Source organism: Herpailurus yagouaroundi, unplaced genomic scaffold (assembly GCF_014898765.1).
Source record: "Herpailurus yagouaroundi ecotype Mexico unplaced genomic scaffold, PumYag 100, whole genome shotgun sequence".
Lineage (NCBI taxonomy): Eukaryota > Metazoa > Chordata > Mammalia > Carnivora > Felidae > Herpailurus > Herpailurus yagouaroundi.
The window spans coordinates 26152296-26224384 of NW_024412391.1; the positions used below are offsets into that span (position 1 = coordinate 26152296).

Here is a 72089-nt window from a genome sequence, read left to right on the forward strand (position 1 = left end):
ATAAAATGTTGATAGCTTCCACTACCTCCATCACCTCCCTGCCCAAAATCAGTATTAACAAAATACTTGACTTTAAAAATTTGCCCTGGAAATTTAAAAAATATCAATGTTAAAATTACCATCCTGTAATTTCTAGAAACACCTATTTTAAAAATTAAAAAACATCACCCCCTCCAGACTCCTGATTCTTCTCCCACCTTCTCTGATTCCTGAAAAATTACAAACGTAGATAAAATTTGAACAAGGTTTTCAGCACCACAAAAATATTTTGTCTTTATCTGGGACTCTGAATCTACTTTACAACAGTGAATAGCCTTCATATTTTCATTCCTGTCTTTCATACACAATCTAGCCCATCAAGTTTGAGGAGTGATCTATTTAAAAGAAAGGAACAAAATAAAGGTAATAGTACAGTTCTGCCTGCTATCTTTTTTTCTAATATCAGTTTATGTTCCCCAATAATGTGCCCTGCCCTTCCTTTTTTCATATTATTACGCCTCAGCCTGCAAACACAAGCCTGTTGCTTTAGCATTTTTCAAAATCCCTAATTTTTTCTTCAAACTTCCTGAGGCTATTCATAGAGATCACAAAAATATAAAGTATTTATCTACATGTACATATGCTCCCTTTGCAAAATTTGGACATTTTCTTTCACAATTTGAACTTAACAAAATGATCTCTAACACAGTATTGTTAGATGACTTTCTTTCTATCCCTAAAATTTTTTATAACTGCAAAATTTGTGTTGTATGTTAACAACTCTCCTTATTCTTCAGCTCCATTTCCTTCTAGAATAGCAAATCATATCATTTTACATAAATATTTAGGAATTTTTAATTGTTTATTGAAATATAACTAGATACAGAAGTGCACAAATCATAAATGTGTGACTCAGTGAATTCTCACAAAGTGAATATATCCACATCACCAACTCCCAGTTTAGGAAGTAGAACATTTACAAGACCCAAAATGCCTTTATTCAGTTACTACCTATCCTTCTTCCCAAGTAAAGTAACCACTATCCTGACTTCTAATACCTTAGATTAATTTTCTGTGTTTTGTGCTTTACATAAGTAGATTATACACTATGTTCTCTTTTGTGTCTGGCTTCTTTTGCTCAGCCTGTTTGTAAGATTTGTTCATAATGCTGTATAATAATTCATTCATTTGCATTGTGGTATAGTATTCCATTGTATGAATATAGTAATCGTATTTATCCATTCTATCATTGATAGACATTTAAGTTGTTTCCAGTTTGAAATGAAAATATGTGGAAAATAGTCTGTTGGAACTATTCCTAAGAGAGAAATTATTGCATCATAGGTTTCTGTATATATTCAAATTTAATAGATACTATCAAACTTTTTTTCCAAAATACTTACACATACCTATCTGCAGTATAAATTAGTGCTTGCAGATATATCTTTGTCAAACCCTGTATTTCTAACCTAACTGTGATTCTATATTTAAAATAGATCTCTTACATACAAACAAGTTAGGTCTAAGTTTTTAAATTGACTCTGCCTTTTAATTAGTATGTTTAGATCATTCACATTTAAAGTGATTATTTACATACATGGTTTAACAGCGACCATATTTGTAACTATTTTCTGTTTGTTACCCTTGTCCTCTTTCTTTTTGTGTCTTCTACTCTTTCTGCCTTTATGGTTTTAATTGAGAATTTTATATGATTCCATTTTCTCCTCCTTTCTTAGTCTATCAATTATCCTTCTTTAAAAAAAATGTTTGTGGTTGTCTTAGAGTTTCCAATATACATTTATAACCAATCTAAGTCTATTTTCAAGTTTTATTTTATATTTGAGAGAGAGAGAGAGAAGGAGAGAGAGAGAGAAGTGATCCGGGGAGGGGCAGAGAGATGGAGACAGAATCTGAAGCAGGCTCCAGACTCCAAACTGTCAGCACAAAGCCCAACACAGGGCTCCAACTCACAAACTGTGAGATCATCACTTGAGCCAAATTCAGACGCTTAACCAATGAGCCACCCAGGTGCCCCAATTTTCAAATAACACTATACCACTTCATAGGTAGTTAAGGTGCTTTATAACAGATCATTGCCAGTTCCTTTCTTCTGTATGGTATGACATTGGTGTCATTTATTTCATCTATCCATAAGTAATAATCACTGCAATAATCATTGTTGCTATTATTATTATTTTGGACAAATTGTTCCTGCTAGATGGAACATAAGAAAGACAAAAGGCTATATTTTACCTTCACATTACTTTTTTAACACCATTTATGTAAATCTGTTTCTGATCTATATAATTTTCCTTCTCTCTGAGCAACTTCCTTAACATTTCTTGCAAGGCAGGTTTATTGACTACAGCTCCCTCATATTTTTGTTTTTCTGAAAAGTTTTTATTTCTCCTTCACTTTTTAGGGACAATTCTACTAGAATTCTAGAATAGTAGTTTTTTTCTTTCAACACTTCCAAACTTTTTTGTCATCTGAGACTATGTTACTTTCATACCTTCTTTGAAAAATAATAACCAACTAGCTTCATGGATAAATTTTCCTAATATACACAGAATAATGCTGACATTTATTGAGTACTGATTATATGCCAGACTCTTTTCTACATGCTTCATGTGTATTTCCCCATTAATCTTCACAACTATCCTGTGAGGTAAATACTACTATTATTGCAGATGGGAAAACTGAGACTTTTAAGTAACTTGCCATATATCATTCAGGCATCAAGTGACAAACTACCTTGCCAGACTGCCTGAGAGTCAATGCATCCCAGTATATTTTAAATATATCAAATACACAGCTATTGTGGTCCTTTGAAAAAGGAATCTTCTTTCCATTGCTAAGATATCCTTAATTACATTGTTGTGTACTGTCCCACCACAGCAGTCTTTTCAAATAACAACCTGAAAACCCTAGCAACTTGGCTCTGGTACTGTGCTTTTATAACTCTTTTCTCCTCCTCCTGTGCAGGATCCTAAATCCTTAAGCTGAGGCTATCCCAATGAAACTAAATAAAAACCCACTAACTAGAAGAAGAAGTTTGTTAATATGACTGTGAATTTGTCTTTCTCACAGTCAGATCCAATGAAGAAACATATTCCCTGAACTAAAGGGTATTTATTAGCAAAGCCTGGAATCATTGCTGCCATAGACTGTCTGAGTCAATGAAATGGCAAAGCGGGGAATATTCACTAGAGGTTACCTCCATGGCCTCTACAGTCCTGCCACATAAAGTGTGCCCTGGGGACCTTCAGTATTAGCATCAACTGATATCTTATTATAAGTGCAGAATCCCAGGCTCCATCCAGACCCACTGAATTTTCATTTTATCAGGGTACCCAAGTATTAGGGCGCCTGGGTGGCTCGGTCAGTTGAGCATCCGACTTTGGTTCATGATCTCACATTTCGTGGGTAAAAGCCCCATGTTGGGCTCTGTGCTGACTGCTCAGAGCCTGGAGCCTACTTCCGATTCTGTCTCCCTCTCTCTCTACTCCTCCCCACCTCTCTCTCTCTCTCTCTCTCTCTCTCTCTCTCTCTCTCTCAAAAATAAACAAGCATTAAAAAACAAAATATAAAATAAAATAAAAATAAGTATATATCCAAGCTCTGATATATTCTTTTACCTCCAATTACATATCCATTTTGGAGATACTGAGATGAATCCCTGAATGCTGGAAGGCAAAGAAGGCAGAAAGGGAAGGAAGACTGAACCAAACCAATGTGGGGGTAGGAAGTGGAGAGTTTGCATAAGTAGTCAAAATGTGAAACACTTCAGGTAAAGAAGTGAAGCAAGGGAGGTAGCCAAGGGTCATAAGTCAAGGACAATATGTCCACAGGAAGTCCTGTGCCATTACATCTAGGAAGAAATCTCTTACAAAACGAGATTGGTAAGAAAGGAATAGGAGGTAGAACACAGGCTGTTGCCGGTGCCATCTGTTGATGGCAGTGCAGACAGGGTGAAGGATGGAAGATTTTCTGGAACCTGAGAGATGCTAGAAGCCAGCAGGTTGGGCTCCATAGAGGCGCATGGAGAAGCTGTCATGTGATACTGTCCATGAAATTGTATTACAAGCCCCACTTCTCATGTGGGGAGCAAATAAATACTTTATATATGTCAATTGCAATACGAAGTTCAAACCAGTCAATGGATTATGAGAGTTCATTGAACATCTGTGAGATAGTACTGCTATAGTCCATCTCCTCTCTTGAAGCCTTAAATCTGATAAGGAAGAAAAGGCAGACAGATAAAGTGAAACAGCAAGCATCTAACTGTATGTTAACAGAATTCATCAAGCATCTACCATGTGCTAGGAGGAGTGTAAGCTGCTTACAACATGTTTAAACATACAGCAACTCAGTTCAATGAGATTTGTGTTGTTATGGTTATATTATAAGTAAACTGAGCCAAGAGAATTATGCAACCTGCCATATCCATACAGGCACTAATTGGCAAACCTGGTATGTGAGTCTAAGAAGCAGGCTATGCCCTTGTTTATAGACACCAAGTTACATAGAAAGTAAGAGATCGAGGGATTGTGGTGTGTGAGAGCTTCTGTGTGGTGTGTGTGGGGAAGGGAGTTATTAAAGAATGTGAAAATTCGGGGCGCCTGGGTGGCGCAGTCGGTTAAGCGTCCGACTTCAGCCAGTCACGATCTCGTGGTCCGTGAGTTCGAGCCCCGCGTCGGGCTCTGGGCTGATGGCTCGGAGCCTGGAGCCTGTTTCCGATTCTGTGTCTCCCTCTCTCTCTGCCCCTCCCCCGTTCATGCTCTGTCTCTCTCTGTCCCAAAAATAAAAAAAATAAAAAATAAAAAAATAAAAAATAAAGAATGTGAAAATGATGTGTTAAATAAGAAATAACCCTGACACATATGCTAGAGGATCTTCACTGGTCTTTTCTGACTTTGCTTTTTCTGGAACACATATTGCCAGCACAGATGATGTATTGAACAGCCTGAAGCTGGTGGTCAATTTTGGGTCTACTGTGAACCCCTGGATTCAATGACTTTACCTTCTTTTACTTCCCAGTGTGAGCAAGGATAAAGTTAATGGTGTATAACTAATGATATCATAAATTTGCAGCCACTACTGAGCTATTTGCAAGCTGCTTGTCACTATATACTGGGTTTACTCACCCCACTCCCTTTCTTATAATCCACCACCAACTATTTCTTTATAGCTTTGTGCTCCACCATGAGAGAAACACAGCAAACACGAACAAATTCATGAAGTTCGCCTCTGCACTCCAGATGGTTGATGTGTGCCAAGTTTGAGAAATCCAGTAAATCAATGGATGCATGCTGCTAGATATCTGCTTAATCTTGCCCCACAGAATGACCTTGAGAGTTCCATCTCAAAACTGGTCATAATTTACATTGTATTAAATTAAAGAGGAAGAAGTTTTAATCCCACCAATTACAGTTTATGCTTTTGAAACCCAATAATAAACAAAACTAAATTATGAAAGCAGCAGCATGTCTAGAATACAAAGTGGGATGTCTGTGCCCTACGTAGTGTTGGTCTTAGTGCTTTAGCTCAATAGCATTATCTGGGGGCAGGGGAAGAGGGAGGGTGGTTAAGAAACTGTCTTTACTAATACTATTTCAAAGATGTATTTAAAGGCACTTCAGATTTGTGAAATCCTTCATCCAGTTAAAAACTGCACTTTTGACAAATGAGGGTACTTTTAGAAGAAAAGGAAAGGTTCTGGGATTGTATAATAAATTATAAAAGAAATTAAATACTGATTAGTCTGGAAAAGAAAAAAATATGGGTGGGAGAAGATTTCTTAAAACACTCGCATATCACCTTCATAAACTTCAATCCCCATGCAAACTACTACTCTCTTTTTTTTTAAAGTAAGTTTTATACTTATTACCATTTTAAAGATGAATAAATTGAGATACATCAGTAGCATGTAAGTTGTCCAATTGGTAGGACCAGTTTTCAAACAAGACAGATGCTGGATCTGTATTTTACTCCTTACACAAGATAACCAGAAAGTAAGTTCATTGCTGTTGAAACTAAACACCTTCATACAATGTATTTTTTTGTGAAGATGAATGGATTTTAATATAACAAAATATGAAATGTTTGTTGATAGGGTTTTAGTTTCCACATTGCAACTAATATTTTTTAAATTTTTTATTTAAACCCCAATTAGTTAACATATGGTGTAATAATGGTCTCAGGAGTAGAATTTAGTGATTCTTCACTTACACATAACACCCAGTGCTTACACATAACACATAACACCCAGTGCTCATCCCAGAAAGTGCCGTCGTTAATGCCCATCACCCATTTAGCCCATCCCCCGACCCAACACCCCTCCAGCAACCCTCATTTGTTCTCTGTATTTAAGAGTCTCTTATTGCTTTTCTCCCATTCTATTTTTATCTTACTTTCCTTCCCTTCCTCTAGGTTCATCTTTTGTGCTTCTTAAATTCCACATATGAGGGAAAACATATAATATTTATCTTTCTCTGACTGACTTATTTTGCTTAGCATAATACATTCTAACTTTATCCACGTTGTTGCAAATAGCAAGATCTCATTCATTTTCATCGCTGGGTAGTATTCCGTTGTATATATGTATATACCACAGCTTCTTTATCCATTCATCAATCAGTGGACATTTGGATCTTTCCATAATTTGGCTACTGTTGATAATCCTGCTATAAACATTAGGGTGCATGTGGCCCTTTGAATCAGCACTTTTTTGTCCTTTGGATAAATACCTAGGAGTGTAGTCGCTGGGTCATAGCGTGGCTCTGTTTTTAATTACTCCCTTTCATGTTCAAGCTCGCCTTTCGTCTTTTTTTTTTTTTTAATTTTTTTTTCAACGTTTATTTATTTTTGGGACAGAGAGAGACAGAGCATGAACGGGGGAGGGGCAGAGAGAGAGGGAGACACAGAATCGGAAACAGGCTCCAGGCTCCGAGCCATCAGCCCAGAGCCTGACGCGGGGCTCGAACTCCCGGACCGCGAGATCGTGACCTGGCTGAAGTCGGACGCTTAACCGACTGTGCCACCCAGGCGCCCCTCGCCTTTTGTCTTAAGCCTTCACACGCCAGTCTACATTGGCAACAGCTGTCCTAGTCAGAGACCTTTTTTGCCTCTTTGACATCCTCTTGACATCTAATCTCACCCATGAGAGTCAAGTGGCTCTTCATGGAACTCATTTAAGAATTCTGGATGTACTTTTATCAGAGCACTGGTAATTCTGGCTAATGACTATTTAACCTGATAACTATAGGGTAGAGATTTTTAATATCTATTTCTGTATTTAGGATCTGAGTCAGACTGTGGTCACTAGATATGTGGTAGATGAATGAGTAGATGAATAAATGATGAATGAATAGCATAAGGAAGGAAAAGTAGACTTGTTCTCTGTTGCTCTCCTGTTCTTCAACCAGTGGGTAGAAAGATACTGTGGCCAGATTTAGCAAATAAAAATTTAAAAAGCTCTGTTAAATCTAAACGTCAGATAACATTAAATCATTTTTATAGATAATAATGATGCAAGAACCAAATAATGCAAGAACACCTTGTATTTTATCTAGCAATCCTAAAAGTATGAAGACACAAATTTCAGCTCAATATGAGAAAAAAAAAGGCTTCTAGAAGCATGATTGGTACAGGAAACTTCAGGAAGCATGTTTCCAGACCTTATTATTTGAGCATAGGATGGATGCCAGATGAGTTCTGGACTTATCCTTGAATTTGTTAAATTTTTTCTTGTCCGTTTCTTATTAAGCAGTACATTTTGATAAAATTTGCATACAGATATAACTAGACCTGGAGAGTGAATATTTCATATGCAAATTATACACTCCACATCCAAGTGGATGTGGATCTTTTAACTGTAAAAATCTATTGACCACACCGCTGTCAGTTTCTTTTTGAAGGCTATCTTAAATTACAGTGCATTATTGATGTATTTGAAATAAATGTAAGTTCAAGTTGACCAAACTACTTAATTCAGATTCCATCTCTGCCCTAAGTAAAGGCATCCTATGATAAGTTGTTTTATCTCTGCACCATAGCTATGGAACACAAATTCTATTATCTGCCTCACTAGGTACCCTGTGGGTTGATGGGTTCAGTACAGTCAATACGTGCATTGCTATGTAAAATTAAAAGTTATTGGTATTAATTATTACAATCCAGCTACGGTTCACATCTTGATTACACATTACCATTTTTGCCTTAATTTTCTACTTTTGTCAAGTATGATTTCCAAAAAGATTAATAAATTCTTAATAAATTAAACCCAAAGAAAAAATTGAGTATGACAAAAGTGATAATAATAATAACAATAATAATAATAATATCATGACAAAAAAGTAAATAGCAGGACTCCGTGGAAGCCTATTTAGCTACAAAATTATATTAAATTATTTTCAAATAATATAAACATATGACAACCAATAAAAATAACATTCTTCTTCAGCACTCTAATGTAGTTATGATATGCCAAATAATTATGATATACCACAAAAATAAAAGATATAGATGTACTTAATGACATGAGTGGTAGCCATGTGAAATTGCCATATATTACCTACAAAAATGACAGTATCATGTGGTTCAAAGCAAAAATAAGCCATTGTCTATGAGTCCCCATAAAGAATGTGTCTTTTTTTTTTCCTGGAAATAGTTTTCATCAGAAAATGTATACTTAATATCTAAATGCAGAATAATGAGGGGAGATTTCAAATATAATGATCTTCTAAAGTTTCTGAGAGGGGCGACTGGGTGAGTCAATTAAGCAACCAACTTCCTCTCAGGTCATGATCTCACAGCTCATGAGTTCGAGCCCTGTGTCGGGCTCTGTGCTGACAACTTGGAGCCTGGAGCTTGCTTCAGATTCTGTGTTCCCTTTCTCTGCCCCTCCCCTGCTTGTGCTCTCTCTCTCTCTCTTTCTCTCTCAAATAATAAATAAACATTTAAAAAACATAGCTGACCCAATCATGTCTGAATTTAAGAAAAATGAAAAAAAAATTACTATGGGTACATGTATCTCATTTGATATTTGGGATATGTGTATTCTAAAAATGTAGTCATTGTTTATCTGAAATTCAAATTTAAGTGTGCCTCCTGTATTTTAATTTGTTAAATGACAACTTTCAAATTAAAAGTAAAGTCATTTTTGACATCCTGTTTTACTGATATTCTTACATGTAACATTCTCACCTAAACAGCAATCCTACCAGTTAGATTCCAATTTATTTTTCAAATTGGCAGTGGATAGGCACACCTGTCTTCTGAATGCCAGTAAAATCTTTTGCCCTGCTGAATGTTACAAAACGGAATTAATGTCCTTTAGTCAAAATCTGACCCAAAAACATTATCAATAATTGAAATAATTGGTAATGTAAGATTTATAATAGAGGGTCAATCTAGAATTTTGCTATTTAATGAAAACCTGAGGCTGTTAGACTGAAAATAGAATTTTTAAACAAACTTAATTTCAAAATAGTTTTGGAAGAAGTGTTGAAAGAGTGTTACAGAGTTCTGCAATACCCCACACCCAGTTTTCCCCTATTGTCAACATTACTATGATATGTCTTCACAACTAATAGTGTAATGTTAATACGTTATTACACCTGAGGTCAATACTTTATTCAGACTTCCTTATTGTATACCCAATGTTCTTTTTCTATCCCAGGATTCCAACCAGGATAACATATTCAGTGTCACATCTCCTTAGCTGAAGCTGCATCTTCACTGTGACACTTTTTCAGACTGTCCTTGTTTTTGATGACCTTAAGCATTTGAAGTACAGGTCAGCCAATGTGTAGAATATTCTTCAGTTTGGATTTGCCTAATGTTTTTCTCATGGTTACATAGTGGTTATGAACGTTTGGGAAAAAGACTACAAAGGTAACGTGCTATTCTCATCACATTCTATCAAAGGCACGTGCTACTAACATTATTTATTATTCATTATGTTAACCTTGTCATAATGTTTATCAGGTTTCTCTACTGCAGTGTTACTTTTTTTTCCATTTCCATACTGTATTTACTTTTAAAAAGTCACCATGTGTACTCCACATTTAAGAAGTGAGTTGAGGGGCACCTGGGTGGCTCAGTCGGTAAGGTGTCTGACTTCAGCTCAGGTCATGATCTCACAGTCCGTGAGTTCGAGGCCCATTTCGGGCTCTGTGCTGACAGCTCAGAGCCTGGAGTCTGCTTCCGATTCTGTGTCTCCCTCTCCCTCTCTCTGCCCTTCCCCTACTCACGCTCTGTCTGTCTCTGTCTCAAAAATAAATAAAAACATTAAAAAAAAGAAGTGAGTTGAGGGGTGCTATAGTCTAAATGTTTGTATCCCCCAAAACTTCATATGTTGAAATCTTAACCCTCAAGGGGGTTGACATCAGTAGGTGGTGCCTTTGGAAAGTGCTTCTCTTAGGTCATTAGGGAGAAGCCTTCATGAATGGGATTAACGCTCTAGAGACCACACAGGGCTTCCTAGCACCCTCCACCATGTGAGGTTAAAAAAAGTCTATAACCCAGAAAAGGGGCCTCACCTGACCATGCTGGCACCCTCATCTGAGACTTCAAGCCTCCAGAACCATGAGAAATAAATTTCTGTTATTTAAAAGCCACCCAGCCTGTGACATTTTGTTATAGTATCCCAAATGGACTAAGACAAGGAGTGATATCTACATAAATTGGAATTCTTCTGTGAGATTTATTTGTTCTCCCCATTCATTCCTTCTTCATTTATTCAATAATCTGTTTATATCTGTATGGATTCATGAATATTTTATACTTTGGGTTATAACCCAATAGTATGTTATTACTTTTGTGGCTCATTTTTCTAGCTTTGGCATTGGGAGCTTTTCAATTGACTCTTGTGTCCCTTTGATATACCCATATCATTTTGCTTTTTTAAGTACCTCCTTACTTTCTGACACAAGAAGCCCCCGGATCAAATTGTTCCACATTTGCCACTGGAACTCTTTCAGTTGGCTCATATATCCCCGTGATACATCCCATCATTGTGTTTTGAATTGATTTTAGCACTCACTTTCAGACACTACAAGATACTCCAGGCTCATCTTGTATGTCCTCTGCCTTAAACCTCAAAATCAGCCATTTCTCCAAAGTGCCTTGGTTCCTTTTATTAGTGTACAATAGTAGGAATTGAGATCTAGGTGCTAGGTGTACTTGTTGCTATAAGGGTGTCATTGCCTTTAGTCTCTCAATAGGCAGAGCTAGGACACATATGTGTGTATACTAACCTGTGTGTATACACATATGTGTTCTACATCCATCTATATCTATATTAAGGTAAATATGAATTCACACTAAAATCTCTGATTTTCACTAAGTACCACATAGTTGAATCTAGACTCTTTCTCATCCCTTGTTTATCTGTAACTTCTCCTTACAACAGTGAGAAACCTCCCTCTCCTCATCTGCCATCCACTTACTTATTTTTTCAATCCTTATACATGGATAGTGATTTCAGAGTGGTTAATGCATACCCTTGTAACAAAAAATTTTACCAGATACAGCACAGTGATTATGTATAGTTCCTAAAGTTGGAGTCCCCACTCATTTCCAGAGGTACGTATATCATCGGCACCTTTCTTTTTCCATTCCCTTCAAAGAGGTTATGTCACACATTGTAATATGGATTATTTTATCACAGTCTGCATTCCTCCTGGGATTCTTCCAGTCTCCTAATTGACTTTTCATTATTTTCATATAATTAAGGTTCATTTTTTGTGGTCTAAGATTCAATGGATTTTTACAACTGTATAGTACCGTGTCTCCAGTATCATACAGAGTTGTGTCGCCTAATAAATACCCTGAGCTTATCTGTTCAACCCATCCCCCTTTTCCTAACTCCCTGAAAACACTCTGCTACCTACTCTATAGTTTTACTTTTCTAGGATGTCATTTAGTAGAAAAATAAAGTACGGAGTCTTTTCCTACAGACTTCTTTCACTTGGCAATTTGCATTTAGGATTCATCCATGTTTTAGGGTGACTTGACAGTTCATTCCATGTTATCTCTGGAGAGTATTCCCTTTTATAGTTGTACCACAGTTTCTCTACCTGTTGAAAGACATCTTGATTGTATCCAACTTTTGGCAATCATGAATAAAACCACACATGCAGAATTTTGTGAAAACACAAGTTTTCAAATCTAGAAGTGCTTTTGCTAGATAGTTTGGTAAAAAATACATTTAGCTTTGTAAGAAACTGCCAAACTGTCTTCCAAAATGGGTGTACCATTTTGCATTTCCACCAGCAATGAATGAAAGTTCCCATTGTTCTGTATGCTCACCAGCCATTGATATTATCAGCTTCTAATATTTTTTATAAAGCAGATCTACTGACAACAAATTCCCTAGGGTTTTTTTCCCCAGAAGTCATTGTTCTTCACTTACAAATTTTTCCAGATACACAATTCTAATTTAATAGCTTTTTCTTTCAACATTTTAAAGATTTCACTGTACTCCTTGCTTGCATGGAGTATGATGAAAGAGTCTGATAATGAATTATTACACTTGTCCCACTCCATGACTAGCTTTCTTCAAGATTTTCTCTTTGTCTTTATTTTTCTGCAATTTGAAGGTTATGTGCCTATAGCTTTTTTTAAATCCTGTTTTATGTTTTCTAAGCTACTTGTATCTGTGATTTGGTCTCTGTTATTAATTTTTGAAGGTCATTGGCCATTATGAGTTCAAATATTTCTTCTGTCCATTCTCTGTCTTCTCATTCTTGTCTTCCAATTATATATATGTTACATATTTGGATATTGTCCTAAAGTTCTTGGATGCTCTGTTCCTTTCATTCTTTTACTATTATTATTATATTTACTGCATTTGAGAAGTTTCTATTCACCTGTCTTCAACATCACTGATCTGTCCTTAGCTATGTTGCATCTATCATTTCTCTTTGATGATTTTAGTCTCCATTTCCCTGTTTACATTAGCCATGCTATGTTGCATATTGTCTACATTTGCCATTGGAATATTTAAAATATTAATCATAGTTATTTTAACTTCTTTCTCTGATCATTCCAATATCTGTAACCAACAGTCTCTGACTTACATTGCCTTCCTTATTTCCCTGACTTTAAAAAGTGTCGATTATTCCCTTTTCAAATTATCTCTTACCAGTCCCTTAAACTATAACGAATTTCACAGTGTAACTTTATAGCATTCCAGCTGTAGGCTTTTACACTGTACATATTACTTAATGTGTCAGAGTTCATTCAGGAAGCAAAAACCACACCTGTAATTTGAACAGCAAGAATTAATATAAGGAATTGTTAACTAATAAAAAGTGATTACTAAAAGGAGCAAAAAAGGACTCTATGAGGTGCAGAACACAGCTACTTTGTTTGTAGGAAAATAATAAGGAAATAATTTAGGGCAGGGAGGATATCCAAGTCCAGGATTCAGAAATACGAGTAGAGGCCATGGCTTTCATGGAAACATGCAGCTCTTTAAGAGAGAATAAATTTGCCAAGGACACAGATGAAGTTTAATTGTGAGAGCCACTGAGTTGCTATTATTGGCCATGCACAAACTCACTCCCACCCCACACATACACATATCACTCTACAGCACAGCCTACCTCCCAGAAAAGAGCACATTGAAAGAATGAAGAAGTGTGTCCCTTCTTCCTGCTCTAGATTGGTAGAGTCCCTCCACTGTTGTTGCCATAAACTAATATTATCCAAGCTGGAAGAATAGAGTTCGCTTCAGGGTCCATCTCCAATATCACAAATCAGAGTAAAGAGGAGTGGATTTGGATCTGAGAGTAGTAACAATGTTATTCTGGGTAATTACTAGTAAATTAAAGTCTCAGAAAGTATAATACAAACAAATACTTATGTTTCAACCATCAAACAGTATGTTTCCAGGCTATAAAAACCCCCAGCACTTGTGATTAAAATAACTTTTAAAAGTATTTTAATTAGAATAATTTTAAACTGTAAAATATTTAAAAAATCATATTTTTACCTCTTTGATACACCTTTGTAGGAGCAGAGCATCCTCACATTAGATTCTTAATATTTAGCCAATATATTTTATTTGGAGTTTGCTGGAGCATTGCTCTTTAAAAATAATCTTTAAGTATTTCAATATATACTGTTTTACTAAAAATAGGTATTTTGTTGATTTCAGGTGTTAGTTTTTAGAAAAGAAAAATTTTTATACCTATACAGTTGACCCTTGAACAACACAGGGCTGAACTATGTGGGTCCACTTATACACAGATTTTGGGTGGGGACTGCCAAGAGCTTTATTATTTCTATTTGGTCTAATAGACCAAAGGAGGAGGTCTCCAAGGTGGCTGAAAAGCTGTTTAGTAGCTGCAGAGAGAGGTTCAGGCAGAAGCCTTGACACTAGAGGGATGCCAGAGGAACCCCTCAAGGGCTGTGGGGCTCCAGAAACTCCTAGTCATACTTGAGGGTGAGCCTTTGAAAGAGATACTTACCAACTCCACTTAGGAGCCAGCCAGCCGGCCTGCGGAGGTTAGTCTGGTGGTCATCATCTTCTTGATGAATTCCACCTCCTCATCTAGGAAGTGGCTTTCCAGGAAGTCACAGAGATGGGAGTCTGCACAGGCAGGACCTAGGGCATGCAGATCCAAAAGGCTTCTTTTGGTTCAGGTTCTTCCCCAGGACTATAGCAGTCTGTAAGAATCCAGGGTTTTATCCTATTCATTTTGGGATGGTTTCTGCAGGTCCTGGAAGAGGGCACGACCACCACACTGGTTTTGTGTATTCAAGACGCTGGGTGCCGTCTCAATCCTCCTTGGCCGACTTGAGAAAGTGGCCCATGCCCTCCAGAGTCACAACATCCTGGTCAAAATAGAAGCCCAGATAGGGGTAAGTGTAGGAGACCCACAGATGCATGTTGCTCAGGTGGTTGTCATCAGCCTCCACCTCAGTGGAATAATTCTGAGGAATCTGGGAGCTGGTATTTGATGGGCAATAGCGAGCTAAGCTCAAAAAATGGTGTTGGCTTGGACCGGAGGTAGAGGATGCCTGAGAGGATGGTTCTGAAGGTTACCACTGGAAAAGAGGTTGGAGAGGGTTAGAGGCTGAAAGAAGGGACGTACCTGGGTCGGTGCTGTCCAAACACTGTTGAAGCAACAGAGAGATCCGCATGACTCTGTGGTGCACTGCCTATATATGGATGTTTTAATAGTACAGTACTATAGATGTATTATCTTCCTTATTATTTTCTTAATAACATTTTCTTAATAACATCTAATAACATTAGCTTACTTTACTGTAAGAATAGGCCATATAATATGTATAACATATAAAATATATGTTAATCAACTGTATCATTGGTAAGGCTTCCAGTCAACAGTAGGTTGTTAGTAAAGTTTTGGGGGGAGCCAAAAGCTGTGGGGAGATTTCCGATTGCTCAGGAATTGGGACCCTTAACCCCCACATTGTTTCAGCGCCAAGTGCGATGCTAAATGTACAAATCTCATCAAAATGCAAAGTAGAATTTACTAATTTTGCATTTATAAAAAGCATTTCTGAAATAAAATTTATAGAAGAAGCAGTAAAAAATAGGAAGCAGGTAGGTAGACTTTCTGAAACATTTAACATGCAGCTTATTTTTATAGCAGGTGTACACTATGATCTCTTAATAGTAAAGCTCTTTGAAAAGGCATGGTCTTCAGTGTGCTGACTCCTTTTATAGACTCCACACCACAACCTTGAATATTTAAGTAGAGCAGTGGATAACATCTCTGCAGCAGTTGGTAAGGTCTGAACACATGAAAATGCTTTAGAGGATCACTCACTGCAATCTACTGACCTTTTGGAAAAAGCCCAATGTTTGAATGTTTTATGGACAGCACTTACAATAGAAGTTGCTCCTTTAATCTCTAAGACATGTTGTGATGCAGTCTCACCAAATCAGGGCTTTTATTGGACCGGTATAAACATCAGAATCGCCATATTCAAGATGTACTTTTTTAGTCTTCATTGTACAAATTCCCTGAAAAAGCAATCCAGGAAACTGTCATTTAAGAAATGAGCAAAATTGCAGGGTTAAATTAAATCCTACTGTTTTATAATTGACCTGAAATTTAAAATTCTGAATAATGGCTGATCCTGCATTATAATTTCACAAGGGCCTCAAATCTTTTTATCTAGGGTGAAGCACAAACAGTAAAAGATAGCCTTATGGCATATTCTTTATTTGTTTACAAATAATAAGCAACCCAGCACACCACTCATCAGGATCCCTTATGGTGCTTGGCTTAGGATAAAATAAAAGCCTCTGTGTCTATTATGAATACGAATACTGGGAAGCACAGGCACTTGGCAACAAACTTTTCATTATAGGCTGTTTCTGGGTAGAAGTTTCTGGGTAGAAGCTATATTCAATTATTCATTAAGAGTATTTAAAATCAGGGCGCCTGGGTGGCGCAGTCGATTGGGCGTCCGACTTCAGCCAGGTCACGATCTCGCGGTCCGTGAGTTCGAGCCCCGCGTCGGGCTCTGGGCTGATGGCTCAGAGCCTGGAGCCTGTTTCTGATTCTGTGTCTCCCTCTCTCTCGGCCCCTCGCCCGTTCATGCTCTGTCTCTCTCTGTCCCAAAAAAAAAAAAAAAAAAAACGTTGAAAAAAAAGAGTATTTAAAATCAAATTTATGAATTATAGTAGCATAATATTATAAAATCCCCAAAAAAGCTAATTAAATAATTTTTACCCACAGATGCATAAAAAATAAGGCAGCCTATAGAACCTATTATTCACAATAGCCAAGATGCGGAAACTACCTAAGTGTCCAGCAACAACTGAACAAAGAAAAGTCTATAGAGATTAGATATAGATAGATACAGATAGATATTTTGTATATATAATACAATATTATTCAGCCATAAGAAAAAAAAAGAAGGAAATCCTCCCATTTGTGGCAACATGGATGAACCTAGAGGAGGATGCTATGCTAAGTGAGATAAGCCTGATACAGGAAGAGGAATACTGTATGTTTGATGAATACATTGTAAATAATGCTGCAGTGAACAAAGGGGTGCAGGTTTCTCTTCATTTCCTTCACCCACAAGTGACATGGGCTGGGTCATATGATAATTCTAGTTTAGCTTCTTGAGGAGCCTCCATACTGTTTCTTACAAATGACTGCACCAATTTACGTTGCCACCGATAGTGCACAGGGTTCCCTTTTCTCCACACCCTTATCGCTCCTCTTTTTGATAATAGACATCCTAATAATGGTTGGATGATATCACATTGTAGGGTTTTTTTTAAGAATGTAGAGAAATTTAATACCATTTCAAAATATAACTCAGATGAATCAGACCAAACTATCATCAAGTTGACATTAAAATGTGTTACTTGACCAGATGTGTCTTTAGAAGATTTCTCTTCTGATAGGCAATTCTGCACCTAATGCAGTGTAATTTGGTATAAACATATGGTGGATATTTTTAAAGACCTATAAAAGGATATTTATGATGACCCATCATAAATAAATAATAATATATATTAATATAAATTAATTGATGGATTGCATTTTTGAGTTTGTACAATGTTCTAGGAAGATCCTACTTTCTCCAGCACATTTTATATCAAACTTGATATTCCTATTGTGTTGCATTTGTCAAAATGAGCTCAGTAGAATCTGTTTCTTTTATATATGTCAAGTTAAATCCATTCAAGCTATGATTTTCCCCAAAACAAAACCAACATGAGAGTATGTTAGGCTGATACACTTGCTAATGTGGCTGTAAAATATTTTTAATTTTCCTAAAGTATAGCATTTAGTTTTAAAATATTAGTCCCTTTACCCATAGTATTTCCATAAGCCTCCTTTTGTAACCCAAAAAATCATCAGAAAGGAAATGGACACTTCCTCCACCCATCCTCTACCAGCTACTATCCTTTAAAGTAGGGGCCAGAAAACTCTTTCTGTAAAGGGCTAGCTAGATAGGACATATTTTCTCCTTTGCAGGCAATACAAGCCCTGTTGCATCTATTCAAGTCTACTGTTGCAGTGCAAAAAACAAACGAAAACAATCATAGACCAGAGTAAGTGAATGACTGTGGCTGCGTATGACCCACCTTGCATTAGAGTATCAGAATTGAATCTGCTCCTATTAAATCCATAGCAAGATATAACTTAGGGCCTAAAATGAAGGTAAAATCTTTTTCTTTCAGAAAAAGGAAAAGCATCATATAATTCCTTCTTTGGAAAAGCATCATGTAATGCCTGGAAAATATCATCTACTTTATTTTTTTTTTTATTTTTTTTAACGTTTTTATTTATTTTTGAGACAGAGACAGAGCATGAACGGGGGAGGGTCGGAGAGAGAGGGAGACACAGAATCTGAAACAGGATCCAGGCTCTGAGCGGTCAGCACAGAGCCCGACACGGGGCTCGAACTCACGGACCGCGAGATCATGACCTAAGCCGAAGTCGGCAGCTTAACCAACTGAGCCACCCAGGTGCCCCGAATATCATCTACTTTAAATATGCCTTTCATTTTTCCTTACCCTGAAACATTTATTAAGAAAGGGTTATCTGTGGTCCAGTACATGAAAAACATCTTTGGGGGGGTATATATTAAATAGAAAGTGATACTATGTCTACGATTATAAGAACTCCCGCTTCCAAATAATAATGACTCTTGGGTAATAAGCAAGCACCTGTATCATACCTCCAACATACCAAATGTGAAAGGACAAGAAGTTCTCCCTGGAAGTGATGGCAGCAACTGAAAGTTGTATTTTCATATCTAGTATAGGGATGAAATAAATCATCCAGTATTTTTCTTTGTACCAAGTAAGGTGGTTGGTAAAGACTCAAAAAATGGATTATCAGATGAGCTTTCTGTACAGGCAACTGGATAGAATGCATAGAACCATTTCAGCCATTTTTTTTTTCTGCTGGGGTGCTGCAGAACTCAACTGTTCATGGAATCTTCTTTTGACTATTAGTGCTAACATTTCCCAGAAGATGAGCATTTAGTGCTTTTGCCAACTTGTGATTTGTAGATGCCAGTCCTGCTGTGATGTGAGGTTGTGTACTAGGGTAGTAGGTTTGCTCTCTTCCCCACTGCATGGAGACTAAGAGCTCCTCCAATAATTTATGGGTAAGTGTCATTTCCTGACAAAACTGTTCCCGTTCAGTCAGGATATCTTGAATAGCACTCTGCGCCTTGTGGTTTTGACGCTGTAAATGTGGTTAGGAGTTGGTTAACTCATCTGCCATAATCCTGCTTGTGAGGAATTTACTTCGTCATATATCACACTATATTGACATACGTTCTAACTGTTCAGAAAGTTGACCTGTGTTTTGACCTATGGCTTTATTTTCTAAAATAAGCTGATTTTCCTCTGGCTATACATTCAAAGTAATACTGAAGATCATCCCCAACAGAAGCCACTAGCAACTTTTTAAACTCACAACTGACCTCTGTCTATACCCTGAACTGGTTGTAAAGACCTTCTTTGTCCTGTAGTAACCTACTTTAAGAGTTCTTGAGCTTTTCCAATATATTCTTTACCTCTGATAGTTATTTTTTGGGTTCTGCAACTCCCTCTGACTGACCAAGTAATTCTCCTTTACAATGACCCAGAGACTTAGCCTTTGCATTTTTTGTTGGGGATATCATGGGTTATAGCAGCTTTGGGAACCAATAGTCTTACAGCATCGACTTCCACTGCTTTTTCAGTGAGAATCTTCCTTACTGAAGAAGTCCTGGACTCTCTGATGGAACAGCTTTCTTTCATGGATTCTGAAGGATGTGATGTTTCATGGGTTGGACTCCAGAGGTAAGTCCAACAGATTTAGATGGCTCCTCAGTTTCTGTTCTATCTCCTGCTCCTCAGACTGAGGTTGAAGTAAGGGTGACTTTGGTTTCTAAACTTTTGAGAGTAGCTATTTTTTAACCAATGAAAATGTTCCTCAAGACTTCTACTGAAAAACTACCAAGGTTCTTACTCTTCTGATTTCAGGGGTTTTCACTTTACAGATTGTTGGGCTCTGCGTCACAGGGTTAACTGCTCCACATAGTCCTTTTCCATTCTGTAGCTGACCTGCCCAGGCCTGCCTGATATTCAGCTTCTCACTCACTCACTCACTTACTGTAGTTTGCATTTGAATTTCCCTGATGATTAGTGATGTTGAGCATGCACCTGCTAGCCATTTGTATGTCTTCTTTGGAAAAATGTCCATCTAGGTTCTTTGCCCATTTTTTTTAATTGGACTACTTGTGTTTTTTATATTGAGTTGTATTAGTTCCTTATATTTCTTATATATTAACCCCTTATCAGATATATGTCTTGTAAATATTTCCCCCATTCTGTATGTTGGTTTTCCTTTTTTTTCCTTCTAAGAAAAATATTTTAATTATTTTATTACTAATACTTTATTATAGCTATTATTCAAGCAAAGCATTTATTTTGAAATTAAATAAATCATGCTTTTCAAAGTACAAAAGAATACTCTTCTATCTGTGAAATGTGTTTACAGAAAAGTAGGTCATTAGGTCCTTCATTGTATAAAGAAGCTTTTACTTTTTCTCTGCTCTGGAAACAAACCTCCAAAGCATTGGTAGGTAGAATAGTGTCCTTATGTAGAAATCATATTTAATGTTGACTGAATTAAATAAGAAATATTTATCATATACTTACATATGTCTTAACAGATATCATGGAAAATTCGAAGTGTAACAAGTAACCTTCCTGCAAAGAGTTTACAATCTCAAGTGGGAATGAATACTTAATTTCATTATTTGGATAATACTTTGGTTTTTCATTTCATTTGTCATTTCTTTTACTATGCAGGAGCACTTAAGTTCGATATAATTAGTTCCACTTGTTTGTTTTTGCTCTTGTTTCTTAAGCTTTGACTGTCCTATCCATAAAATCATTACCAAGACCAATGTCAAGGAGTTTTTCCTTGTGTTTTCTTCTAGGAGCTTTATGGTTTGAGATTTTACATTTAATCTTTAACCCATTTGAGTTCCTTCTTGTGATTGGTGTTTGATAAAAGTCCACTTTCATTTTTTTACATGTGAATATCCAGTTTTCCCAGCAGCATTTACTGAAGAGAATCTTTTTTATCTATTGAGTATTCTTGGCTCCCTTGTCAAATGTTAGTTGGGCACATATGTATGGGCTTATTTCTAGGCCAGACAGGGCCACCAGCTTGGCCCTGTAGTTGGACAGAGCAACTGGCTAGGGCCTCTGCTCCACCTCCTTTCAGAGGAGGATTGTAGTCAGCGAAGATCTGAGTGCCAGGTGTATAAGCCCCACTCCTCTGTTTCTATCTGATCTCCAGTGGTCAAGCCCTACAGATTCCCCTAGTGATTCCTATGAGGTGACACTTCAGTAGACCTCCTGGGAAGTGCCTCAAAATGCTAAAGGAGCTGGATGTTCACCTTGGGCTCTTTTTTCCACTGGAGAAACCTAGGTTCAGGGGGTCAATCTCAGCGCAATGCTGTGCTGTTCTTGGGGGGGATGGAATGTATTAAGAGGGTAACCACTACTCTTACTCTTGTGGTCCTTTTTGATCTTTGTGGTCCAAGAGGGTGATTCAGCCTCACCCCCAGGTTCTAGGACTTTCACAATGGTGTCTTATCTATGGATAATTACCAGCTGGTCTTCTTGTGAGGGAGACCAAAGTTGAGAATGACTTAATGTCAACATCTTGATGATCTCACTCCTGTGATGACATTTTTATTAACAAAATTTGAGCTGTGATAACATCTTAAGTTGGAATACTCACATTAAGTTACAACTTATTTAATAGCACTCCACTTCATAATGTACATTCTAGTTTGTGAGCTATCTTCAAAAGCAATTTCATATTTTCAGTTAGGATACCAACAAACAAATGTAATTCTCCTGAGAAATGCAGCTGCCTCCTCTCTCTGTCTCTCTCTCTCTCATGCTGCATACACGTGCTCATGCTTCTCTGCCTTCCTTCTGTCCCTGTGCATTTCTCACCTTTTTAGTGATCTTACCATATGAGATAATTATCTATTTACAAAAGTCAGAACTATTTTCACAGATGAACATCTAATCTGTTTTTTAAAAACCTCTATGGGGGAAAAAAAAGGTTTTCAGTATCCAATTTTACACCTCAAATGGTTTTTGCTAGCAACTTTTCCTCTTAATAAGCTAAAATAAATGTTGATTTTGATTTGTGACAGATGGTTCATCTCTAAGAACCCATAACAGTGATTTCAATGTTTTAAAAAAAACTTGCAAAAATCGGTACCACAAGAAATTCATCCAGACCTATATTCCACAATCTTCTTCTAAATTGATGTATAAGTACATATTCGTATTTGAATGAAGCAAAAATGACTTTGATCTTATAAATAAGACTCACTACAGGTTTCTCCGCCAGAGATTATGTCTCTCTCTGCATATAATTTGAATTGCTCCTGAATGTAATTCAAGACTGGTTCGTGATATTTTATTAAGTAGCTAGACGTTTTGTGGCTATTAAAAATCAGCATATTCCTTTTGGATTACTCTTTAAGTTGTTATTAAATGAAAAGAATAGCCTTTAAGGTGTTATGTTAATCCTTTTTAAAAAGAACGCTTAATGTTTTCTACAATGTGAATATTGCTGGTTATCGCTGATTAGCATTGTAGCTCACCAGCATCTCATTTGGTTTTCATCAACTCCAATTCTAAAAAGGGTCTTATGGGGAAAAGTTGAATAAAGAGGCAGTGGTTTACAGTAAATAGCTGGAAATAGGAATTGGTTCTGTTCGCTCAACCTGTTACTCATTAGAAGGAGATTAGGGATAGAGAACCAAAGAGAAAGTGAAGAATGTGTCAAAGAGGTGAAAAACGAAGGTTAATTTTTTAACCCTAAAAATAAGTTCTCAACTGGAAATTAAATTTACCTCACATAAACCATTTGGTGTGGGGGCAGGGGGGCAGGTTGTATGTTTATTTTCTCTAAGCAGAGTCACCTTAAAGCTCTCAGCACTTCTCTGTCATATGGAGTGATCCACATCTAACTCAAGAACTAGCTGACTGTTGAAAGAACAGTGTCCTCAGCATGAAAATCAGGAGGAAACAGGGGAACCTGGGTGGCTCAGTTGACTAAGCATCCAACTCTTGATTTCGGCCCAGGTCATGATCTTGTGGTTCATGAATTCATGCCCCGCATTGAGCTCTGTAATGACAGTATGGAGTCTGCTTAGGATTCTCTCTCACCTCTCTCTCTGCTCCTACCCTGCTTTCTCTCTCTCTCTCTTTCTCTCTCTCTCTCTCTCTCTGTCTCTCTCTTTCAAAATAAATACATAAACTTAAAAAAATGAAAATCATAAGGAAAGTGTTAGGACTCTAAATATGCCATCATGTTTTATATGTGTTGTGTCATTGGAATAAGAGAAAGGAACAGAGTTTGGTATCTAAAATTTTCACTCAGTTCTTTAAAATTTTTCTTGCCCAACAAAATATAGGTCTGGAATATAGTGTGGCAAAAATAACTTGCTGATTATTTCATGTACTCTCTTATACTTCCCAGCCCTTTTGCAGTTGGGGGCGGGGGGAGGGGTGGGGGGGGTGGGATGTGACTAGTTCCAGCCAGTGGAATTACACATGTATGTCTTTCAGAGCAAAATGCTTAATTGCCAGTGAAAGATTTTATGGAGCCTTCTTTGCCTTTCACCTGGATGAGGAAAACCATGTGTTCTAGATGGTTCATGTGTAAGGTAGTAGGGGCCTCTGTCAGCCAAAATCCCTGAGTGACTGTGAATCCAAGGCACTACCCAACCTCAGCTTGGCACTGGATCTGTTTTGTGAACAAGAGGAAAATATTGTCAGGTTAAGCCACTGAGATTTTTGGGTTAATTCATTACTTCTGTATATTACAACAAAACTTCAAGAATAATGAAAGAACTGCAAATAAAAGGGAGTTGTTTTTCCTACCTGCCCCTCCCCTATAGAAACACAGTTTAGAAAGAAGAGCCAGTCTGACGTCATTATGTTTGCATGACATATGAGCAAAATGTTGGTGATGAAGGTCAGAAATCTCACCAAAGACATTTACATATGTATACACTTTCACATCTACACATATAAACATTTTTTGAACATACCCTAAGTATGTTATTTAACATAGAGCAGTTGAAACCAGAATATATCACATTTTCAAGTCTCTTTTTCTGAGTGAATGAAGGTGTTATCCACTAATGTGTAACTGTCCTTGAAGACATTATGTTTAGGTGTCTATCTCCAACATCATTTGACAGATGTGATTAATTAAGAGATGTCTAGAACTGTTATTAAACTCAAAATACACAGGTAAACATCCAGAGAAGGCTTTCCAGATGGTCTTTGGGGAGTGTAACATAAATTCTTCATGAAAAAAAATTTGCTCTAACATCAATCATCTATTCCTGACTAATAAGTGCATCCTTTCCCTTGTCAATTGTTCTATTAATAATTTGCTGCCATGTCCCTAAATTCTCTTAGTAGATGTTATTTCTTCAATGTTGATATGATTTATGATTGCAAAAGGCAGTTTATAATATTCTGTAACTAGTGGATTAAAACACCTGTTACATTTTGGGTGATGCAAAACTCCTAATGCATACATCAGAAGAATAAATGGATGACTATAGGAACATAAGAATAATAGATCTAAAAATGCTGGTACTCTGAAAACAAAATCCTTGTTCTAGTATACAGTGCAAACTATACAGTACCACAGTTGGCTAGTACAGAAGATATCATCTGAAATTATCTGAGTCAAACATAATCATAACTCTCCCTAGACTTTGGTGATTTGGTAGCCCTTAAAGGCAAGTTTTCTACTATGTAGAGAAAAAAAAAAACGTCTTCAGTAAGATAAAGACAAACAAATGCAATAGAAATAAAGTTTTAGTTGTACAAGATAAGTACATTCTAGAGATCCCCTGTACAATATTGTGCCTATTGGATATTGAAAATGTGCTTTCCTATGAAGGCTTTTAAAAAACAGATTAGATGTTCACCTGTGAAAATAGTTCTGACTTTTGCAAATAGTTAACAATTTGTGTTATACATTTAAAAATCTGTTGAGAGAGTAATCTCATGTTAAGTGTTCTTCCCATAGTTAAATTAAAATTTTGAAAAGCTAATATACCTAAAGAAACTGAGCTGAGCCTTTAAGGAAACTTTGAGTTCTTTGTTCCGTTATTACTGAGGCCTACGTGTATCCTTGTTCTTGGATTCCAGTATCCCTGTGCAACTCAGATTTAAACTGGATCACCTGCCCCTTAAGAGCTAGCTAATGGACTTGAACCCCAATCCACGATTTGTGGATAATTCAGAAAACTTACCCAGATTTCTGTTAATCCCTAGGTATTGGGAGGTGGGGGATGGAATGTGGAAGTGGCTTACATTTTCATGGTCATTTTTGGCTTTTGCTGAATTAATTCTATTAATTTTTTTCTGATTGATGATGATCTTCTCTGATTTGTATGAGTCCTGTCATGGAATTTAGCCTCAGTCTCGTTCTGTAATTCTGTAAAACAAGTAAACTTCAAAACAACAACACAACCACAGAGTTTTCTGCCTCTCAAACACAGCATTTGTAGGCATGACAGATTCTACTGAAGATTTGAAGAAGCCAGAATAGGATTTACAATAAAAGGTGGAAACAATGAACTTTTAGTATTACATTTTTGAACACCCCATTTCAGGATTTTCCCCAGTAGCCCTGTTTCCCCATTTGGAATTCCAGCTTTTCATTATCATATGGATTCCTTTCTTCCTCTATCCTATCTTCCTCTTCTCAACATCTTCAGGAGCACTACAAATTATTGTCAGAGCATGGCTTTGAAATTCCAACTCAAAGCCCAGATTTGCATATTCAAGTCCTTCCAAGGATTCAATAGAAAAGAAATTAACTTCACAATGCCCACCCTGCTTACACAGCAGTTCAGTTAGCAATTTCCCTATCACTCCTATAATAAATTTGTCTTTTTGTTTGTGCTAAGTCAAACTTAAGAGTCTGAAACTCACAAATCAATGCATAATGTACTGGCAACAACCAATGTGGATTAGTAAAATATCTTATTTATACAATATTTCAGCAAAGCTTTTTACTTTGATGTATGCATTGTTCCCCCGAAGAGGAAGGCCAATGTGGACTGTCTTATACAATAATTTTATTAAATATCTTTACCTTCAGATACATAGGGCACTTCCAGCCAGGGTTATACATGTAGGCAAGCAGAGCTCTTTGGAGACACGCTTTAATTAACAAGTATAATAAATGTTGAAGTAGATAGAAGTGACATAATTAAATTGTGTGCTTCTAGATGGCTTTAAAAGAGTTAGATTTTCTGCAATATTATTCACTAACTACTCCTTTTGTGGGTAAGTCTATTTTTCATGGAGAATAAAAAAGTAAAGTCCAAACAATCCAAACTCAAACTACCACATTCCCTGAGCTGTTAGTAGTCTAGATAGGAAACACATATTCTAGATGTCTGTTAGTATTTCTCCATTGGACTTCCTCAAATAAGTAATATATTTCTAATTTGAACATCTCCAAAATCTCTATTGTATTTTTTAAATACCCAAATTGTTAGTTAATTAATATCTCCTATGTAAGATGTGTTAGCAGTACTCAATCCTTTCATTTCAAACTCTGCAGTCTCACTGAAATTAAGAATTAAATACATGAAGAGAGGTAAACAGAGACTAGGGCACACACTTGAAATCAAGGTAGTGACCTAATCAGCACAAATGAGTGCATTTCCCCTTGAGGCCCTTTCTCTTCAGTTTAACACCGCCAGGTGTCTGCCATCTGTGTCCACCTTTCCTTTCCCTTGGAGAAGTGAAGAGCTTCTCCAGCAAGGGCAACATTTGAAGCTTCCAATTCTTGGATTTATTGTTACAATTAGAAACAGATTCAGAAATCAGAGTACAGAGCAGATATTGTATGAGACCTCTGGCAAACACCATGATGTGGCCTGCAGATCCCCCTTAAAAGACCCACTGCCCAGCTGAGAGGCATGTGGTTAGCTGCGGACCTTCAGCTCTTAGCGTCTTCAATGTCTGCCTTAGCTTCTGATGTAATATTTTTACATTGGCTGTCGGCCAAAGACTGATTAAATCTAGGTAAGGGACAGGACTGCACGCAATCAGCTTTCCTCTGACATATCTTTACTCCTGAGTGCCCTACCAGGCCGGCAGAGACATTCCTAGTTCTTCATGGTATTACCCTCCAATAAAATTTTTGTCCCAGCATCTGATGTCCAGATCACCCAGTGGTCACAGCTGGTACCAGGAATGGTGTGAGAAGGCAGGCAGTAAAATGGGGTCTGAGACCGTCACTCATTCCTCAGCTGGCAATGTAGATTCCACCCTGAGTGGCGAGTGGAGCATGGACAGACTTTGGCACAAGGGAGTATTCCAGTTGTTAAAACCTTTACCTGTTGCCACCTGGCAATGTGTCTAGGGAGGGCTATACCTTAGTGTTGAGGATTTAGGCATTTGAACTATACGGGGAGTTAATAAATGTAAAGATAATGGAATTAAATAATTTTTACTAAGTTGATCACTGCCCTAAAAGTGGATAATGAAGAGCTCAGAGAAATTAACAAATAACTGAAAGCTAAGTGTAAGAGCTGGAGAGTCTATCTGGTAGCTAAAAAGCATCCTTCCACTCACACAGCTGGCAAGCAGAAAAAGATGAAAATCAAGGTCAGTCTTCAACAGTCAGAGTTATTGAGCTTCAAAGATGGTTGAATGTTCTATATAGCACGAGTTCTCATACTTACGTCAGATCTTAGGATTCTGTCACATGGTGTAGGAACATCTAAGTAGGTACCCCTGAAGATTTTGAGTCCCCACCATTCTGAGTGTACAGAATGGTCCCCACCCTTCCATATTAAGAACTAGCTCTCCTCCCACATGGAAAGATAATACAGAGGTTTCTTCCATACAAGGCAACAGTTGCCCTCTCAGTTTTCCTGGCCTCTACTCCTGACCAACAGACTTATAGTAAGTGTTAAGACACAATGTTGCAACTGAGGAAGTGCTGCCACCAATGAGGGAGGAAACAGACTGTATTCCAAAGGAGCTAATGATAGGTAGCAGGTGTGTACCCAGGGGCCAGGAAAGAACTTGTGGCACTGAACAAAGCAGGTGCTCCATCAAAGGGCTGGACCATAAGTCTGGATCACGAAGAGTTCATTGACTTGGAGATGGGACTTAATATTCCAATGAAAAGCCAGGGGATGGTACGAATTTGCTGTTAGGATTTCTAGCAGAAACCAGAAAACAGTCACCCAGGGTGAGTGAGGTTGAAATGTTTGAATTGCTGTGGCAGACAATAGAGTAGGAGATTAAAAACTCAGTGATTTAGGTCTGCTGGAACAGTTATGTTAATGAGACCATAAGACTGAAGAGAAAATGGTGTTCTTTGAGAAGGCCTAGAGAACACACTATTTACCAAGACCATAAGGAATGCGCTGGTATGAGCATCATTAGCATCATAAAATGTTCAGTGGTAATTCTTTGTAGGCCAGGGCTGATGATAGAGGCTGTCATAGAAATGAGCTTGCTGATAGCAGTAGGACCCTGATGCAGTAAAGGTCGAGTGTGTGACTTAACTGCCAGAAGGCAAAGGATTACAACTATTGTAATACACAATAATATCAGAGTGGCATCCAGGAGTACTAACCAGTAAAGAGTTATAGAAATGGTTAATAGAACATGGCCTCCCCAAGAACCAATGCTCAGCTCTCAGTATGGCATTAGTCCTTTTGGGATCAACAACCACTTGGCGGAAAGATGGCTACATTGGGTCCTTTCTGTTCTAGAAAGGGCAATATTTTGTTAACACAGGCATAGATAACTATTCTGGTGATAGGTTTGGCTTTTCTGCCTGCAGGGCATCAATCAAAACCACTACTCTGGAGTTTACTGAATGCCTGATCTCACCCAAGATGGGCATCTAACCAGGATGAGGACAGGTGTGATCCTTTAAAGTCTTGCTTTTAATATTTGTTCGGTAGAACTGAGCTGTGGTCAGTATAGGCTGACTGTTCTGAGGCAAGACTCTTCTGCATACTATTCGCAATGCCCTATGAATCGTGACGTTTTGTATGTGGCCTTTGAGAACAGGCACTCTTCCCAGCCCCATCTGAGCACCAAGCAGAGTTACCTCTATTCTTTCAGGATTGTTCTTTCCCTGGCCCTGGGAAGTTCCTTCATACACTGGTGCTGATCTGTACTCAGCTGAACATTCTTGAGGGGCTTTCTGAAGATCTCTGGAATTCTCTGCTCAGCTTTCTCCTCTCTCGTATTCTGTCCTGCAAACTATAGCCACTCTGGCCTCCCCACACTGTCTGCTCCATCTTCTTAAGTGGAGTCAGCCAGCTTTTGCCTGGGTTCTCCAGCTTGAAAACTCAAGGCAGTATGCTGAGATAATTATATGACTTATCTGTTGCTTGTTTTTCAAGGATTATTGTCCTTTATTGGAAACTATTGTGTATGTATACATACATACATGTTTACATTTATCACTCCCATTTTATATTTCCTTTGTTTGTTTGTTATTTCAGGGAGTAGTAGAAACCCAGTCCATCTTGGTCAGAAGCAGATGTCTTCTCACATTTAAATACTCTGTAAGTATGAATTACCAATTAAATTGGTAGTCTTAAAGATTTTCTGCTATCCGTTTGTTAGAGTAACTCTCTAAAGATGACTTCCTGATAATATCATCAGCTGTTCTGCCTTTTACGTTAAGATGAAAAGTGAAAACATTAAATCTCTCTAGGTACGCATCAAGAGATATTTTCACTACCCCTTATATTCAAGCTGTCCTCTTTAAATATTAAATATATTTTTATATTTTACTGCCCACAGCACATGCTACCTTAGGAAGGGTTACTTATAGAATTATTTTTAGTAGGTCTACTTTATTCAAAAGAGAGGAAAGGCATTTCCCCAAGGAATATTTATAAATATGTTCTCTAAGCCAGGGCAGTAATAATTCCAAAGCTTCTGGCTCAGTGTGTAAATCAAATATGAAAATCCATAAGAACTTTTGAGACCTTTTGCTGTGGGCCTTAATTCAAGCTTTTCAATAAAGCTGGATTTAACCAACTAGCACTTCGGTTTAATTCAATTAAACAAGTGTATATTGAGGATCATTTTGTGCAAAGTCCCAAAGTACCATGAGGAGGAGCGGACAGAGCCAGTCCTTTAAGTGCTGACATGATTACTGTAGGGACATATTCTTTAGGTAAACTATACAAATCAACACAGGAAATGCCATTAGTGGTGGTCCCAATAAACTCGCACCAAGGATCCAATGAGCTCTCATGAAGAAATGTAAAATTTGAAACATGCCTTACAGAGTTTCCACTGGAAATAATAGGACAAGGCTGTTGAGAGAGTGGGATCAAAATCAGCAAAGACACAAATGAAAAATTAAGCACATATTTAATAAATTCAGATTGGCTAGGGTGAGCCATGCATGTGTACATGCATGAGAGTAAACTGAAAAACTGGGAGCTGGATCCTCTTTGTTGAAGGCCTTTGTTGACAAGCAGAGAAGTTTCTGCCTGATGACAATAAGGTGCTTCTGAAAGGTTTTGAACTTGAGAATAACTGTCAGCAAAATAAATAATATACAATGATGTACATAAAATAATGAATTAGGGAATTGGGGCATTAAAAGGATATAGAAGAGATAATCAGAAAACAGAAAAATTAGAACAAAGCAAAATGTTTTACAGAATATTTTTAATAATATGCTGCTTTCTAAAATGTTTTATTTATTTTGAAAGAAAGGGGGAGTGGCGGGAGGAGTGGGGAGGAGAGAGGGAAAGAACGAATCCCAAGCAGTCTCCACACTGTCAGTGCAGAGCCCAACATGGGACTTGATCCCATTAGCTGTGAGATCATGACCTGAGCTGAAATCAAGAGTTCCAAGCTCAACTGACTGAGCCACTCAGGTGCCCCCATAACATGATGCTTTCAAAAGATAAATAAAATTCTGAAGTGGAAGAAACAACATCAGCCCAGAAAGGAGATTCAAAGGAAGAGTAAGAGTGGAAACTCATCTCTAAAAATTCTTCATTACAGAAAGTGGAGGTGAATTTTTAGAAAAGAAAATATAAATGCCTAACAAAGTTGAAAAATGCTCAATTTCAGAAATAAATTAAAACAATAAATTCCACTTTCACTTTTAAAATTATCAAATGTCAAAAAATGGCAAGATCTAAAATGGTTAAAGATGCCCTTAGGCACTACATACCATGAGGCTTAAATTGTTTAAATCCTTGTCCTCATAATTTCCCCTTCAATGACTCCATCCTAATGAGATAGAAATTCAGAAAATAAGTTATGTGCAAAGACAGTAAACACATTATTGCTTGCATTCTTAAAGCAGTAAAAATAATTTTAGTTGCTCAAGCAAAGGAAAATAATACTTTGAACCATGAAGGAGGTCATGTTTAATCCTTACGCCTACACCTCAGGAAGTTATCTACCCAGCCCCATCCATCTAACCATATTTCAGTAAATTATAATCTATATCACTCTTATATTATCATGGAAGGGCATTCCTTTCCCACAAGACTACATGATATGAAACATAATGACTTCCTGACACCACAGATCACAGCACAAACACATGTATAAGAAATACAGAAGGGAAAATGATGTAAAAAAGAAATGAATATAAAATGAATATAAAATTACAATTTTAAGGAATTTTTTTTATAAAACCCTGCAACTTAAGACCTACTAATGTTATTTAGACATTCTTCTTCTTTAAAAAATGATGGGAACATAAAAGTAAATTAAATATGATCTTCACCTTCAAAGAGCACACTGCCTAGTGAAAGCACAAAAAAGTATCTGTGAAAATATAATTGAATAGGTCAACCTCATTGGACTCTACTCAAATGGTCTCTGATCTACAAAATATCAAAAAACATTTTAAGCAACTTTAAATGAATAATTTTCATATGCTATTAAAAAAATCAGTTACTTATAGCTTAGAACTAAAATTAGTACATAACTCAACTTTATTGCTAGTTACATTGCTAGTTTATTGTGTCTGGGGGGGGGACTTATTTACAAGTGATTTTAAGTCTAGTTCTCAATATAAATTGGTAAAGAAAAAATTATTTTTTTCTTTTAGAATACTATTTTTCTTTAGAATACAACAGATGGAATTTTGAATTTATTCAAGATTTACAGTATCCTATTTGTAGGATCCCTATGAGCATATCTATAATTGAAATTGCAATCTTAGGAAATATGTTTTAGAAGAGGTGTTTTAATTTATTGGCAGGCTAATAATCTTTAAAAAGGTGGACTAATTTGCTTTTCCCTGTCACAGATAGACTGTTTTAAAAAGATAATTTGCTGATAGACTTATTGCTAATATTTTAGTTGGTACCAAAACAAGTTTATAAAGTTAAATTACTATTGCTGGAATAACTGAATGTTGAGATACCTACTACATACAACATCATAAAATTGAAGTGCTTAAATTATAAAAGTTTAATACCAACGTTTTGTAGATAAACTATACCATAAAGAGCTAACCAGTTCTTGAATCTCTCTTTGTGTTTCTGAGCCTATATATTAAACAGTAAAAATACTGTTATGTTATCTAGGTTAGTTTAAAAAAATTAATTAATATTGACAGTTGAATTTACTATTTGAAACATCATTCTGATTTACATTCCATACCTAATACTGTCTATACTAGCACAAACAAATAAACATAAAATTATATATATAAGACTATGGAAACTTTAAAACACTGCTCCTTAATTATGTATCTAAAACTAGAAGTGTTTTTAAGACAGGATTTTAGTTAGAAATCTGCTTTCAAGCCAGGAGATAGTAAATGACTGTTTCAAAGCCACAAAGTTAGGAAGTGCACAAGAAGAATCAAGATTGTTTCTTTATTCCTAGTACAGTATTATTTCCACAACATCATTATATCTCCCAGAATTAAGAAGGAACTTAATTTTAGTTTTTTTCATCAACCGAACATTTTTCATTAAGCTCGATATTTAAAAAATTATCCAGAAGGAAATGATAATGTTAATACCTTATTACTACTTATTACTCTTGTAATTTCTTATGTTATAAAAATACATCTCTTGTCTAAAAAAATTAAAAAGCAGTGTTTTAAGCAATTTTAAATGTAAAAAGACACATGTGATGATACATTATATGTATATAATAAGTACATATTATATGTATTTAAATATATGTATATATATTTAAAGATAACACATTGGGGGTATCCAGGTAGCTCAGTTGATTAAATGTCTGACTCTTGATTTTGGCTCAGGTCATGACCTCACAGTTCATGGGTTTGAGCCCTCTATCGTGCTCCGCGCTGACAGAGCCTGCTTGGGATTCTCTCTCTCTCTCTGCCCCTCCCCTGTTCGCTCTTTTTCTCTTTTTCTCTCTCTCAAAATAAATAAATAAACTTAAAAAATAATAATAAAGCATATGGAAACTTATTCAGTGGAAACTAAGGATAAACACTACTGTAAACATTGACTATGTTTACCAGTAGTTACTATATATAGTCAACATTCATAAAATTCAGAGAAGATATTCTCCAATACTGCATTATCTATCATGTCAGCTAATGCTAATAATAATTAGGCACAGGGAAGAAGGCTAGATTAAAAACCTAAATTACAGATGCCATCTGCCAACCAAATTTGGTTTGACTAGAATATATGAAAATAATTTAAATTTTTTTTAACGTTTATTTATTTTTGAGACAGAGAGAGACAGAGCATGAACGGGGGAGGGGCAGAGAGAGAGGGAGACACAGAATCTGAAACAGGCTCCAGGCTCTGAGCTGTCAGCACAGAGCCCGACGCGGGGCTTGAACTCACGGACCACGAGATCATGACCTGAGCCGAAGTCAGCCGCTTAACCGACTGAGCCACCCAGGCGCCCCAGAAAGTAATTTTAAAATGATCATCCAGAAAACAGTGAAAGAGATGTAAAGGAGTCTTTTTTTTCACAAATGTATTGTCCTAGTTTGGTGTACAACAAATATACGTCATTTCTATGCCTCTAATACGGTTTAATTTATTTTCAAAAACCACCTAATATAATTGTTGAATTTCAGGATTCTATTACTTACTCATAATTTTAAGGATTTTGATATATATTCAATTCATTTTATTTAGTTATTTGGGGATGTTTATTTTGCTATGCTTTATTTATTTTTATAATTTTATTAATATTCTATTCTGGATTAATCATAGTAGTGTATATATGCATACATATACACAAAGAATCTCACTAATTTGGAAACATGTTTAATCCAACAGGTTTTGAATTATCCCGAACATTTATTCTTCCTTCTTACCAAAGAGCCATATAATCCAATAGAAAGCTGGACTAGGTCCTTTCATTGACCCTACAGGAAAAATATTCTTTTGCCCTGAATTAATAATTCCCAGAAATTAGTGATATCAAGTAGTTCTTCCTCTTCTGTAGATATTTGACAGTAGAGATATTCTTTTCTAATGCAAGTATAAAAGTGGAGGGAAAAGCCACTGTGATCTCCAGGGCATCCCAAACTAGTGTGCATATGAATCATCTGGAAATCTTGTTAAAATGCAGATTATGACTCAGTAGGCCTGGCGTGACCCTGAGATTCTGCCCTTCTAATCGTGGTGATTCCACTACTCCATAGGCCACACTGAGGAGCAAGAAGTAAACCAGTTTTCTTCTTTTTTTCTTTAGCCCTTTCCCAACGCATGTGAGTTTCAATAGCCCTAGAAATGTATTTCTGACATTATTTAGTTAGGAATCAGAATGCATTAGAGAAAATAAACAGCTGTCTTCCATCCAGTGTTACAGTTTTACTTTAAATAAACCTGGAATCGAACCATTATACCATATTTCAAGTTATTATCAGTTAAACAGGTTTTCTTGACTGTCTTGCAACTTAAGCACCATTTAAAGCCTTCTTTGGGAATATAAATTCTAAAATCAAAAAAACTGACTTAATAATGAACTTTTAGAACAATGCCCATTTATAAATTTGGAGTCCACTGTATTTTATAAATTCAAACAATAAAAATCCACATCCATCAAGAAAATATCACAATGGTCCAGGTAAAATGCTACGATATATGGTAACTATTTAAAAATATAGCCTTGAACTGTATGAAACATAATTTATTTGTATAATGTAGAGAAATTATGGAAAATAACAAAGTTATAAAGTGAAATACTGACAGTTTATAAAATACAATTTATATAGCAATAGAATATATATCGTGTTTCTAATGCATATTCTTAATGTGTTTACCTTAGTCAAATATATTCATTCATCAAATATTTATTGAATACCTCCAACATAGACAAAGGGATATAAATAATAAGGCATAGCCCAGAATCTCTAGAATAAGACAGTTTAATAAAAAGCTTAACACATAGTATCAATGCAACATGAGAGATTATATCAGTATGAGCAATACAGGTGGGAATAGTTCTGCTTCCTAAAGTCAGGGGAGTTTTCATTGTGCAGATAGAACATAACCAGGATCTTGAAAAACAAGCAGTTTCCTTAATTGAAGGAAACCATATGCAAATATGGAAACCATATTTGCAAAGGCACAGAGACTGGAAAGAGCTTTTAAATATGAGCAAACAAGTCAGTGAGATACCATCCCTGGGCACATGAGGCAGGCTATGCTGGAGGAGAAGGCAAGAAAGGTGGATTATACCAAAATTAGGAGAGATCTCCGCCAGGTCAGGGAGCTGAGAATCCACGCTCTAGTCTGGACCATTAGTCTTCACACTAGGCAGTGTACCTCCTGGATTACACAAAGACTTTCCAAGGGCACACAAACAAAATAATCAAAGCCATATATACTCTTTCCTAAAAGTGATCTGAGACTAAATAAAGTTTGTAATAGTTTTTCTACTCTTTTCCCCTTTTCTAAAAGAAAGGTATCCACCTAGATCTTAATGGAGTGCATTGCCCTAAGGAGTAAAGCTTTCCCTGAATCAAACAGAGGTGACAGTTGATATAATTCTTTGTTGAGAAAGTACCTCTAATATTGCATAATAAAACTGGTAGAAAATCATATGCTTTTCATTTCTTTGCTTTCAAAATATTAAAAGGTAACCTAACTGTGTTGTCACATGATAGATCATTAAAAATAATATTTGGTAGTAGATTACCATACGATTTTTGGCATGTAATTCTAAGACTCTATACAATCCCAAATTGAAGGATATTGCTAAGAAAAAGAAAACAAAATACTTCTATTTCCATCTAATCTTGTAATAAATTTTCTCAGTATTTCTATATACAAAAAAAAGACCTTACATGCTGAGTAATTTACCCGTGACTATATGAAATAATTGATAAAATCTTTATAAATCCCTAAAAGATACAATTGCAATATTGCAATAATATTGAGTAATTATTAATGACATCCTTTAAAGCTTGAGCACTTCTTCCCTGGGAATTAAGAGCACTAAATGTTTATTGGATCAGATATAATTTTCAGAAATACAATTCTAGAGACAAGGATCAAATGGAGAAGTGGAAAATAGCTAGAATATTCTTGCAATAACTCAGGTCAATTTTATACAGACTTTTTATTATGGAATTAAATAATAGTTCATTGAATTAAATAAATTGCTTAACTATCTTATTTATTCTAGTAATCTACTTTTTTTCCCTGATCTGATCAATCTAATGACAGAAAGATTGGGACTGTTTTCACAAACAGTCAGATAAAAGTACATTAGTAAAAACATTTTAACTCAGTAAGGACTTTTTGGTCATTAAAAGGATCCAAATACTTCCTTTAAAAAGAGTGAGAGTCCAGTTGATTTGGTTTTTTTTCTTCCTTTCCCCCTTCCATTTGTTGATTACATGATATTCAGATTTCTAAGTCAATGCACATAGTTTTCCTTTTGTGAACTTGTCTTAATAAAATGTCTTCTTTTTCCCTTCAAGTTTCAGTGTGGAAAAGATTTCATCAAGTTACTAGTACAGTAAATGGTATAGTAACTTGTCTGTATAATTTAATATCTACTGATTTACATTTAAATTATCTGATAAATTATTTGCTTTATTATATAGTGTCTATAAAACAGTACTCAGTGGTGGTATAAAACCAGTGGCAATGGGAAACTGGAATAGAGCATATGAAGTATTACTAGCCTGCAACAGGTAATGAGCAGCTAGATTGCTAAAAATTCTAGGCTTGCTAACAATTTGCATATATGACTAATTTAGGAAATATATAGTTGAAGCAATTGCCTACATTTCAAACATTCCTGTGAAAGTCAATAAAAAATTACTTATTGGGGTTTGTTCCACAATGCCTGCTTTATTACTGTGTGGTTTGTGAAGAAACTTTTCCAAACAAGTTGTCAGTCATGTTATAAATTCAGCTCCATTTGAAAAAAGTTATCCTCAAATGATTGTAAACTTGGAGAGACTAATTGAGTAAATCAAAAATCTGCAGCTGAAATATGCATGACTGAGAATATTACCATAAGTTATATGTATTGACATAAATTAGTATTTTTTTGGCATGGCAGAATTGCTAGGCATTATTTAATTCAAGTAAAAGAGGAAAAGTAGATCTCCTACTAGTAAACTTTCACATACAAAATGACAATAACTCTATAGAAGATGAACGCCATACTGATTTTCTGCTGGATACTGTTCCAGTTACTCTCTCAGTAATCTCAGGTGCTCCATAAATATTGGTTAACTTGAATTTTCAGTGAAGTTACACACCACATGTAGTTGTCTGCCAGACACCCTCACTCTTTTGGCTGATACCACTGATGAAAATCAGGACCATGTATTATACCAGTTGGGTTTTATATAGTGCATCCATAGAAACAGCCCCCCCACCTTAATTGAAATTAACTAGAAAAATATCTAATTAACTAGAAGAATGTTCAAGTTCATGTGCCCTAAATCCTGACCAGTAAACCAGATTAACCTCCTAAAGCTCCTAACTCAATTATTAACAAACTGCTGCAAGAAGATAATTACCGTAAGTATTTAAATAATACTCCCAACTTTAAGTGCTTTCATATCTCTTCTTTCATATACTCAGAGGTTTTTAGAGCACAAAAAGACACGTACCTTCCTCTCTCCAATCATAAAAGAATAAAATCAATTTGTAGTCACTGAGGACCTACTCTGTACCTGGCTCTATTAGCTACTAGGAACTCAATGGCAAGTCATAATTCCTACCATCTTGTCATTTGCATCATAGCCCCCAAAGCAGACAATAATTAAATATTAGTTATTGTAGTCATAGTGATTATTACTACTATAAAAGACTAATGTTGCCATAAGAGTGGATAACAAGGCACTTTGTCTATTTGAGTAATCATGGAAGGTGATCTTTGGGCATTCCTGGAACTAATTAACTGCTATTGATGTCTGATGGATGAGAAGTTGGCATGGCAGAGGGTGGGGATGGAAGAAGGCTGTGCAGGGAGCATTCCAAGTGGAAACTGAGACACCTTGTGATACAATAGTCCTACATTATCAATCCCAGGACCGAAGAGCCATTTCAAAACCATGTAAGAGAATGTATAATTATATTGTAGCCAACATTAGATCTATCAGAGTTGTGCCTGAAAGAACTGGAATAAGATAAAATTTTGTTTTTACAATGAAACAATTGCTTCTCAAAAGTTCTTTTTCCTTGTCATTAATGCTAATGCATCTATGACTATTAATCTGTCTTTGTAAACTGTATATAATTAAGCCGTGCACTCTATCTGGCAGCTGTTATTCACATACAACTTCCACAACTGCAGTTTCAATGAAGTCTTTTTTTTATAGTAATTTGTCATTGTTCACTTAATCTCCAATGAAAATGATGTATACAGGAAGAATAAGGATAATCAGCAATCATTATTTTCACCCTTTAAGGTTTGAAAAGAAACTTTTTAAAATGAATGTAAGAATTACCCAGTTATTACAATTGTGAAAATATAATCTTCTTTGAGGCCTGTTTAATACCGATGGACAGGGGGCTTTCAGGGAATTTCTAACATAGGATTTTGAAAACAGAATTAAGAAATGTTTTAGTAAAAAAGATTTTAAATACTGAGAAATTTTCAGATTTAACAATTATTCTTTATAAAATGTTCTGAAATTCATTTACATGATGTATCAATTTTATGAGAGCAAGATAAACCTGAAGTGAACAAACAAAAACCAAACTTATTTACAATCTGTTTTCTCCAGATAGCTATGTATCACAGAAATATGATTGACAATATCAGAAGTTTCAAGATATTTATTTTATCTATTCTTCTTTCATAACATCTATATAATTACTTATTATACTCATATACAAAATTACTTTTAAAATATCTATACATTGTTAAACTAATTTTTTATAAAGTTTGAGCTTCAATGAATCAGGTATTTTGTTTATATAACACAAAAAGACTGGTTTGACTTGTTTTTTAAATTGATATATCTTTAAGAGTTTCAAAATTCAATAACCTCACTGATTAATGTGGGAAAAACAAAATGCCATCGTGTCTTAATATGTATTATTTAGTGACTCTTTTTTTTTATTATAAAATTTATTGTCAAATTGGTTTCCATACAACACCCAGTGCTCCCCCCAACAGGTGTCCTCCTCAGTGCCCATCACCCACCTTCCCCTCCCTCCCACTCCCCATCAACCCTCAGTTTATTCTCAGTTTTTAAGAGTCTCTTATGGTTTGGCTCTCTCCCTCTCTAACTTTTATTTTTCCTTCCCCTCCTCCATGGTCTTCTGTTAAGTTTCTCAGGATCCACGTAAGAGTGAAAACATATGGTGTCTGTCTTTCTCTGTAGGACTTATTTATCTCACTTAGCATAACACTCTCCAGTTCCATCCACGTTGCTACAAAAGGCCATATTTCATTCCTTCTCATTGCCATGTAGTATCCCATTGTGTACATAAACCACAATTTCTTTATCCATTCATCAGTTGATGGACATTTAGGCTCTTTCCATGATTTGGCTACTGTTGAAAGTGCTGCTATAAACATTGGGGTACAAGTGCCCCTATGCATCAGCACTCCTGTATCCTTTGGGGAAATTCCTAGCAGTGCTATTGCTGGGTCCTAGGGTAGATCTATTTTTAATTTTTTGAGGAACCTCCACACTGTTTTCCAGAGCAGCTGCACCAGTTTGTATGCCCACCAACAGTGCAAGAGGGTTCCCGTTTCTCCACATCCTCTCCAGCATCTGTAGTCTCCTGATTTGTTCATTTTGGCCACTCTGACTGGCGTGAGGTGATATCTGAGTGTGGTCTTGATTTGTATTTCCCTGATGAGGAGCAACGTTGAGCATCTTTTCATGTGCCTGTTGGCCATCTGGATGTCTTCTTTAGAGAAGTGTCTCTTCATGTTTTCTGCCCATTTCTTCACTGGATTATTTGTTTTTTGGGTGTGGAGTTTGGTGAGCTCTTTATAGATTTTGGCTACTAGCCCTTTGTCTGATATGTCATTTGCAAATATCTTTTCCCATTCCATTGGTTGCCTTTTAGTTTTGTTGATTGTTTCCTTTACTGTACAGAAGTTTTTTTTTTATCTTCATGAGGTCCCAATAGTTCATTTTTGCTTTTACTTCCCTTGCCTTTGGGGATGTGTCAAGTAAGAAATTGCTGCCCATGAGGTCAGAGAGGTTTTTTCCTGCTTTCTCCTCTAGGGTTTTGATAGTTTCCTGTCTCACATTCAGGTCCTTTATCCATTTTGAGTTTGTTTTTGTGAATGGTGTAAGAAAGTGGTCTAGTTTCATCCTTCTGCATGTTACTGTCCAGTTCTCCCAGCACCATTTGTTAAACAGACTGTCTTTTTTCCATTGGATATTCTTTCCTGCTTTGTCAAAGGTGAATTGGCCATACTTTTGTGGGTCCAATTCTGGAGTCTCTATTCTCTTCCATTGGTCTATGTGTCTGTTTTTGTGCCAATACCATGCTGTCTTGATGATACAGCTTTGTAGTAGAAGCTAAAGTCTGGGATTGTGATGCCTCCCTCTTTGGTCTTCTTCAATATTACTTTGGCTATTCAGGGTCTTTGTGGTTCCATACAAATTTTAGGATTGCTTGTTCTAGCTTCGAGAAGAATGCTGATGCAATTTTGATTGGGATTGCATTGAATGTGTAGATAGCTTTAGGTAGTATTGACAGTTTAACAATATTCATTCTTCCAGTCTATGAGCACTGAATGGTTTTCCATTTCTTTATATCTTCTTCAATTTCCTTCATCAGCTTTCTATAGTTTTCAGCATACAGATCTTTTACATCTTTGGTTAGATTTATTCCTAGGTATTTTATGCTTCTTGGTGCAATTGTGAATAGGATCAGTTTCTTTATTTGTCTTTCTGTTGCTTCATTATTAGTGTATAAGAATGCAACTGATTTCTGTACATTGATTTTGTATCCTGCGACTTTGCTGAATTCATGTATCAGTTCTAGCAGACTTTTGGTGGAGTCTGTCGGGTTTTCCATGTATAATATCATGTCATCTGCAAAAAGTGAAAGCTTGTGGGGTGCCTGGGTGACTCATCAGTTAAGCGTCCGACTTCAGCTCAGGTCATGATCACACAGCTTGGGAGTTCAAGACCCGTGTCAGGCTCTGTGCTGACAGTCAGAGCCTGGAGCCTGCTTTGGATTCAGTGTCTCCCTCTCTCTTTGCCACTAACCCACTTGCATTCTGTCTCCATCTCTCTGAAAAATAAATAAACATTAAAAAAAAGTGAAAGCTTGACTTCATCTTTGCCAATTTTGATGCCTTTGATTTCCTTTTGTTGTCTGATTGCTGATGCTAGAACTTCCAACACTATGTTAAACAACAGTGGTGAGAGTGGACATCCCTGTCATGTTTCTGATCTCAGGGGGAAGCTCTCAGTTCTTCCCCATTGAGGATGATATTAGCTGTGGGTTTTTCATTAATGGCTTTTATGATGTTTAAGTATGTTCCTTCTATCTCAACTCTCTTGAGGGTTTTATTAAGAAAGGATGCTCAATTTTGTCCAATGCCTTTTCTGCATCATTTGACAGGATTATATGGTTCTTTTCTTCTCTTTTATTAATGTGATGTATCACATTGATTGACTTGCGAATGTTGAACCAGCCCTGCAGCCCAGGAATGAATCCCACTTGATCTTGGTGAATAATTCTTTATACATGCTGTTGAATTCGATTTGGTGGTATCTTATTGAGAATTTTTATATCCATATTCATCAGGGATATTGGCCTACAGGTTTTTTTGTTGTTGTTTTGTTTTGTTTTGTTTTTTTGCTTGGTCTCTGTCTGGTTTAGGAATCAAATTAATGCTGGCTTCATAGAATGAGTCTGGAAGTTTTCCTTCCCTTTCTATTTTTTGGAACAGCTTGAGAAGGATTAGGTACTATCTCTGCTTTAAATGTCTGGTAGAATTCCCCAGGGAAGCCATCTGGTCCTGGACTCTCATTTGTTGGGAGATTTTTGATAACTGATTCAATTTCTTCACTAGTTATGGGTCTGTTCAAGTTTTCTATTTCTTCCTGTTTGAGTTTTGGAAGTGTGTGGGTGCTTAGGAATTTGTCCATTTCTTCCAGGTTGTCCAGTTTGTTGGCATATAAGTTTTCATAGTATTCCCTGATAATTGCTTGTATTTCTGAGGGACTGGTTGTAATCAATCCATTTTCATTCATGATTTTATCTATTTGGGTCCTCTCCCTTTTCTTTTTGAGAAGCCTGGCAGAAGTTTATCAATTTTGTTTATGTTTTCAAAAAACCAACTCTTGGTTTCGTTGATCTGCTCTACAGCTTTTTTAGATTCTATATTGTTTATTTCTGCTCTGATCTTTATTACTTCTCTTCTTCTGCTGGGTTTGGGGTATCTTTGCTGTTCTGCTTCTAGTTCTTTTAGGTGTGCTGTTAAATTTTGTATTTGGGATTTTTTTGTTTCTTGAGCTAGGCCTGGATTGCAATGTATTTTCCTCTCAGGACTGCCTTCACTGCATCCCAAAGTGTTTGGATTGTTGTATTTTCATTTTCATTTTTTTCCATATATTTTTAATTTCTTCTCTAATTGCCTGGTTGACCCACTCATTCGTTAGTAGGGTGTTCTTTAACCTCCATGCTTTTGGAGGTTTTCCAGATTTTTTCCTGTGCTTGATTTCAAGTTTCATAGCATTGTGGTCTGAAAGTATGCATGGTATGATCTCAATTATTTTATACTTATTAGGGCTGTTTTGTGACCCAGTATGTGATCTATCTTGGAGAATATTCCATGTGCACTCAAGGAGAAAGTATATTCTGTTGCTTTGGGATGCAGAGTTCTAAATATATCTGTCAAGTCCATCTGATCCAATGTCTCATTCAGGGCCCTTGTTTCTTTATTGATCCTGTGTCTAGATGATCTATCCATTGTTGTAAGTGGGGAATTAAAGTTCCCTGCAATTACCACATTCTTATCAATAAGGTTGCTTATGTTTGTGATTGTTTTATATATTTGGGGGCTCCCGTATTTGGCACATAGACATTTATAATTGTTAGCTCTTCCTCATGGATAGACCTTATAATTGTTATATAATGCCCTTCTTCATCTCTTGTTACAGCCTTTAACATAAAGTCTAGTTTGTCTGACATAAGTATGGCTACTCTAGCTTTCTTTTGACTTCCAGTAGCAAGATAGATAGTTCTCCATCCCCTCACTTTCTATCTGAATGTGTCCTCAGGTCTAAAATGAGTCTCTTGTAGACAGCAAATAGATGGGTCTTGTTTTTGTTTATCCATTCTTATACCGTATGTCTTTTGGTTGGAGCATTTAGTCCATTTACATTCAGTGTTATTATTGAAAGATATGGGTTTGGAGTCATTGTGATGTCTGTAGGTTTCATGCTTGTAGTGATGTCTCTGGTACTTTGTGGTCCTTGCAAAGTAAGGACACAGAACCTTAGTGGTGATGAATTCCTTCAGTTTTTGTTTGTTTGGGAAGACCTTTATCTCTCCTTCTATTCTGAATGACAGATTTGCTGGATAAAGGATTCTCAGCTGCATATTTTTTCTGTTCATCACATTGAAGATTTCCTGCCATTCCTTTCTGGCCTGCCAAGTTTCAGTAGATCGGTCTTCCACTACTCTTATATATCTACCTTTGTAAGTTAGAGCCTGTTTATCCCTTGCTTCTTTCAGAATTTTCTCTTTATCCTTGTATATTGCCATTTTCACTATGATATGTCATGCAGAAGATTGATTCAAGTTACGTCTGAAGGGAGTTCTCTGTGCCTCTTGCATTTCAATGCCTTTTTCCTTCCCCAGATCAGAGAAGTTGATTTGTTCAAGTACACCTTCAGCCCCTTTCATTCTCTCTCTTCTTCTTCTGGAATTCCTATGATATGGATATTGTTCTGTTTGATTGCATCACTTAGTTCTCTATTTAGTGACTCTTGACATGCATGTAGTGCTAAAGCTGCAGGTGTGCGGTAATCTTGCTCTCTAGATTTTTCCATTTGATCTATTATTGACACAGGAGGCATTAGGTGCTGAGTATATGGTGACCAGGCCTGCCTCCTCAGATCTCAAGTTCACTCAAATGGTCTGCTTAAATAGGTACACAAAGAAATATATAAAAAGAAATTATAAATAGGGTGAATGTATCACCTGTGTTTGTCAGGATTTTCCCAGGTTATACCAATTATTCCAAGAAATATGACTAATAGCCCACCTTTTACTTCCAAATTATAAAACTAGGTGACCAGACAACCACATCCAACCTAAAAAAAAAAAAAAAAAAGATAAAAGGAAGGAAACCAAAAGATCTGGGCCCCCCCATTAAAGACAGATTTTCATATTAAACAAACAAAAGACCCACTTTATGTTGCTTATAAGGAACTTAGTTCAAATATAACCATAAAAGAGGCAAAAAGTAAAATGATAGAAAATGGCATATGATGCTAACACTAGTTTTTATAATTAGGACTGACTGCATGTATATTAGACAAATTTTATTTTATAACAAAAATACAGGAATTTCATTTCATAATGATAGGCAAGTTATTCAAATGGCTTACTCCTAAAAATTTATGTACCTAATAACAGAGCTTCCAAAATACATGAAAGAAAAACATGATAGAACAAGAAGAAGTAGACAAATCCACCAATAAGTCATATATTTTAATAACCTATCTCAGGGCACCTGGGTGGCTCAAGTCAGTTATGCGACCAACTCTTTTTTTTTTAACATTTTATTTATTTTTGAGAGAGACAGAGACAGAGTGTGAGTGGGGGAGGGGCAGAGAGAGGGAGTCACAGAATTTGAAGCAGGCTTCAGGGTCCCAGCTTTCAGCACAGAGCCCAATGCGGGGCTCAAACTCATGAACCTTGAGATCATGACCTGAGCTGAAGTCAGATGCTTAACCAACAGAGCCACCCAGACTCCCCAGGTTATGCAACCAACTCTTAATTTCGGCTCAGGTCATGGTCTTGCAGTCTGTGAGTTTGAGTCCCATCAGGCTTTGTGCTGGCAGTGTGGAGCCTGCTTAAGATTCTCTCTTTCTTCCTCTCTTTCTGCTCCTTCTTGCCCACCCACCATCTCTTTCTGTCTCGAAATAAATAAACTTTAAATTTTTAAAAAAATTTTAATAAAAAATAGCCTATCTCAATAATTGATAGCACAAGTACAAAATTAGTAAGAATACAAAAGACTTGAACAATGTTACCAATCAAGTTCACCTAATTTCTAGAAAACTCCACCCAGCAGCAGCAGAATGCACATTCTTTGCAAATATACACAGAAATATATTCTGGTCCATACACAAGCCACACAAATTAAAAAGGATTTGAGTCCTATAATGTATATTATCTGAATGCAATGGAATTAAATTAGAATTCAGTAATAGAGGGGCTCCTGGGTGTTTCAGAAAGTTATGCTTCCATCTCTTGATTCAGCTCAGGTTGTGATCTCCCAGTTCATAAGATTGAACCTTATCATAGGGCTCCACACTCAGCGTGTAGCCTGCCTAAGATTCTTTCTCTCCCTCTATCTATCTGCCCCTACCCTGCTCACATACAAACTAGAAAAAAAAAAAAAATTCAGTAATAGAAATATATCAGGAAAATCCCCAAACATTTGGAAACCAAATAACACACTTCTAAATAACACTTGGGCCAAAGAAGAAATCTAATGAGAAATTATAAATTTTGATCTTAATGAAACTGAAAAGGAAAACATAACACATTGATCTATAATTGCATTGATCAATGCAATCACAATCAGAATCCCAGTAGGGTTTGCTTGTTTCTTTGTTTGCTTTTGTTTTGGGGTTTTTTTTTTTAAAGAAATTGAGAAGCTGATTCTAAAATTGATATAGAAATATAAAGGACTTGGAATACCCAAAACAAATTTGAACAATAACAAAGTTGGAAGACTATATACTATGTGATTTCAAGACTTATAAAGTTACCGTAATCCTCAATGTCATATTGACATAGACATAGACAAATAGATCAACAGAATAGAATAAATTTCAAGCACCATCCCACACATATATAGACAGTTGATTTTTGTCAAATATGCAAAGGCAACTCAATGAAGAAAGGATAGTCTTTCCAACAAATGATGCAGGAACAGTTGGTTACCCATGAAAAAATATAGACTTCGTGTTAAATTCTTAACAGATACATACATACACACACACACACACACACACACACACACACACACACACACAGATGCAAGTAGGGAAAGGATAGGAACTTTATGTTTACTTTTTTTCTTACTGGAAGAGATGGACATAAAGGCCTTATTAAAGGTTACTTTTAAGAGCTCTGAAGGAAAAATCTTTCATTATGGCATTTGTAGACTTGGGGTTAAGACACTATGAGGTTAAGTTACTATGATTCAGTGTCTAAAAGAAACAATCAAGGTGGATCTCCAAGACTCTCAACATCTCTCCAACCGGAAGGAGAAACTTATATATTTTACACATTAGCCATTTATTTAAGATTCCATTTAATGAAAAGTTTCTGCTATTAAAAAAGTATTGGAAATCACTTCTTTATTTGATCATAACAATGCAAATTATCAATAAATTTGAAACCAAAATTTTTCTGCTTGTTGTCTAGATTGTGTGTAGAGGTGTGCATGCATGTATGCTCACACACACACACACACACACACACACACACACACACACACACCTCTTCCTGTGTTACTGATAATGCTGGAAAACTACTCATTTGCAAATAGGTACATCTATCTGGAAACGATGACAATTATAGTTTCCCTTATTTTGCCGCACTTGAAATCAGTCACTATTAAATACTGTTTAATTTAACAGGATATCTATATATAACTATAGCAAGGTGATTTAACTAAATATACTTATTGGGCATTTTTCCAAAAGCTTGAACACAGACAAAACTTCATGCTTTCTTCCATATTATTCTGTCTCTCCAGGGGTATAAAATCTCAAAATTTTATGCATATAAGTTCTGCTTATTTTGTGGACTACACTTTTAGAACTTGAACTGTCGGGGCGCCTGGGTGGCGCAGTCGGTTGAGCTTCCGACTTCAGCCAGGTCACGATCTCGCGGTCCGTGAGTTCGAGCCCCGCGTCAGGCTCCGGGCTGATGGCTCGGAGCCTGGAGCCTGTTTCCGATTCTGTGTCTCCCTCTCTCTCTGCCCCTCCCCCGTTCATGCTCTGTCTCTCTCTGTCCCAAAAATAAATAAACGTTGAAAAAAAAATTAAAAAAAAAAAAGAACTTGAACTGTCAAACACATACTTTGCAAGCTTCTTTCTCTCTTGTTGTCATTTTGTTCTCACTTATTTGTTAAGTGTTTACTTAATGGGATAAAGATTCTAAACACTATATAGTATATTCTTTCTGGATTATAACAACATTTCTCTGAGGATTAGGTACAGCACTCTGATTTGATAGCCCTGAAAATAATTTAAAAAGTTATTCCTACCTGTATTACCAAACCTTCTTTCCAAAATTGAAACTGGAACTTTCCTATCACAAAGCACTTTACTTTTGTCTTTTATTGAACAAACAATTTTCTGTATCAAATGTGGATACTGAATGAAGGCACGATATTAAAACGAGGTAAAGGGGGATTTAACATCCACAAAATGTAGGTATCTCCCAAATTCCTAATTTTAATTAATTAATTCCTAATAGCCACACAAGCCCTGCATCAGTTAAATCTGGCAGTATTAGAGCATCAAAATATCAAAATAATTTAAACTGTACAGATAACTGCATAACACATAAGACTATGAGCTACTTGAGGGCAGGGATATTAAACTCTTTTCTTAAATCCAGCAATTTGGCCCAATGCCAAGTACAAAGCATATAACGCACTAATAGATCTGTGGGTTATATTCCTAAATAAGAATCCAGTTTTTCATTTTGATTTAGCAGGCAAACATGTATATGAATTCCCATAACCCATGAGAATAAAATTTTCTAAAATATTAATGTTAAAATAAAAATGTGTTAAATAGTGAATCTTTGAATGAGATCATCTCATAACTTATTGGATATGAAGTCAGATATCTTCATAAGAGAAAATAATGTATCCGCTAACACTGCAAGAATACAAATGATGGAGGAAATTAATACTACAGCAGCTCTCACCTTATTACTACCCAAATTATGCCGAGTTTGAACTCCATTAGCACCCTTGCAGTTTATTGTTATTTATAAACCTAGTGACCTCTGTACTTCTAATACATAAATATTTTTATTTTTTCTTTTTAAGGCTAGAGCATTTTGTTAAAAACAAAAGCCACAAAATGAAACAGGTCATTTATTTAAAGCATATGTTCTATTTCTGAGGTAAAACAAATCAGGCTTTTCATACAGACATGGTGAGATAACTAATAGTCTTAGCATGCAACAGAATAATTGAAGGGTATTGAGTGGAATGAAACAAAATGTTTCCTTCACGCAATATTACATAATGCATTGCTGAGGTAACCTTTGGCTTGTAGATTTGCTTTCTGGACTACAGAACAAAGTGCATTAGTGCCACCTCCTGGTAAGTATAATGATCCTGAAGAGGAGGCTTAACTTTCAAGAAAGCCCCATACTTAATACGTAGTCTGTGTTTATTAAAATAGTAAGTGGAGAGGAGAGGAGAAGCCGATAGACTTCCCCTCCAGTGGAAATAATTATTTCTTAACTACAGTAAATGGGAGGATTAGATTTTTCACCTATGTAAAGCTGTTATTTTTCTTACTTTTTAGTACCTTCCCTCAATTTACATAATGAATGACGTTGCTTTAATTTTAAAAATGTGTGCTAAACTTACAGGGATATGTGTGAGTTGTCTCATATTATGATGCTAACTTCCAGGCTGAAGCCAGTAGGCTACATGCCTCATGAAAGCCAATGTAATCTCTTAACCAATGTAATTTGTAAAAAGATTTAAGATTGGAGGGAAAGGTATTAGAATCCTGTACTGAGGGTCTCATTTTCCCATATGTAAGTTTTCTGTACTTATTTTCAAAAGTGTTTTCCAATGACAAAAGCTTCAGAAGCTTAGTTTTGTGTGTACACTTTCTATTAGAAAGTTCATTATTATGAGTTCTGCCATCCCTTATGCCCAAATTTAACTCATTTCTTCACATTTGTAATTCAATGGAAATATTGTATAGAAATGCATTGTATCCTTTTATCCTTTTTAAGTTGTGGGTGGTTTTTACTGCTCTGCCATGAAATTACTAATAGTTTATATCCTTTCTCAAGAAATAATACCAAACTGGATACTCATTAAAATATTTCTGCCTAAGTAATTAATTAGAGATTGCTGAAATTTAGTAAGTCAAGGACTAAAAATCTTCAGTGAATATAAGGTCCATGAAGGCAAAAAGTTTTTTTCTATTTGGTTCAAGGATGTATTCTCAGGACCTAAAACAATATATAGTAGGTATTGGGTGTATATTTATTGATTTTCTTAATGAAAGAGTTAATGGGATATAGGAATTCATTAATATAAAATAAAAATTAGCATAAAACTAAATCTGGAGGTTTTATTTGAACCTCTTGTTATTTCTTATGTCTCAGAGATCTCAACTTGAATGTACACACACACAAATACATACTAACACACAGTACATGAACTACACTAATTACATATAAACCTTTAATATAAAGTCTGTATTTGGCCCTCTTCTCTGTCTGCCCACTTCTGTTTAGCAATTTTATTTATTCTCAACGTTTCAATTAGCTCCTCTATGTGGATGACTCTAAAATATTTACATAGTCATATCCTCCCCTCTATGCTCAATGAGAGCATAGAACTTTCTGCTAAATATACCTGTACACATACCTAGTATATCTGCTACATAAACCTGTTCTGTAAACACTTCAATCTAATAATAATATTCAAACCTGAACAAAGACCCCATAAATATATTTGTTGTCTATTCCATATTTCTGTTAATATCAGACCATCCTCCCAGCAATTCAGGTAAACCTAGTCACTCCTAGTAAACCTCCTATGTGTCTCCCACATCAAATATGCACACACTTGTGCACACATACACTCACAAACCCCTTTCCACATTTAGTGTCATATGCACAGTTGAAACCCTGATTAATTCTTACCTCGCCACAGTCAGTAATCAGCCTCATGGCTTAGAAGCCTCTAGTCTCCCTTCACTGCATAGCTTCCTAATTCTTGCTGTCATTTCAATCATCCTAGAGCAGCATTACCTCAAAGCATCTCGGGCAAAACACTGACTCAATATGTTAAGAGAATAAAAGTCTCTGACCAAATAAGTTGGGGAAAAACTAGATTTTTTTAAGAAGTAAAATTGATATATTTACTTTACAGCCTGAAATATACTAATGAGAATGTGAGTTTCCAACGGGAAAATACTGTGCAGGTTTCCCCTCTGTTACTTGGAATTTTAATTTGTTTATGTGAAACCACCTCTTCAACCATTGTTCTATAACATATGCTTTGGAAAGTACTGCTGTAGAGCATCATCATGATAACTTCTCTCTTGTGCTCAAAAAGGAAATGATAAAGAGAGCACACTCCAGAGCCTGGCTGTTCAGTCACTAGGCCACTAGCCAAGTGTGACTATTTAAATTTAAATTAATCAACATTAAATAAAATTTAAAATCTCAGTCACACTAGCCACATTACAAGGGCTTAGCAGCCACATGGGACTAGTGGCTACCATATTGGATAGTGTTGATCCAGAGTAAGACTAACTGGGCTCAATCGTTAAGCAGCTGTTTAACCAGGGACAAGTTACTAAACTACTCAGGATTTCAATTTTCTCACCTACATACAGAGGAAAAGATAGAATCAAGTCGCAGAGTTGTTATGAGAATTAAATGAGGTAATCCATGGCAAGTGCTCAGAACAGGAACTGGCACATAGTAATAACTTAGTAAAAGTTAAGTAATATTATCCACTAGGATTATTAAAAACCAGCTTCTTAATCTATTTTGTGGTCTGTCTCCACTTGCCTTTTAGCCTTTATTTCAGTTATTTCTTTATATGCACACTGGCTTCTACTCCATCTCACAGGTCCCCATAAATATCTCATACTTTGCAGTCTCTTTATCTTTGCTGTCCTCTCTCCTTTCCTGAAAATTCTCTCTCCACTTCCTATCATTTTACTACATCCAAATCCTGTTTACTTTTTAAAATCAGGATCAAATTCCACCTTCACCACAAAGCAAGACATAAACTCTCATGGCTCTGATCCCCATAGTTTTCTCTCAGAACCGGTTTTTGGAAAACCAATTGTGTTTAATAGTTATATACATATATGCTTTATTTCTTCTACATAAACTGTCCTATAAATCATGGTATCTCTTATACTCTGTGAAAGTGATTAATAAATATGTTCTAAGTGAATAATATAAAGACCTTAATTTTGTAGTTCAGTCTCATCCCTACTAAATGACATAGACTGCTTACAACTATACCTTCTATGATTATCACAATCTTTATATGGTTTAAAATCCCATTTCAGTAGACATATGAAAATTCATTCACTCAATGAGAAAAAATGAGATCATAATATATTACTGGATCAATGGAGTATTAAAATCGAACAAAGCCATAGGTATTAATATAAATACATATTTTACTTAGAGAAATTTTAAACCTCTATCTGCAAATGATTGGTTTATAGCTAATTTTTTTCTGAAATAGAGATGAAATTAAAAGTAAGATTTTTGCTTGAAAGAAATTATCAATGATATCATTGGATGTCCTTTCTGCCTGCTTTGAATGCTGATGATCAAGTCACAGGAAAAAGAACAAGAACATATCCATCTTGAATGAGCAGGGGATGTGATTTCATGAATGTAAAACGCTTTTTCAAAAATGAATGCGATAATTAAAAGTGCTTTTGGACATGAATAAGTCAGATAGCTCAGCAATATTTATAGACATAATCTTTACATTAGACAAGTCAAATGATACACCCAGTGTACCAGCAACTTTTTTTTCACTGTTAGGCATAATGAATAAGAATTTTCAAGCTCTCTGAGAACATATTCAACATTTGTCAGTAGGAAGAAATTCTTAGTTTCCAAGAATTTTAAAGCTCTCTTGAGGGCAATGACCCAAACTAGCTTCACTATGATAGTGATAGACACATAGATACTATGATAGACACATAGTAGTAGCTTAATCATTGCTTACAAAGATATTAATAATGATAATTCCTAATGTGGATATATTTCTACTGTTTACAACAGCTTTTGTTTTATGTTTTCATTACTGGAAAGTTGAACAGTTTAACACCATTTAGAGTTTTCATCAATGGGTGTATTAAATTCAGAAGGGAAATGGGTAAATAAAATTGATTAAAGATGCACTCCGACAAGGTATCATCAAAAAACGTGCATTTATTTGCATTATTAAGGTCAGTAATTTCAAAAACAAATTTATTTGGCAGTACCTCAATGGCACTATTAATCATTTACTCCTTAATGCTAAATAATTTAACCAAAATCCATCCTTCATATTTTCTTCTGTTCTATCAAAACTTACTCTTAAAGGTCAAACTTCAGCTAGTTGTTAGAAGCAAAACAACTGATGTTTGCATGTGTGGGGTTTACCAAGCTTTGCCCTAAACAAAATTGTAAAGTTAAATTGGCACCCTTCAAATTTCCTAATGCTAGTGGTCCTTCCCCATCAGAAACACCAACATCATAGTAAACGCAATCAGGACCTGTGTTCAAATTAAAAATAAAAAGCATCTCATTTTTTGCTGATTACTTCATGTTGGAGTGAGCTAAATTCAAAAGCTTTAGACAAAATACATCTTTAGCTAATTTTAATTATGAGAAATAAAAGAAGAATGATAGTAAATGTTACACATATAAGAAATATTAATTTATGGCTCTTTTAATATAAAAAGAACATATGTTCAGATATTTGTGGTATATTTCAAGCATACAAAAACATAGAGAGAATAATATAAAACATTTGTTGATGTATCTCACTTCCTTATCGTACCCTAATATTTTTCCATATTTGCTTCAAGTCATTTTAAAATTATCCTTGGGTAACACTCTGTGGTCCTGTTCTAATCACTCCTCCTCCCAAATAAAAAATAGCATAAATATTTTATTTATTATTCCAATGCATGCTTCCATACTTGATTAATGATCTATATGTAAATGAAAATATGTTTCATTTGTTTTTAAACTTTATATAAATGACTTTATATTTAAGGCATCCTTCTGCAAAGCTCCTTTTTCTATCTATTAATTTTATAAGTATTTGTTTTGTTCATAAAAACCATAGTATTTGTGGATAAATATATATTGCATGGACATACCTCAATTTACATTAATAGTTCTCTAGTTAATGAACATTGAGGTGCTTCTCAGTTTTCAACTACTACAAAATGTTGCATTGATCAATTTTGAACCTAAAGCCTTATTTATAATCACAACATTCCCTCTACAGAAACAGAATGCCTGGTCAATGAATATGCATGTCTTTAACTTTACCAGTATTTACAAGTTGCTCTTCTAAATGTTTACACTAATATGGAGCTCCACTAGTAGTTTATAAAAGCGCTGAATGCTTCATGTTCTCACTAATAATCGTATTGTCATACTTCTTGATGACAATAAAAGGTTATAAGTTATAATCTTAATTTTTAATTCACAGTTTCCAGATTGCTAATGAGGTGAAGTATCATTTCATATTTGTGGGTGGGACATTTGTCCTCTGTTATAAATCAAGTCTTACTATTTTGTGATTGAGTTATTGACTTCTATGATTAAATATGTTCTACATATTAATCCTAATTGGTTATATTATTTTCAAAAACACACATTCAACCTTCCCTTTGTCTTTTCACTTTTTAATAGATTTTTTAATGTAACAGTTTTTAATTGTAATATTGCTAAATCAGTCTTGAAGACATGAGCTATTTGTGTCTTCTTTAAAATATCCTTAACTTACTTTAAATGTATAAACAATATTCTGCTATATTGTTCTCTAATAGTTTATAAGTAAACTACAGGTCTTTATTCTTCCTAAAATTTCTCTTGGTATATATTGTATGGTGTTAAATATTTATCAGAGCCCAGATAAGAGAGATATTTGCCCCAAAATGGCTTTGCTTTTCTCCAAAACCCTTCAGGCCTACATGTTCTACATGGTCTTATTTATGTGCCCGAACATGGCAAAGGAGGATGTATATCAGAATATCTGACCTGGCTTTTCACTTTACACACATGCCCTTTTCCCTCACCCCAATACCAGTTCATAATCAGTGATTCCCATGAGAGATGTTGTGTATGGGAGACTGTCCTACCTGTGAAGGATAGTATTGAGAAAGAAAAAGCTAAAAATCAATGCTTAAAGAGACTGACTTCCTAGACTGCAGTATTCCCTTGTAATTTGACTGGAAATAATATTAAATGAAAGACTGTATTCATCATAATTGGGTAAGGACAATAGTAGAACATGGGAAAAAGAGAAACTCAGAGGTAAATGCTGATAATGTTAACCCATAGAAAAGTGTCCCCTGACATGGTAAGTATCCTGTAGGCTGTCAGGGATACCTATCATGGCCATTAGATGATGCCATTAAACACTTGAATCTTACAGATAATATCCTTGTTCTGATTCCATTGACTCTGGGATTAGTGAAGGCACCATGCATCATGCTCACTGGGGATGAATGTCCTGGTATGATTAACACAAATATCCAATCCACTTCCACATTTTTACTGTAACTAAACTGAAATCTTGATTTTTCTACATTAGGTTCTTCTGAGATTTAATAATATGTCAGCTTCCTTAAATACACTTCATTCTCAGAACACTTACGAGATAGGGCTTCTGCCCCTCAGTACCTGAGAATTTGTGTCTGATCCGTGAAGACTTCACAAGGTGAACACAACTACATGGATTGAAGGGCTGAGGAGCCAGGCTTCTCCAGGCAACACACGCTCGGCCTCTACACAGGTGTTTTTCCTATGGTCTGGTGGTGTGTTCCCTTCAGTCTGTAGTGGCCTTTGTCCAACTAACCACAAACCCAGCCTGTCCTTCAAGACACAGTTTAAAGATAAAGCTTTTAAAAAATGGTTCCTCATTCTCAATTTCAGAATTAAACACCATGACAGGATAGCCTTGGCACATTATGTACACATTAACCTCCCCACTTTACTTGTAACTTTCTTAAGAACTATATTATATTCAATTTCTTTAGTCCTAACAGAATCTTGAAGCATGACTTATATAGTAGTAATTTCATAAATACATGTTGAATCAATGAGAAAAACTCGAGGTTCTCCACCACACCTTGACTCATACAGCATATGGGGAAACTTGATATCAAGTATTTTCTCTTCTAAATAATAGTGGTTAATAAAATCACAAATGTGTAAAAAAGTGTATGTTCATGAATATTTAGCAGAACATTCTGTATTTTCTTTTTTTCTTAACATTGCAGCACGAACATTTCCCATTCCTATAAAAATCCTTTATAAATATATTTTCATATTTATTGTATCCTATATATATAATGTCCCATTATATTGACATACTATAATTTTTACTATCACTCTAATACTAAATATTCAAGTTATTTCCACATTTCATCCACATAAAATGATGCAATGAATATATTTTTCTGCATAATTCTTTACAAAAAGGTCCTGTAGAATAAAGAGTAAGAATATTTAGCACATTTCCAAATTGTTTTCTAAGTACCTTTGAGTGTTCCAATTTAAACTCCAACCAGCTGTACATGTGAATCCATCTCTCCATGACCTCCTTGGTAGTGAGTATCGAAGTTTTTAAATCTTTTTTTTTTCTCTCACATGAAAAATGACTTACTATTACTGCTATGTTTCTTCTTCTTTGATTACCTTTGGAGTTAAACTTTTTATATTTCTTGGTAATATTTATTTCAATTTTATAATTTGTCTTTTCTTTGTCTTTATTCATCTTTGTGTTCATCCTTAGGGGTGCCTCTCATTAATTTGTATGAACTTTATAGATCAAAAATATTACTTATTTGGGGCACCTGGGTCGCTCAGTCAGGTAGGCGTCCAAATCTTGATTTCAGCTCAGGTCATGATCTCATGGTTCATGAGTTCGAGCCCCATGTCGGGCTCCATGCTGGCAATACAGAGTCTGCTTGGGATTCTTGCTCTCTCCCTCTCTCTCTACCCCTCCTTTGCTCATGTGCCTGCTCCCTTTCTCTCTCTCAAAATAAACTTTAAAAAAAGTATTACCTTTTTGACACACAGATTTTGTAATTTTATGTGTTCAGATCTATACTTTTCTCTGTGAGCTATATATTAATGATTATATGTTTAGATAATACTTATCTGGAGACTAAACAAATATTCATCTACATAGATTTGTTAAATTGTTTACATTTATGCTTCAGTTCACCTGGACTTTCTGTGAGTATACAAGTAGGGTTCCAAATAATTTGCTAATTTTTCTAATGTCATTTGGTTAATAATTTAAAAAAAAACCTTTCCTTTCTTATTTAATTATGAGGCTTTGTCCACTCAATATTAATTTCCTATACAATTCAAAGTCAGTTGCTGGATTATGTTTTGTTCTATTGTTTTGACTATCCTTATACCATTTCAACAGCTTTCATAATTTTGTCTTTTAATCTATGTTTTAGAAAATTCCCTGTCATTACATCTTAAAGACTGAATATACAAATGGACAATGGTCAGACCATATATGGCAAGAAAACTCTAATAATGCCTTCTGCAGCAACCAGCCTGGGAAGTCAACCCACAACCCCTGCAGCAATTGATAGGAAGGACTTGGTCAATGACTGTGGCTTCCCTATTCTGCCCCCACTTCCAACTCAGAACTTACCAGAGAAAGTCTAATAAATATGCTTCCTAAGCCAATCACCTAAGATGTCCTCTTCTAGGTAGCCTGCCTTCATTTCTCCAGGCCAACTCCTCCAGTCAGAGCTACCTGAAGCCTTCCCTTTTTTCACTTTACAGTATTCCCACTTCCTGCTTGCCTTTGAGTCTCTGCAATACAGATACAAACTGTGACTGCCTCCCTTTGTATAGCAAGCTCCAAACAAATAGCCTGTGTTCTCATTTGGGTTTTTTTCATTTACTTCTACACACCTTGTTCAAAATTTTCATAACCTTAATATCTCTTAATTCCTCAGAGAATCACTTTTGGGACTGCCCTTATTTTTCTTTCAGGAAATAATATTACCTTAAACACCAAAGAATTCCCAGGTGCTCTGTTTTTATGTATGAAACTATAACTCTTCCCCAAGGATCCATCCTTAAGTCAGGTAGTCACCTGGGCCTGGGGGACCTTTTTGGAAATGTTATAATGAATGGTGTCAGAAGGTCCATCAGGACCTGTTGCTTTGGTGTTGGGTACAGGTTATTGGACACAGAAGCAGCCTTTATCATTATAATGCTGTTTGCCATTTAAAATATATAAGATTATAATATTAAAGAGAAATTTTCTAGTACATAAAAAGCTGAGGGCCAAGGAAGGCCTGATATATACAGTGAGTTAGGTTACTAACTATAGCCTTTAGTGGTCTTCAGTCCCTTATAGAGTTGACCTTGCTGGAGGTCTAAGAAGACTTACAAACTGAGATATGTCAAAGGCTTAGGCTCAGACTAGGTCCTGCTCCTGGAATAGAGATGATCTGCCTAGGGGGCAGGGGTGGGAAGGGAGTGACATGTGGGGGTGCAGGGTTGGGGGGAATGAGGGAAGGACTCCCTGCCATCACATAGACACAAAGAGGAGAAAGGGCTCAGGTACCAAGGGTAAAAGCATTCTAATCTAAAACCCAGGAGGGGTGCTTCGATGGCTCAGTCTGTTAAGCGTCCAGTGTTTGATTTTGGCTCAGATCATGATCCCAGGGTCTTGAGATCAACCCCATGCTTAGTCCTGTTGACAGCATGGTGCCTGCTTAGTGTTCTCTCTCTCTCTCTCTCTCTCTCTCTCTCTCTCTCTCTCAAAATTAATAAACTTAAAAAAAAATAAATAAAGGCCCAGGAGATAAAAAAAAAAAAAATAGAGTTGAACATTAATCAGGGTGGGGTTTTTTTTTTTGTATTTTTAAAAAATTCAGCTGAACTAAACTATAAAAATAAACACAAATAATCTAATAGTTTTTACACAGTGCTTGGGCTAACTTCCAGAATCCATTTTTTTTTTCTGACTTTAATGCTTAGAATGACTCCTATATATAACCTGGAGCAAAAAGTATGTGTAATGTGGTTCTGTTGGAACATACAATAAATCAACCTTTTTATTATTATTTATCAAAACAAACTATTATTCGAATCAAATAAAAGTTATTGAGTTTCACTTCAACAAAGATGTTATAAATCCTGAGATTGCACTAAACTGTATAGGTTACAAAGTACTTCTTTGAGGAAAATAACTGTATTTGTTTCTCTTGCAGAGTCTAATTTTCAGAAAAAAATCACTTAGGCAGCAGGAAGCAATGCTAGAGGCTACACAACCCAGCAAAATGATAATAAATATCAGATCCCATAGGGTTTAGTGAGGCTGGAAGATACAAGGCAAAGTTCCAGAGAGAGGATAGCTATGCAGAAAGTCTCAAGCATTACATAGGGCTGCCCCTAAGTATTAGGACAGGGCAAACATGCAGAGAAACTCCAAGAGCTGGGCAAAAAAGTCAAAGGAGCTGTAAACTGAACAATTCCCAGATATTCTATCTCTGGCCACCCAGAATGGAGAGTCCTCAGTTAGTTCTCCAGGACATTCAGGCATCAGAATCCCCAGAAGGACCAAGAACAGATATATTATTTATATAACATATATACATACACATGTATGTATGTATATTCATATATAGTGAGATATGCATTATATTACATATTATATATATGCATTATATATATGATGATATACTCTGTATATATGTATGCATATATATACAGATATACGTGTGTATATATATTATATATGTATATGCCTATACATAGATATATATCTATATCTGTATCTGTACCCATATCTATATCTACCTATTGTAGATCTATATCTATCTATAGACAGATCTAGATATAGAGATAGAGATAGGTATTGAGAGAGAGAGAAGAGAGAGAAATCAGTTACCTACTTGATAATCCAACCTCCAAAAAAATAGTCTCCTGTATATTAGTTGAAATTCTCCCTGAATTCCTATTCATGCCACTATTATGTTTATAGGTTTCTACTTCAAACAAAAAGACTCTTGGGAAGAACTATTAAACCATTAACACCTTGGCTTGGATAAAATACTGAGATCATTGGACAAGGACCCTCCAGAGAGTCTGGGTAGAGCTCAGTATTTAACTCTGACAATAAGGGAGGAGCAGTTCTGGCTCTAGACTATCCCATCATCCAAAGGCATACTTCAAGCTCTACAGATGTAATTAGATTATACTCTGTACTAATGAAGAGACTATAAGAATTGCAAAGTGCCACATAATCAACTGCTAATTTCTAAATGGAGTTTTAACAGCATGTGGTCATTAAGTTTTTATAATTCTTAAATTAGTTGAAAAGTGAACAAGTCATATCCTGACCATTTTTTATGTCTGCATGTCAATCATCCAGACTGATGGATTCTGAAGCAGAAGTAACCATTTTCTTGATTTCCTCCTAATCAAGATAGTTACTTTCTCATCTCATCTCACCCCATTTAGTCTAATCAACCTGCCTTGCTGTGTGTCTGAGCCAGCCTCTTACCATTGTCTGTGAATCAGCATTTATAATAAAAACTATATGCATTATAAGTTCCCCATCCAACACACCTCTGAAATTTGAAAGAACATTATGCAAAGAAACAAAGAAAGCAAAATGCATGGTCTTGCTTTAAAAGTACAGAATTATTTTAAGTTAAATAATTTATTAATAAAAATACTACTTATTCACTGCTAGGTGCCTGGCACATGTCTAACTTGTTGGATTGTCATATCAATCTGAAGAGAAGGCACTGTTATTTTAATGCACACTTTGCAAATGAGGACAGTGAGAGGAGGAAACTCTAAATGATGTTTGACTAAGGTCATTTTTGTAAGGTCATTTCAAAAGCCAAGTAGATCTATTCATTGCATTTTGATTTTTAAGTATTTGAAGTATTTATTTTGACAGAAAAATCCTCTCAGACTAGAAATTGATAACTGTTAATGCTGTAAGAAGATTAGATAGTAGTTATCCCACAGCTAATCAAATTTAAAAGTGGAGGCCTCACCATGGTATTTTATCTGCTTTCTGAAAATTAACCCCAGGCTGCTTTTACCCTGAGGAAGCCTGCAGTACACTTGACCTTCCATCCCTCTCCCAGCGGACTTTTCCAACAAAGTAAAGCAGTTCTGGCAAATTCTAACTGCTCTCATATACTCAGAAAGGACTGTTTTTCACAGGTTTTGTCTGACCTCTGCCCCAACAGAAAGAAAATCAGACTAAATTTATGCCAAACAAGTTTTTAATAATTTTGATGAGAAACATTTTTACCAACGGCAGCCTGGTCTCTGTCTAACCTTTGACACATTTCCTCATTAATAAATAGCAGCATACCATCGAGAAAATGAATTTTGCAAACAGTGTAGTAATTTTTCCCTGTTGAAAGTTCTAATCTATTTGGAAAATTATCCCATGGGTTATAATTTTAAAATGGCTGAGAATGCTACATTTGTGAATGCTATAGATATTTACTTGTTTTTGTTTTGTGTTTATGCTCCTTGAGCATCATCTGTTTGCCTCAACATTGCAGAACAATGAGCTGATTCAACAATGGCCCCAATTAGAAGTGTTACTATACACAAACTGCTGTTTCAGATTTGGACTAACTTAAAAGATATTGAGCAACCCCTGTGTGGCAAGATCAGTTCTCTGTGCTTTTCAATACTCTATCTAGGTCTTTGTTTTTGTTTTCTAACTACTCAAAGCCCCAAGTGACAGTACATTTCTGTAGAGCAACACTCAGTGCAATCTAAAGTTACAATAAAACTTACATATAAATAAAGTCTCTGTGGGGCACCTGGGTGGCTCAGTCGGTTGAGCAACCGACTTTGGCTCAGGTCATGATCTCACAGTTTGTGAGTTTGAGCCCAGCTTCGGGCTCTGTGCTGACAGCTCAGAACCTGGAGCCTGCTTCAGAATCTGTCTCCCTATCTCTCTGCACCACCCCTCTCACACTGTGTCTCTCTGTCTCTTGGAAATAAATAAATGTTTAAAAAAATTTTTTTAATTAAAAAATAAATAAAGTTTCTGGATATTGACATAGATTTTTTCATAATGGGATTTTAGCTGCTATTTAAAATATTTAGCACAAATGATTCTTGTACTACAATGAACACTGGACAATGATTATCTATAATTCTTAGTCACTCACACTCTAGGATTCACTGATTTAAAAGAACCAGTTACTCTGCTCTGATATGACAAACTTTGTTTAAATCCCAGAAAATTTTCCATGTCACTTGACCTGTATCTTCAAAACAAAGGCAACTGAGTCCAAGCACCATAAAGATTTAAGGATTGTGCTATTGCTGATATAGGTGTCAGAAACAAATTTGAATATTGGGGAGCATTTGAGTGGTAGAAACACTTAGGAAAGAGGAAAGAGAAACCAGTTAATTTGTCAACTCTTTCTTCACATAAAGCATGAATGAAGTGGATTCTTCCACGAGTAACTAATATTTCCAAGTAGTGCCAAGTGCCCATTTTATCACTTCTCATTTTGTTCCAAATGGAGTTTGCAGAGACATTCAAACATTAGGGTAATGTATGAAACACTTGCACAAGGCAGCTGGAGAAACTTTGCAATATTAAACAATTCATATTACTATTCAAGTTGTATAAATGGAAGTCTACAGGAAAAGGCACGAATGTAATACTGACTATTTTTCAGACTAGATGGATAATGAATACCTTCCAGTGATGAGCCTTCCCATTGCTCCACATTGTTGTCAACAGTTATTATTGTGAGTGTGTTTAATTTTAGCCATTTTGGTAATGCCTTAGTTTCAATGGTGAAGGGAAAGGTTTGAAAGCAAGAATTTTCCCTTAAATCCAGATGCACTTTGTGCCATATGTGGCAACATATAGTGTGAATTTGTTACTATATAAAATGTTCGTAATGGTAACTACAGCTCTCGCAATCCTCAGAGCAGTTCAAAGATAACACATAATATTTTATGAATCTGCTCAAAGGTGAAAAATCATGAGTAAACATAAATCAAATTTGACCTTACAACAACTTTTGGACGTATGATAGGAGTGTCGACTAAATCCTGGTAAAGGAATTAGAGTGAATTTAGACACAGAACAAGATGACCTGTAAGAATTAAGTGAAATAATGGAAGATCTTCAAGGAACAAATTGTGGTCTTTCACATAAAACAAAATTAATTTTGAATTTGCAATATCCAGAGCTATTTGATATGAACTGTACACTATTGATAATACAAGCAAAATCTATTTAAAAAATCCAAACAGGCTAAATTTGGCAATTTCTCTTTTAAAAAAATTATTTTCATTTAAAGAAAGTTTTTTAAAAATCAAAAGAAACTGTATGAAATATACAAAAGTGATAGCTACTTAAGTATAAGAACAATATTATCAGGATATATTAGAACAATAAAATAAAAATAGTTTGCATGGCCATGAAAGAAAATACTTACAACTTATCTTGAAACTAATTTTTATGAAGAATATATTTCTGGTATTATGTATCAAGGTCTATGCTTTAACTGAAGAGAGATTTTAACAATTTGAGCAACACAGAGTAAGTTCTTTGCCAAATCCAACTTCCCATTTAGGTTAAAAACCATAGGTTGGCCAGTGACTGGTGAGTTGAGGGTTATTTTTCAAAAAGAAAAAACTGGGGTAGATCAAATCCATTCTCTGTCTCTCTCTGTCTCTCTGTCTGTGTGTGTGTCTCTCTCTCTTTCTGTTCATCAAAAATCAGTTGAGGATCATAAAGAGATTTGTAGGCCCCAGGGCTGAGAGGTGATAAGGAAGGATCTTATGTGAGCGAAGGAATCAGAATAAGGTAGTGAGAGAAGAGGAGGGAACAGACTCACAGAGATAAACAGAAGAAAGACCAGACAACCTCATGGTGGAAGGTGGATGGGAGCCTAGAGGTCTGAAGGCTCTCCAGTAATCTATTCCAGGTGAACTTCTCCCATGAATATTCAACCAGATTTCCCTGTAAAGAAACCTTGGTCCTACAATACCCAGTTCCATAGTACTTAACCTCCTTGTGACTGTTAGTTTCTGTCTCTCGAGCAGACACTTTTGGTTCTAGGAGGGCAGAATCTGAATCTGATTTCCATTAACATTCTCAATGCCTAGCACATATTAAGTGCTCTACAATTATATAATAAATTAATAAAAACAGATCTCATTTAAAAATAAGACCCCAACTCCTTCTACCCTTTCAACTTCACCAATCAGAGCAGAAGAAGAACAGAATTAATTACATCAGAAGTTAGTCATGCCGAAGGGAAAAAGAGAGGCAATTGGGAGTTGGGGGGAGAACTGAACAGAAGGAAAAGAATTTTAACAGGGCTTTTAAAATACTAGTTACAGGGGGCGCCTGGGTGGCTCAGTCGGTTAAGCGTCCGACTCATGATCTCATGGTCTGTGAGTTTGAGCCCCACGTCGGGCTACGTGCTGACAGCTCAGAGCCTGGAGCCTGCTTCAGATTCTGTGTCTCCCTCTCTCTATGACCCTTCCCCATTCATGCTTTGTCTCTCTCTCTGTCTCAAAAATAAGTAAACATTAAAAAAAATTTTTTTAATAAAAAAAATAAAATAGTAGTTACTGGGCCATATCCTCAATTCTGAATCAGTAGATCAGAGGTGAAGCCAAGAATGTTCATTTCCAGTAAGTTCCCAGATACTGCTCATGCTTCCTTATGTATAAAACCACAGGCTTAATTAAGAGAATAGGAGGTGGGGGAAAGATCGAGGAAAGGATAGAGGACATGAGGAGAATTATAATTGGCTTCATAGATTAAGAGGCATCAAGGTATAATTCTCTGTCAGAAAAACTGATTAAGAGGCTGTAATTGGTATCTTAGAATTGATTGGTAAAGTTTAATTGGTATTACTGTTTTAAGCAAGTAGACTTAAGATGACCATATGTCTAGGTGTGTCTGGGAGAGTCTTGATTTTCTCCTATAGCTCAGCATAATAATTAATAGCACTTCCTTTCTCTCTCAGGAGTGCCCCAATTGGGACAATAAATTATATGGTCACCTTGCTTACTTATAAGAATGAAATACAAAATGTGTACAAGCTGTGAGGGATGCTGCTTCTTAGTCCATCTGGGCAAGAGAATGAATGAGCTGGTAAAAAAGGAGAAACAAAGATCTTTATCTATTTAATGCCCTTTCTAAAGGATCTTTGAAAAATACTGAGTAGTAGACACTGCCTAAGACCAAGAGACAGCATTCTGAAAACCAGGCATAGAAATAAATAAGTGCCAGACCTGGAATCAGGATGATTAATGGCTAGGTTTTTCTTAGCCCAGAAGAAAGGTATGGCTTTTGATCGCTAGGCTTTTTCAGGACACACACTGAAGGGGAGGGAAAAAAAATATTAATCCCCACATATCCTGACTCAGGATGGCTGAGAGAGAGTCCAGGAAGGAATTCATTTTTTGCACAAACACCTCAGGAAATTCAGATGCATGCCATCCATGGACCATACTTTAAAAAACATTTTAATAAATGTGGGCTAGGTCTAATGTGTTAGTCTTTCTCATAGCAATGACATTTTAAAATCTTAACCAAAAGGAGTAAGTTTATAATAGAAGGAATCCAGAAATTAGGTGAGTGTAGTTTCTGCTCTTTGCCACCAGAAAAACCCTTGGTAGTTCCAAAATCTCAATTCCATTCTTCCATTAATAAAACATGACAGCAGGCTGGAAGGAAGGAAGTCGTTACAGGGGCAGGCCTTGGAATTAGAGCATTTAACTACCTCATCCCCTTCATGAAATTAGAAGTTCCCTAGCACTGTCAACAAATCATGGTGGAAAAATTACTTCCATAAAACTCCCTCAAGTCCAAGGACATCAGACGTTGTCAGTGGGGGAAATCCCCCAGAGTTCACAGGAGATTTGATTGCACCTTAGAATCTGAAGGCATCTCCTTGACTGGCATAACTTTAAATTACCTTTATTCAGTAAAATTTACATAATCTTTAACAAAGTTTTCTGAATGATTTCTTTTCTCTCAGTAATATAACATTTGCATGACTCAATTTTGACATCTTAAGAAGGTCTGCATAAATATGCATTTTCCATTGAATTTATGATATAGCCACTCAGAGCATATCCTTGACATCATCTCACCTTCTTGGTCACACATTGACATTTTAATGTTATTTACTATAAAATTGCATTGACAGCATCTTCAGAGCATTGTGATAGCATTTTAGTTGCCATCAAAGTGAATTTTTAATAATACTCACTTGGAAGAGAAAAAAAACACTACTGATTTGACTTCAACATACCCATTACAGTACACACACGCGTGCGCGCGCGCACACACACACACACACACACACACAACAATTTAACTATTGTATGCTAATTAGCAGTTGATTGTGCATCAATGGCAGATGAGAAAGTGAACCTAAGTGGAAAGGACTTCCTCAAAAAATATAGAAAAGGAAATTCTTCTGTCTCAGGAAGCCAGGACAGAATCCAGAACCTCCTGCTTTTATCTTCAAGTAAAAGGCAATATTATTACCCCCCTCTTCATAGGTTTTTCCAGATAATTGTACTAAAAATGATAATCTATATTATAATAGGTATTCTTTAAGTGTGCACTTAGAAATGTGCATTTTAGTATAAACAGCATAGACTACCTCAAAAGTAAAGTCATTTTGTTTTAAAGTAGGCCAGCAACCTGTTTGTTTTAGAGTTTTTGTTGTAGAGTAGGCCAGCAACCTGTTTGATCCCAGTAATTCATTTTGAGCAAGTTTTTCAGGCTTAAATTGTCAGTATTCCCTCTTAGACTTATTTATCAATTGCCTACACACCACATGCTGCTAAGTATTTTTTGTAGCTAAAGAAAAAGAAAAGACAAAATTATAATAACTAGCATTCATGGAAGGCCAGCTATGTTCTAACCAAGTGCATTGCGTGCAAAATCTCATTTATTCATAACAAGAATCTCATAGGGAAGTGCAATTATCCACAAGCTATAGATGAGGGAACAGAGCCCTGGAAAGGAGACACTTCTAAAGGCACATGTGCTTCTAAAGACACGTGGCTAGTGAATAGTGGAGTTGGGATTTTAAAAATGCTGGCTTCAGTGCCCCTGCTATCATTCCTCTTTGAAAAAAAAAGTGAGGGAAAAAGTGAGGCCAGAAGCACATGTATGGTTGGGAGTAGTTGAGCACATGCATAGGTGCTTCCAGCCCATGGGCAATATTTCCATTTCCCTTTCCAGTGGGAGGCTGGTGGAAGGGAAAGGTCTCTGACCCACAGCAATGCTGAGTGAAGACAGAGTGGCATTTACCAGACCATTTCTGAAAGAGACTGCTGAGGATCATCACCTGAGAAGTTTATCCAAAAAAGACCATTAAAGCAAGGGAGTACAGGGTTCCTACCAGAAGCTTAGTGAATGGTCCAATAGCCAAGAAAATGTGGACAGCTGGACAGGAGTCCCTCTAAATAAATATCAGAGACAGCAGCAGCTGGGCCTCACAGGTTGGATCAGTCAGTAAATTATGCAGATCTATTTAATGCTCAATTATGGCTAGCCATATTACTCTAAGGACTTACATGAGATGTGGTTTTAGTACCAAATTCTTCTTTTCTTACTGTTAGCTAAAATATTTGTCAGGACTTTCTGTCCACAATGCAATCCTGTCAAGTGCCATCCAGGTTAAATTCTGAACATCAGTGACTTCTTGCAAAGAATGTCATTTGCTAAGCCACCAAGGAACATGTGAACAAGCATTTGACCTGAACCTACTTAGGACAACAGTCCTGTAAACTTCGTTCTTATTCCCTTATTCAACACTAGGATGTAAATTAACTTCTTCAAAACATTCAACCCATTCAATTTTGTTAAGATGGTTGACATAAGCTTATAGTATACCTAAAGAATCATTTTGTCAGCTTGCAAGTCAAATTATCCCAAACATTTATTCACTAGGCATCTACTCCTAAAAGAATCACTCATCTGGATTATTTTTCAATTATAAACTTGAAGAATTTCACTGAAACAAGTGATTTTCAAGTGCCTTTTAAATAAATGAACTTGTTAGTTGTGTTCAAATAAGCTCTAGACATGGTAGCTGGGTGATTTTCAATTTAAGAAAATGTGCTATGAGGGTGCCTGGGAGCCCAGTCAGTTAAACATCTAACTCTTGATTTTGGCTAAGGTCATGATCTCACAGTGGTTACCGGATTGAGCCCTGCGCCAGGCTGCATGCTGACAGCACAGAACCTATTTGGGATTCTCTCTCTCCTCTCTCTCTGCACCTCCCTCTGCTCACACACTCTATCTCTCTCAAATAAATAAATGAAAAAGAAAATTTTTTAGGAATACTATAAAAAAAAGTGCTACCATTTCTTGCCTTCATTTTAGAAAAAAAATGTCATTGCTTAAATAACTTGACTGCTGCCCCTTGAATCTCTGAATGCATTGCTAGAAATCATTCTTGGTGATATACATTTACATTTGATAACTTATGGAATGTATGAGATTCTATTTTATATAAATATGTATATATATGTAAATAAACAATAAACACATGTGAATATGTATATATACATATATACATAAACATAAAAAAAGAAATATATATATACATATTTGTTTTGGTCATAGTTTTATGGCTGTAATAGATTATTAGCTATATTGAGAGTTCAGTCAAAAACAAGTAATATATACAAGTATGTGGGTAAAGGTCATAGAAAGGTTTATAATGAACTAATAATAAGTCTCTGTCTGAAGTAAAACTTCCCCTTTCTTTGATAATCCAATTCACAACCTCCATCAACTTTTTTCACACTTTTCCTTTATTAGTTCTCTGGGTGGCTAACTTCTCTTCTCCAAATAATGTTGCTGTATCTAAATTTTACTGTGCAATCAACTTTATATATTAGCTATTGACTTCCTAATATGATAGATAAGGATGATCTCCCTTCCACGTCCTCATCTACTCCTTCTACTAATATTGTTTAATCACTACTCTGATTGGTCAGCTATGCAAATTCAAATAAGATACTTAAATGTACATTTCTTATCCCACAGACTATAGCCAATATCTCTTGACTTCACATTTGGTAAGGTGAGGACACCTGCAAGGGTCAGGTAGATGTAGATGTACTTAAGTTCTTTGCCTTTCCAAGAGTCCTAGAATTACATTTCCTACTCTATAGGTACAATGCTATGACTCCTGTGCCCCACAGAGGGGAAGTTTTTATCATGAAATTTAAATGGATTATCCATTTTTAATGGCTTCACCATATCCAAAATACTTTTCTAAGCTCTCGATCATTATATATTCTATCGAATCTCCTTTTATATAACTGGACCACTCTCTCCAAAAATTTGGTCTTCTGCTGGTTTTCTTGGTACTTAATATTAATTCATCTCATTATTTCCTAGGTACCTTAGAGTCCTCTTCAAATTCTAACATTTTTGACACCTCTTTTGAGGTATAATTGACATACAATTAGCTTCTGATTTTGAAATATTTTAGATTTCAATATTTTAAATATAGAGAAGAGATCTAAAAATAGAACAGTGTTCCCCTACCCTTCATGTAGAGTCTTCTAATACTTTCTTTATATAGTGATCAAAGTTAAGAAATTAACATTGTTATAATACCATTTACTAAACTGGGGATTGTATTTGGGTTTCACCAGTTTTCTCCAAAGTGTCCTTTTTCTGTTTCAGGAGCCAATCCAGGATCCTACATAGGCTTTAATCATCACAATCCTCCAATCTGTAGTATTGCCTGACACTTTCCTAGTCTTTCATGACTGTGGCTCATTTTAAAAGTAATTGCAAATATTTTGTAGAAAGCTCCTCATTTTTTAATTTATGTGATTTATCTTTTTAATTAAAATAAGGTTACATAATTTTGAGATGAATATCATAGAGGTGACTTGCCTTGCTCAGTGCACAATTTCAGGGAGTATGTGATGTAAATATGTATTACTACTGGTGATGTTAAACTTGGTCATTTGGTTAAGGTAATGTCTGCCCTGTTTTTTTAATTATAAAGTTATTTTTGTACCTCTTGATAAATAATATTTAGTAGAAATACCCTGAGACTATGCAAACATCTCATTTCTCTTTAAATTTTTGCCCAACTAATTTTTAAAGAATTTATCTAGAAACCATATCGTTCAACTCAATATGTTGGCTCTCTTGGTAAGTCAAGTACTTCCCTGCTTTTCAATGAGGGATAGATTTATCTGGCTCTGTTCTCCAACTGCAATCTGTTTTCACTAGTGTTATAAAAGCAAAGGTGTGTATTCCCCTTCTTTCCACAGATTAAGACTCCTGTCCAAATAGGAGACAGAGGAAAAGGGTCCTGATGGAGTTCAGTGCCCCTTCCACAGTGGCACTCTTCCCCAGCCAGTTTTTCCCCCAGGAGAAAGACTTCTCAGGCTTAAATCTTTGCTATAAGAGCCTTGGAGGGTTCATGAAGGAAAAAAAAAAAAATGCAACAGGATGCAGATTACATTTCTCCTGCAATTTGTTCTCTAGTTCTAATATTTCTTCTCATTATTTTTGGGCTTATTCATATTCATACTGTATTTAAATGTATGGTTGTGCACATTTAAGACTAAAGAAACAAATGTCTATTTCAAGCTCTGTCTATGGAGAAAGGGCTTGTATATGGCAGGCTCTACTTCAGCATGAGTGTGTGGGGCACCAGGCCATACATACTCTATGCTGATGCAATCCTATGTGGAGAAAATCAAAAGGATTTTGCCCCCATTTGCTAGAGGGAGGGTTGGGAAGATGGATGTTCTTCATATAGACTTCAATCTCTCTGTTTTCCACCTCCACGTTATCACCTCTCCCAAATTCAGAGGCCTCGGACTCTACCAGGTAAGATCAGGCCCCTATTTAACATATCCCTAAACATATTATATGCTGTGGCTTTCTTGTATTATTTCAGTTGTCTGCACTCTTCAATCCCTTTTTTATTTCAGAAATGTATTTAAATATGTTATCTGTTGGTTCCACACATGTACATTTTTGGAGGTTTGTATGTCTTCTAAAATATCTTTTATCACTAATGATTTATTAGGAAAAGAAAGTGTTAAATATTAACAATCAATCAGGCATCTTGAATCAAGGCTAAAAGTTTAATTTCTGATTTAATAAAAAACATATTTTCAAGGATGAATTTTAATCATATACATAGTAATATGTGATTTTTCCTCATCAAAAAATAGATTTCACAGGTTCTTAACCCTTTTTTTCTTTTGTTCTTACTGTAAATGGAATCATCCAGAAACAGATATATAATACAAAGGACTTTAAAATATGAAGCAAGGCATAAAGTTTCCTTTGGAAATTGTTACGTTGCAAATACTTTTTTTTTTCTTGTCATAAGTTTGTATAAGTAGGCAGTGGGATAGAGTGAAAAGAGCAATGGTCTTGGAGTCAGTAGACCTACATTCTAATGTCAACCTCAGTTTGTATCTCAGTCTTCCCACATTGAGTAGTTTGCTAGGATAATTACTGAGGTCCTTTTCAGTTCCAAAATTTATTGTTCTAATCTTTTGATCTCCTTATTTTGTTGTCTTCAGTGAGGTTCTGGATCCTTGAAGCTATTAATTCAGCCTCATTTGTCAATTTTTTTTTTTTTGTCACCTAACTTACATAGCAAACACAATTTTAACTATCTGAGCATTGTACATGCCCTCCTATACTGGACAGTAGCACCATAATGCCTCTCACTTCTATAGTCCTTTTCTAAGACATTTTTCCCTGTGTGTAACAATTTAATGGAGGATGAGGGAGCAACTTTAAGTAGTTCATTACCTCTAAGAGGCCCCATTCTGTACTACAGCATCCTGCCACTTGGGAAATAGACCAGGAAATAGCAACTAACCAAATAAAACAAACCTATAGGTTGGCTAGCACTAAAGCACTAACCAAAAATGCATGACAGTATTTAGATAAGTTATCAAATTCCTCCTTTAGGAATCTAAACATGCATTATGGAAAGAGTTAATGAGTTGGTAGCAAGAGCAGGAGCTGAAAATATGCACATGAGCAGAGGTCATGAAGAATCAGGGGTCAGAGTGGGCTATAGATAAGAATATGGTTATATTTATGTTAAAAGTAGGTTGAAACTGAGATAGATAAAAGATGTTCATAATAGAAAGTGAAGTAAATAATCACAGGGTGTCTGGGTGGCTCAGTCAGTTAAGCATCTGACTCTTGATTTCAGCTCAGGTCATGATCTCAGCGTTTGGGAGATGGAGACCCCACCCCCACCCCACCGTTGGGCTCCATGGTGTGGAACCTGCCTAGGATTCTCTCTTCCCCTCCCCCAGCTCATGTACCCTGCCTTGGCTCTCTCTCTCTCTCTTTCTCTATCTCTTTCTCAAAATAAAAAAAATTAAAAGTGAAT

General features: G+C 35.9%; 1 pseudogene; it reads right to left on the reverse strand.

The window, feature by feature from the left end:
* Positions 1-14769: 14769 nt before the first annotated feature.
* LOC121028001 (golgin-45-like) lies at positions 14770-29123 on the reverse strand (annotated as a pseudogene).
* Positions 29124-72089: the final 42966 nt, after the last annotated feature.